The sequence below is a fragment of the Talpa europaea genome (assembly GCF_964194135.1).
Source record: "Talpa europaea genome assembly, chromosome: 1".
NCBI lineage: Eukaryota > Metazoa > Chordata > Mammalia > Eulipotyphla > Talpidae > Talpa > Talpa europaea.
The window spans coordinates 26,910,420-26,982,508 of record NC_140073.1 but is presented as its reverse complement, the minus strand read 5'-3'; the positions used below and the strand labels follow the sequence as shown (position 1 = coordinate 26,982,508).

Genomic DNA, 72,089 nt, shown 5'->3' with positions numbered 1-72,089 from the left:
TTCAATAAAAAAGAAAGAAAAAGGAACTATAGAGTCAAAAAAATGATGAAGTTAAACATTGTCTTCATTTGTGTCTCCCTGTAACTGCTCATATTCACATATTCCTTAAAGTCACCATTTGCTCCTGAGAAGTTAGTGCAGTCCTCAAAGCATTAGGTCAGGTCACAGTCCCTGGAACAGAAGTGTATCTGCCTGGAGAAAGGGACTTCTTTTCCTCTATATACACATTGTCTCTTCATAAATCCTAATGGATGCCTCCATGCAGAAAGAGAGCTTTGATCATTTCTTGTTTTTGTTTTTTAATTTCTTCTATTGTTTCTCTTTTATTTTCATCTGCCAAGAAGGGGCACCTTGTTCCCATTCATCAAAAGAAACAAAAAAGTGACTGAAGGCTTCACTCCTTTTCTGTCTTTCCAAGTCTTACAAATCTTTCAGCTCCATCCCATTCTATCTCACTAGAGCCTTCTCTGGGGGACTCTGTGTATGTTGATGTAGTGTATGACAACTTTGATTAGTATAGACTACCTGGAAAACTGTGTCAAGCAGGATATTAAGACCTCTCGATGTTCCAGGGGACATAGCTCTAGGTAAATGCTTAATACATAGTACAAATGAAAAGTTTTGTTACAGAAGACAACAATAAAAGACTCTTTTTTAAATTTTTTTTAATTTTAACATTTATCTTTTTTTTTTGGCTGAAAAATAAGGAATTTATTGTAAAGGTAGTGTGGGGTGGGAGGTTGGAGTCTAGCTGTTCTCTGACTCTTGCTTTCTTATTATTTTCTTTTTTTTTTTCTAATTAATAAATTTTATTTTTATATTCCCCATACAATTGCAATCCCCCCATTCTGACCCCAATCCCTCCCCTCCTGCCCCCCACCCCCCAAAAAGTGTCTCTGGTTCATAGTTTTTGTTGATTTTGATTTTCACTTTCTTATAGTTATTCATTTTCCTGGTCCCTTATTTAAGTTTTCTAGATTCCTGCTATGAGTGAGACCATCCGGTATTTTTCTTTTTCTTTTTAGCTTATTTCACTGAGCATGATCCCTTCCAGCGCCATCCATGTTGCTGCAAATTGCATGTGTTTATCTTTTTTGAATGCTGAGTAATATTCCATGGTATATATGTACCACATCTTCTTGATCCAGTCATCTATTTTTGGGCATTTGGGCTGTTTCCAAAGCTTAGCTATTGTAAATAGTGCTGCTATAAACATAGGGGTGCAGGTGCTCTTTGGAATTGATGTTTCTGTGTCCTTTGGGTAAATACCTAGGAGTGGAATTCTGGATCCTGTGGAAGCTCTATGTTTAGTAGGTCCAGAAATCTCCACACAGCTCTCCATAGTGGTTGGACCAGTTTGCACTCCCACCAACAGTGCAGAAGAGTTCCTTTTTCTCCACAACCTCGCCAACATTTGTTGTTGCTAGTGTTTTTAATATGTGCCATTCTCACTGGTGTAAGATGGTATCTCATGGTAGTTTTGATTTGCATTTCCCTGATTGCAAGTGATGTTGAACATTTTTTCATATGCCTGTTGGCCATTCGCATTTCCTCTTCAGAGAAGTTTCTTTTTAGCTCCTCTGTCCATTTTTTGACTGGATTATTTTCTTTGTTGTTGTTGAGTCTCATCAGCTCTTTGCAGATTTTTGTGATCAGTCCTTTATCATTAGTGTTGTGTGCAAAAATGTTCTCCCAGTTGGTGGGTTTTCTCTTTGTTTTTGTTATTGTCTCTTTTGCTGTGCAGAAGCTCTTTAATTTGATGTAGACCCAGCTGTTGATCTTTGCCTTCACTATCACTGCTTTGGGTGATGTGTCTGTAAAGATCTTTGATATGCAAATCACGTAGTGTTTCACCTGTATTTCCTTCTATGTATTTTATGGTTTCAGGTCTTATGTCTAGTTCTTTAATCCATTTTGAGTTGATTTTTGTATATGGTGTGAGGTAGTGGTCAAGCTTCATTCTTTTGCATGTAGCGACCCAGTTTTCCCAGCACCATTTATTGAACAAACTTTCTTTGCTCCAATGCATAGTCTTTGCTCCTTTGTCAAATATTAGTTGACCATAAATCTGTGGGTTTATTTCTGGATTTTCTATTTGATTCCATTGGTCTGTATGTCTGTTCTTGTTCCAATACCATGCAGTTTTGATGATTATGGCTTTGTAGTAGAGTTTGAAGTCTGAGAGTGTGATGCCTCCATTCCCTTCTTTTTTTTTCAGGAGAGCTTTGGCTATTCGGGGTTTTTTGTGATTCCATATGAATTTCATCAATAATTGTTCTATTTCTTTGAAGAATGACATTGAAATTTTGATTGGAATAGCATTGAATCTGTATATTGCTTTTGGTAGGATGGCCATTTTAATAATGTTTATTCTCCCAATCCATGAGCAGGGGATGTTTTTCCATTTCTTTGTGTCTTCTTCTATTTCTTCTAACAGTGTTTTATAGTTTTCTTTGTATAGGTCCTTTACCTCTTTTGTTAGATTTATTCCCAAATATTTGATTTTTTTTGTTTCAATAATAAAAGGGATGGTTTTTTGATTTCTTCTTCTTCAGATTTATTGTTTGTATATAGGAAGGCTACTGACTTTTGCGTGTTGATTTTGTATCCTGCCACTTTACTGAACTGATTGATGAGTTGAATTAGTTTTTCTGTGGAGTTTTTGGGGTTCTCTATGTATATTATCATATCATCTGCAAAGAGTGATAGTTTAACTTCTTCTTTTCCTATTTGGATTCCTTGGATGTCTTTCTCTTGTCTTATTGCTCTGGCTAGGACTTCCAGTATTATATTGAAAAGCAGTGGTGAAAGTGGACATCCTTGTCTTGTTCTAGATCTTAATGGAATTGCTTTCAGCTTTTCACCATTGAGAATGATACTGGCTGTTGGCTTGTCATATATGGCCTTTATGACATTTTTTTTAATTTTTTAAACAATATTTGCTTCCCCCCACCCTCTCATATTGAGTCCCCACAGATTTTTTTAAATATTTTTTAAAGATTTATTTATTTATACAAGAACCAGGGTACAGGCCAGATGCGTGGGAGGGTGAACAGATTCACCAGAGACAGAGCAGGGAACAGAACAGGCAGACTGACGAAATACACTGCTGAGAGGAGCAGTGGGCGACACAGAAGAGGTCTGCTTCGCCATGTGGGTTTCTCCCTGGCCAGCCAGGACTGAACCCACACTGCAGTGACTGCAGACAGCTTTACAGTGCAGTGCTCAACCACCTGCACCACCAGGGCGGCCCAAAAAGACTCATTTTTTACAACTGCAATTTGCTCAGCAATTCATCAATATCATCACTTAGGTTATTTCAAGGACATTAGTGTTCATGCATCACTACCTATGTGTTCTCAACATTATCAAGATGCTAAAAGTACTAACAAAGATTCATCTAGTCTCGACATTTTGTAAACATTTGATGTTGATTTTTCTCTGTGTCTTACAATAATGAATATTGCAGATAAGGACACTCAATGACAAACATTCATTTCAGTCATTGGTGGTTGTATGAATTTTTGTTTATATGACTCCATGTTTATTCAAGTGTTGTAAATGATAAGATTATATAAAATAATTCTATGGTACTATGACCCCCTGAAGTACTTCTACTAGATCTATTAGCTTAATGTAGTGAGAGAGATTTTCATTTATTTATTTATTTATTTATTTATTTATGCAAACACTGGGTACAGTCAGAAGCGTGGGAGGGTGAGAGAATTCACCAGAGCCAGAGCAGAGAGCAGAACAGGCAGACTGATGAAGTACACTGCTTAGGGGAGCAGCGGGTACTGCAGGAGAGGTCTGTGGTGCCATGTGGGACCCTCGCTGGTGGTCAGAAATCGAACCAGTGCTGCAGAGGCTGCGGGCAGCTTCACAGCCCAGCGCTCAATCGCTGTGCCATCAGGGGAGGCCCAGTGAGAGAGATTTTTAATGCTTACTACCAAGAAAATTTTAATTGCTTCATGTAAAATGAAAACAGAAAAAAAAAAGTGACTTTTTGTCTCTATACTATGATACTGTCTTGTGTCAATAAAGTTGGGCATGAGATAGACAAAACATCTGGTTGACTGACACTTTCATTTTTCATTTGATGATTTTGATGCAGAGAAAACATGATGCAAACCCAACTAACCATAGAGCAGAATCAATAAATTTGCACCATTGAACTGTTATGTGTTAGATAATTGGCAACTATGTTGAATTGAATTGAAATGAATTGAACAGGCTTTCCTCAGCCCCATAGCAACCAAAAACTAGGATATTTCACCACCATTCAGAAAATTGTGCTCACAGATTATATTCTGGAATCTTGACAGATAAGATTTCAGCAACTCCTTATTTAAACACTTCTTAGACAAATGATGTGTCACATTGTGTTACTAGGAGTTCTGGCAAGGATCTGCAAGAGAAATGTTCTTCCAATGCTTTGACTGTGTATTTAGGTGGTAAGTCCTGGGGAAGTGGCTTTAACTTAAACTGGTCCCAATATTTCATTAGTGCCTCTGCTTTAACCACAGAATCTTACTCAACAGCAACAATGGTTTGTAAGATCAGATGGAGGAATGTATGGTGAGTTGGAGTTGTAGATAGTAGTATGGATAGGGGTTTTTTCCCTCTGAAGCTCAGAGGGAAAATTTTTTCCCCCTACATTCTCTGTATTTTCTGTACATTCTATGGTATCTCCCTTATGAGATACTATACCCAGAATGAGATCAATTCTATTTGGTGGTTTTTTATGTCTTAAATAAAAAGGACAGATTGTAGTTGTGTTCCTGGGAAACCCTTTACTCAAGCAACTTACCCAAAAAGATGTATTTTTAAAATAAGAATAGAGTTTGATTTTTTAAGTGGTCAGTAATTATGTGGCTCAAAGTTTACCAAGATAAGACTATCTGATAATTTTGTCAAAAAGTGTTTTCACTTGTCCCCAAGAATGAACCCCTCTCCCTGGGGAGAATTGCCAATGAAAACCACTAGTGCTTTTCTAACCACAGAGATCTGGATTTCATCAAGGAAGCCACAAAACTCACTATACATCACTCCACCCTTTGGCTGGGTACACATAAGCTTTGCAGAAAATAACATCTCTATTCACTTTTGACCCAGTTTATCTTTCCTCAACTTCATAGGACACTCAAACCTGTACTTTCTTCAAAGTGACCTTTGAATGTCCTTGATGAGCCCTCTGCTGAAGAACATGAGACATTCAAAGCACACACATTTCATCTTGATTATGATCAGGAGGGAAGTTTGAGAGCAATGACATATATTCAGTCCAGGAATATCACCCCAAACGAATTTCCTAAGGGAAATGGCTTAGAACAAAACAAAGCAAATAATTTTGCGACTAAGAAAGAAGCAAGGTATGGGCCTCCCTGGTGGCGCAAGGGGTTAAGACGCATACTATGAAGATATCAGCAGCCACTGCACCACAAGTTCAATCCCTGACCAGGGAGCTACCCACATGGTGCAGCAGACCTCTCCTGCCTCACCCGCTGCTCCCCTCAGCAGTGTATTTCAGTCAGTCTGCCTGTTCTGCTCCCCACTCTGGCCCTGGTGAATCCTCTCACACCCCACACCTTTGGCCTGTACCCCAGTTCTTGTATACATAAATTTTAAAAAAAGAAGCAAGGTTTTTTGTTTTGTTTTGTTTTGTTTTTTGGTGGGACCCTCACCGGCAGCGGGGGAATGAACCAGCACTGCAGAGGCTGCGGGCAGCTTCGCAGTCCAGCGCTCAAATGCTGCGCCACCAGGGGAGTCCCAAAAGAAGCAAGGTTTTATTGGCTTCACTTAATGAGAAGAGAACTGTCCCTACCTCAGTTAGAATAATTACAGGAGACTTCAAGGGAAGAAATGATGTAGTCCACTCTGTATTATGCATGATTTTAACCCAGGTAGAATGTTAAACTCAAATCCCAGAAATTATGAATGATGTAATAGAAAGACCATCACAAATTGGTTATCCATAAAAGAAAAAATAAAATTGGATTTCTGCCTACCCCACAAAAATCAGTTCCAGATGGATGAAAGACACGAATATCAAAAATAAACATTTTGGTGGAAAATATAGGTGAATTTCTTTTCTCATTTTAACATAGAGAAGAATTTCTTGAAACATTAAATGTAGCCATATGAGTGAAAAACTGATGAATTTAACTAAATTAACATTAAATCCACTTACTAATTAGAAGACTGATTAAAGAAAATGAAAATACACATTATGAGCTAGAAGAAATATTGTCAACATGTATAACAAATAAAAAATTAGTAACACTAAATAACTTTTGGAAATCCTTGGAAATGACAAATAATACAAAAGAAATGGTCCAAAGACAAGAACAAACACTTCAAGGCAAAGGAAACACATATGGCCAATATGTATACAAACAAATATTCAGTTTCATCAGGTATTTGGAAAATACAAATTACAACATAAGATACCGTCTTAGAACCTTTGGGTGGATAAAATTGTAAAGACTTAATCTGTACTACGCAGCAACTGTAATCCTCCAGTACGGTATTGGGAAAAAAACAAACACAGACCTATGGGAGAGATTTGATAGTCCAGAGATAAACCCACACAAATATGAATAGCTAATCTCTGACAAAGGAAACACATGCATACAACGAAAACCTCTTAACGAAGGGTGTCAGGAAACATGAACAGACATACACACAAAAAAGGAAACTAGATCCATTCCTTAATTCCAGACACAAAAGTTTATTCAAAATGGATCAGACATTTGGCTATAAGATTCAAAACCATAAAATACTTAAAAGAAAACATAAGTGATACATTGCTGGACATCAACCACAAAGATGTATTTGAGGATGAAACCTCAGTGGCAAGGAAAACAAAAGCAAAAGTAAACAACAGGGACTACAGCAACTAAATAGTTCTTTGTAGCTCAAAAGAAACCATCACAAAAACAAAAAGACAACTTACAGACTAGAAGAAAAATATTTACACAGCACACATCTGACAAGAGGCTAATTTTTGAAAGATATAAAGTACTCATAGACTCCAACAACAAAAAAAGACAGCTTGATCAAAAAAATGGGCAAAAGACCTAACTAAACATATTTTTAAAGAAGACATTCAGACGGCCAACGAGCCCCTGAATTGTTTTTCCACATCACTTTTTATAAGGGAAACTCAAATCAAAATCACAATTCATCCCTGTGAGAATGGCCTATATCAAAAAGAAAGGAAACAATAAATATTTGGTAAGGATGTCAGAAAAAAGGAACATATCTCTACTATTGGTAAGAAAGCAGTTTGATACAGTCTCTATGGAAAACGGTAAGGCAATATCCATAAAAACTGAAAATGGAAATCGTATGTGAGTTAGCAATACTGTCACTAGGTATTTACCCAAAGAGCATGAAAACAAAAATAAGTATAGATTTATATACTCCAAGTTAATAGCAGCACTATCCACAATAGCCAAGTCATGGAACCAACTTAAGTGCCCAATGACACATTACTAAATAAAGGAATTGGGGACTATATACTCAGAAATTCAGCTATTTAAAAAGATGAAGTATTGCCTTTTGGGACAAAATAGATGGACTTTGAGGTGATTATACTAAGTGAAATAAATCAAAGTGAAAAACAGATATTGGATTTTTTTGTGGTTTTTTTTTTTTTAAAGATTTATTTTTACATACAAGAAGTGGGCTACAGGCCGGAGGTGTGGGGGTGAGAGGATTCACCACAGACAGAGTGGGGAACAGAACAGGCAGATTGACTGAAGTACACTGCTGAGGGGAACAGTGGGCAAGCCAGCAGAGGTCTGCTGTGCCATGTGGGTAGCTGCCTGGCTGGGGATCGAACTCATGCTACAGTGGCTGAAAACAGCTTCATAGGTTGTATCTTAACCTTTTGCGCCACCAGGGAGGCCCTGGATATTTGTTTGCTTTTTTTTCTTAGCTGTGGACTATAAATAACAACAACAACAAAATACACTGGAAAAGCCCAGCAAAAACAATGCTTAGACTTAGTAAAAAATATAATGGAAAAATATACAGACCGAATGGTGGGGGTGGCAGGGGAGGAGGCAATAGGGAAAGAAGGGTTTAAGACACTGGTACAGGAGGTGTGGTGGAGAGTGAGTGAATCATGTGCACATATGGCAGAGTAAAAATGCTATCCCCCAATTATATAGACATAACCACTAAACAACAACATTGTACAAATAACTGACCATTCATTTGGTGACTTGGGGGGAAGGGATAGTGATGTAGTGTGTGTGTGTGTGTGTGTGTGTGTGTGTGTGTGTGTGTGTGTTGCATTTGAGTAAGGGACATAATGATAAAAGAAAGCAATCATCACTCTGAAAATCAGTATATGTTGACTGTTGTCTAAGAGAACCTTTCCTAGACAAAAGACAATGTTTTTCTCTTGCTTACTTTTTATTTTTGGCCATATACAGTCTGGTATATTCAAGATAATCAATATTACTTGTAGTTTCTGCAGTGTGACTAAGTTATTAGCATTTGGTAGCAAATATTCTCTAGTCAAGCATGTGTGCCACACCAACTCAGTTTGTTTTCTTTTTTCAAATGTTTCTAAATAATTGTACCAACTATTTGTTATGCAAGAAGAAGATAAGCCTCTAACTTCAGAACCATTTGAGAACCTGGGGTGTCTGCAGCAGCAGAGAATTGTTATCTCATTTCCTGGTTGGACCTTTGCTTGGGCAATACATAGGCTAATATGCTTATTTAAGCATGGAGAAAAGGACAAGAGAGAGATGACGATGTTGAGATAGGAGCATAGGTGTTGAAACTTGGCAAAGGTGTGTGAATTTTTCAAAGTTAAGTAGACATAACAAAAGGTAGTTAAACAGGAAATCCTTGTCTAGTAACACACCCAAGAGGCCTGGGCACCCAGCGAGATATCAGGAGCATCAAGAAGCTATGGGATAAACAACCAAGAGCATAAGTTGAATAGGTTCAATAAAGTTAAGCTAGAACGAATCATATTAGAAAACTAGGCAGTAAAGAAACCTCCAAGAACCCATATGCATCCCACCAGAGAACCACTATGTATATGTTTGCCATACACAGGCATCAGCAGTCAGTCAGTCTTAGCCGGAGACTCAGAGATGCCAAGTGACATACAGAACTGGTTTCTCCTCCTAGGTTAGAAACACTTTTCCTATTCCATTTTCTTCCATCCAAGGAGACCAAGAAAAGAAAGAGAAGAAAGAGATCGTTGCAGGTGTGCTGGCCCTGGGCCAAATTGAAATTGAATTAAAAAGAGTAGGACATAGCAGTAAGTTGAATATGACATTGAATCTTTGAGCTAGACTGGATAGGATTTCTTTTTATCTAATATTTTCTGGAAAACTGTAGGATCTGTACAAAATAGTTTAGATTATTGGAATATTAGATGTTAGATTATTTGCAAATGGTCACCCCTCCCCATGGACTTCCTCCATATGGATGGGAGGAGAATGGCATGAATCTTGCCCATTCATGGTGGGATTGGCTGTGGGACTTGATTTGGGTATGGAATGCTGACAGATCTGATACAAGCAAAAAATTAAATTAACAACTATGTGGATTTACAAGCCCTTTTGCCCTCATATTTTCCACCATGAGAAGAACATGCCTCAGGTGGTCACTGGCCCAAAGTAGATGGGAGACACATGGAACAGACATGAATCTACTTCATGAACTGCAGCCACACCCATTCTAGAACAGCTAGAGCCCAGCCCACTGGTGCAATGTGACATGAGTTCAGTTAGTCAATCTGTTATATTGATGGGCATTAAGGTGTTTTGTTTACCTATTCAAATTTTTTAAACCCAGAGAGAACTGTGTAAATATCATTGTACATATAAGAAATTATCTCTTTACTCTAGAAAACTAAAAGAATTTCTGTACCAAAGGCATTACACGTTAAAACTTTCTTATACATTGCCTAAATTCCCTAGAAAACTGTTACATATTCATATAATCACTATCTATATCTCTACCTATTGAATATAAGAAGGCCTATTTCTCCATGCCTTCTAAGATAGGCTTACTCAACCTTTTCAAATGCTATCAAACTGATCCATAAAAAACAGAATCTTCTTGTTTCAATATCAGTGGTTGAAAATAGCAAGGTATTATTTTGTGTGCACACATGGAAATATTTCCACAATATAAGTGAGAAAGCAAGTGTAGAACCAAGTATAATATGAACTCAGTTCTCTTTTTTTTAAAGATTTATTTATGCATACAAGAGCTGGGGTACAGGCCAGAAATGGGGGGTGAGAGGATTCACTGGAGACAGAGTGGGGAACAGAACAGGCAGACTGACTGAAATACACTGCTGAGGGGAGCAGCGGGCAAGTCAGGAGAGGTCTACTGTGCCATGTGGTTTGCTCCATGGCCAGTGATCGAACTGCCTCATATATTAATGTGTTTGTATGTATGTGAGTGTGTGTGAGAACACATCTTTAGGCAAATAGATATAAACACAAAAATCTGGAAAAATATTCTTGAAACTGCTACCATAATTCTATTCTCCCTAATGAATTAGTTTAGAGAAGAAGGGTTAGGAAAGATGATCATTGTGTACTTTATGTAGTTCTGGATTTGTTCAAAATTTATGATCATGTAAGATTTTATAATAAAAGAAAGTAATAGATAAGGAAGTTTCTTTAAATATAGGATCATGTTCATTTTCCAGAGTCATGTAGCCTACACTTCAATTAATGACTTATTTCCACTCTTACTAACATGACATTTCATAATTCTTATGTGCCTGGCTTATATTACTAATGTTATTCACTCAGTAATATATAAAGTATAATAAGTTGCAAATAGATAATATTGTGTCATTATTGATAAGGCAGTCAATAACAACAACCATCTTATTAATTACAGAGACATGAAATAAAAAGAAAAACTTGTGCTACATGTGACTGGCTCAAGAAAGGAACTAGGAATGCTGATGTACTATGAAACAAATGAATTCCAGATTTCCATTTGTAATTTCAGGAGGCTTACATCTCAAACTCTTTGTTTATCAGTACTTTAAAGCCATTAATGGGAGCCTAATCCTTTTAAGTAATCAACTAGAAGAGAAAAACAATTTTCCCATTGAGGGAAATTTAATAAATTTCATAAATTTCCCATTTATATTTCCAATATATATACCTAAAAATTTTTATATCTAAAAATTAAAATTAACCCCTATGCTTGCCAATCACATATACTTGTCTAGCTAAAGCATCTTTCAGTGGCTCTCTCATGGTCAAGATGACAGATTCTCTGAAGTAGAAAAAAAAATAGTATTTTGAGGAATTGAGATTTGGCTAAGCAAATGAAAAACCCACAAATTACTGTTTACCAAAAGCTTTATATAAAGGATATGTTAATTCTCTTCTCCCACTATTCAAATCACACAGTAAGTAAGGACTTACCCTCCATATGCCAAAAATGTAATTAGAGTCATGAGCTAATTGGAAAAATGATTGTGAAAGAAAAACAAAGAATGTTATAGAACCCTGTAAAGCTAAGAACAAATGAAAAATATTATAAATACATCTGGATAAGAAAGGAATATGAGGTTCAGGATCTTGTTTCAAGTGAGTAAAAGACATTAATATACTTTCCCAAATGCAAGTTTGCCCACAAATTACACACATTGGATCATGTTCTTGAAGAGACTTCAGTACAGCCTATTTTTTCTTCCAGTCACATTGTAAATTCATGTCCCATGGTGTATTATCAAATCCTCAATCCATTTGCCCAGGCATCTGGTTAAGCCTTTTGTGGAGGTTTCTATAGCCAGGAGAACACTCCGTTTGTTAAAAAACAATCAGCAAACAAAATTATCTATTAGTTGAAGTGATTTGATTGCTGGCCTGAGGTAAGACATGCAGGAAATATACTCACAAGAATATAGCAAGGAAAGTTCCCTTGGGTCCCAATGGATCTCTTGAAATTTAACCAAAGACTAAGAGACGTGTTCCATCTTCAAAATCACTTGAACTTTTGCCTTGACTCAGAAGACACCCATTCATTTCATGCAGACTTGTAGGATTCAGAACAATGCTACAGAGTTGGATTTGGGGTCCTCTTGAAAATCTTAGGAGAGCATCAATTTATAGGTCATATCCACAGGAAGAAAGATCCATCCCGTCCCATTTCCAGCTACTCAAATTAACCTCAGTGACTGTTGTTTTGTTACACATTTTTTTTATTTATATTTTTTAAAGAAATAATTATTTTTTATATTTTATTTACTTTTTACATCATTGTTCATTTTTAAACAATATTTGCCCCCCCACTCCCTCAGGTGTAGTCCCCATAGAGTTTCCTTCCCCAATGCACCCGTGTCCCATCACCACAGTCCCCTGTGTTCCTCCCTCCCTCCTTCTGATCCTTCTCCCTCCTCCTCCCCTGCAGGATGTCTCTGATTTATAATTGTCTGTTTTTGCTTTGTTGTGTTTTGTACTATTGGTATTTTTTTACACTGATGTCTTATTTGGTTCCCCTATATTCCTGCTATAAGTGAAACCATCCTATATTTTCCTTTTTTCCTTCTGACTTATTTCGCTGAGCATAATTCCTTTTAGCTCCATCCACATTATTGCAAATGGCATGAATTTATCTTTTTTGATTGCTGAATAATATTCCATTGTGTCTATATACCACATCTTCTTGATCCAGTCATCTATTTTTGGGCATTAGGGTTGTTTCCAGGTTTTACCTATTGTAAATAGTGCTGCAATAAACATAGGGGTGCAGGTGGTCTTTTGAATCAATGTTTCTGTGTCCTTTGGGTAGATCCCTAGGAGTAGAATTGCCAGTTGTATGGTAGCTCCATTTTTAGTAGATTGAGGAACCTCCAGACAGCTTCCCACAGTGGCTGGACCAGTTTGCACTCCCACCAGCAATCTTTTTAAAGGTAAAAATTTAAAACACCAACTTGTAGCAGGAGTGGATGTTCCTGTATAGTCCAGCTGTTTATAAAAATACATGTTTGGCCAAATTACATCAATACTATAGACACTCTTGTGTCTTGTATTCAACAAGTGCTTGAAGGAGTGCAAAGCTTTGCCAATTTAAAATCAATTCAAACTGCACCTGTTACTTCATCTTGGTGGGAGTGTGTAGTAAAAGTTAAGAATAACTTGGAGAGGGGTTGATCCCCAGAAAGAAATATGAAGAAGAAAGCTTAAATTACAAGGCTCCTCTACATTTCCCTCTTGTATATTTCATTTGTATCTAAGAATAGGTGTTGATCTCCGCTTTCTGTGTTTCCCTTAAAGCATTTGATTTCTGCCATCTGTCTAACCTCATTTCCGCCATTCTCCTTATCACTATCTGCATACACAGTGGCTTGTCCTTTAAATGCACTGAGCTGGCTTGTGCCTCAAGTATTTTTGCACTGCTCTTCTCCCTGCCTAGAATGTTCTTATTTTTCTGTCCTTTCTGCCTGGAATGTTTTCACCCTCTCCCAAAGACTAGCACTCTCTCATCATTTTGGTCTCAGCTTATGCATTTTCTCCATAAGTTCTTTTTCAAAAAAGCATTCCTTGGCCAACATGACTAATATCCTTGAACTCAAATCTCTCCTTAACCTATTACTCTTTTTAGTTTTTTTTTAATAGCATTTAACACTGTCTGAAATTATCTCGTCAAGTTATTTAGTCATGGTTTGTGTTCCTCAATGGAATAATCTCTCTTAGAGGAGCATCATGAAGATTTCAAAATGGGATCTTAAATGTGTTTATTGAATAATGAGCAAATTATTATTGTAGTCATATTTAGTCTCTTCATTGTTCATAGTGATATGGAGCTCAGATTTTAAAGTCAGTTTTGCATTTGAACCCCAGCCTTGTTAATTACTACAATAGTTTTGTAAACATGGGCAATTTACCAAATTTCTCTAAGTTTCAGCTTTCTCATCTGCAAAGAAATAATAGTTTCTATCTCATTGGATTTTATTAAGATTAAGCAATAAAAAGCATAAAACGTGATGAAAGTGTTTGTTCCATAAGAAATGCTCAGTAAACATTAGTGATAAAGCAATGCTTCTCTTAAAGTATGTTTGCATTTGAAAAGATCTGTGCTACTAGAGGGTGATGCATCCAGGTTTAAGGCCAGATCCTTAGGTGGGGTTGAAAGGGTACAATAAACTTTCTTCTTCTAACTCCTGTTTTTCAATACTTCCTTATTTCTGACTGATCCTTTCCTTAGATATCTTAATATCATTTCCCATGCAATAGCTTGTTGTACTAATTCAGCCAGGTAAGAGAGAAAGAAAATAGCTCCATAATAATTTTCCAATACCATGATAATTTTCTAGAATGAATATTCTATAAATACATTTTCCAAAGCTTATTTTTAAGATCATACTATGCCTTAGTATATTCCATGTTTCTTGTCTATATCTATGAATTCACACATTTTAAAATTGTTAATGATTATAGGAGTAGAAAGGATTTTTTTGACATTAGACTGTTGAAAATATCCTGGCTTTCCTCCTTCTAATAACAGTTGAATAGAAGTTGCCTATCTCCTTCAAAGAATGCATAATCACTGATTTGTGTGACAATTAAAATGAGTGAAGGTTATATATGATACTTATAAGTAGGAGTCTTTAAATTCTAGTCTTGATTAGCTATGTTTATTTTCCCTCTATCACAGCCTCTGTTGATGCTTCAAGTAGTAATGACTTCATCGATCTTGACTCTTGAGCTCATGGAACAGATCCCACTGCCTACCAATGATGGCACATCACATATGTGAATTATACCTCTAAGTTGTCTTAACTACTGAGTTTGCAGTTATTTTTGAAATAAAACCCAACCCATTCTCACTAAGATAGAAATGAAACTCTCTAGTGTCCTCCGATGATACCTGAATTTTCTTTAGCTTAGAATGATCTCAGGTTCACAATCTATAAGATTATTGTATCAGAAAATGTCTAACGTTCTTCCAAATTGAAAATTATACTTCCACAGTTACTAATGATTTCCCTGAGCTCTGTTTTTAAGTTTATGACAAAGCTGTGTTTTCTGTTTACATGTGTTTTCAATACTTTTGTGATATGACCATAGGATACTCCTTTCTGGAGATCTTTTGGTATATGTATAAAAAAGATAAAAAAGATTCCCAGGAGATCTTTTGCTATGTTTACAATATATTTCTTTCACAGGGTTTTGAGCTTAGAGAACCTCAGAGTTTCAAAAGTACAGTTTTTATAGAGTTCAGCCAAGTAACTTTTTCATAGGATTGGTAGGTGAAACAAAAAGCTATTTGTGGCACTCTGAAGAGAAAAAATCTAACTGTTGAAAAATACCAAGGAGGAGAAAAAAATGGCTCGTGTGATAACAACACTGAAATATATTGAAGAAGAAATTTTCATGAGAAGTAAAATATTTGCTTTTTAGGAATTACTGAGAAAGAAACAATGCTTATTGCAAGTGTGTCAATTATCAATCAATAAAATATCCTCATTGGTGACAATATCTCAAGTAGATATCATCACTTATCATTAAGTTTTATTCACTTAGTCAAGCAAACGAGAGGGAGAATGCCGAAACTTTTATATTTCCTTATTTCTCCTGTGTTCATCTTAAAAACCCAATACATTCCTCACTGAGAGTAACATATGGAATGACTAAATCTCAAGTATTAATTCAATGCCATTTTTTTCTCTACTATCCCAGGATACAGCTGAGAACAAAGTTAGAGCATAAAACACAGCCTTTTCTTCCCCCAAGGCTCAGATAACAGACTAGCAGCCAAATGGAATTTTACCAAACTTTCTAAAATGAGTAACATTTTGTGATCACTGTTCCCTTGGGAACTGTATGAAAATGAGATGTCCATTACAAAGAGTTAGCCAAGAAAAATGCTAAAAGAAATCGACATTTGTCTTGACTGAAAGACAACTGCAGAAAATTACAAACACCTGAGAATAGCTTAACCTAAGAAACTTGAATTTTTCTCAAATATGATAATAAAAAAAGATATTAAAATTTATTTAATCTCTATGATTCATTGTTTCAACAACATTTCCTTATTATCTATAAGATGCCAAGAACTCTACTAGATACTTTCATATGAACCATATCATTTGCTCAAAAACTCTGTGAAGTACAGATTAATTCATAGCTGAATGATTTACCTGAAATCATACAACTATTAGGGCCTTTTATTTATGAGGGACTTATTAAGGGTTTACTATGCATCAGTACTTTTGTATGGATTAGGGTACATCATTAGCATTTGAGGCATTGAGGATGAGGATACAATTGAGAATCCTATACTACATGTCTAAATTTTTAAAATTATAATTAATGATGTGCTAGAATCAACTGTTATCAGCCCAGGAGTGCCAGCTATTTGCCTCTCTTCCTTAATTCACATTCAGCAATGTTCCCTTGGTAGCTTGAAATTAACTTTGGTGGGAGTATTTACACCACAGCAAATGGCAAACTCTACAAGTTGGGTTGCTATTGTTTTCAGAAAACCTCTTGTTAAACATTTATCAGTATACCATGTAACTGCTGAATAAAATATGCTTTATCTTACAATCTTAATCACCTACAAAGAAAAGTTTTAAATTTCTAAGATTTCTTGTTTCTCACCAAAATTTGACAGGGAGAGGTGAGTCTGTGCCTAAACTCTATCTCCCAGGCTGTAGCCTGAGGGCCACTCTCTTTTTCTCATCTCATCCCAAATTTCATCCTGCATTAGAAAGAAAGTAATATGAATACATGTGGACACTCCAGCACGAATTTCTAAGCTTAACTTATTAATATACCACACACACACACACACACAAATACACAAATTTATTTTTAAATAGATATATTTATCATTTATTTTTATTTTTTTAATAATAAATTTTATTTTTGTAATCCCCATACAATTGCAACCCCCTTATTTTGACCCCAATCCCTCCCCTCCCGCCCTCTACCCCCCATAGAGTGTCTCTGGTTCATAGTTTTTTGTTGATTTTGATTTTCACTTTCTTATAGTTATTCATTTTCCTAGTCCCTTATTTAAGTTTTCTAGATTCCTGCTATGAGTGAGACCATCCGGTATTTTTCTTTTTCTTTCTGGCTTATTTCGCTGAGCATGATCCCTTCCAGCGCCATCCATGTTGCTGCAAAATGCATGTGTTTATCTTTTTTGAATGCTGAGTAATATTCCATGGTATATATGTACCACATCTTCTTGATCCAGTCATCTATTTTTGGGCATTTGGGCTGTTTCCAAAGCTTAGCTATTGTAAATAGAGCTGCTATAAACATAGGGGTGCAGGTGTTCTTTGGAATTGATGTTTCTGTGTCCTTTGGGTAAATACCTAGGAGTGGAATTGCTGGATCATATGGAAGCTCTATGGTTAGTAGGTCCAGAGACAATAATAAAAACAAAGAGAAACCCCACCAACTGGGAGAACATTTTTGCACACAACACTAATGATAAAGGACTGATCACAAAAATCTGCAAAGAGCTGATGAGACTCAACAACAACAAAGAAAATAATCCAGTCAAAAAATGGGCAGAAGAGGTAAAAAGAAACTTCTCTGAAGAAGAAATGCAAATGGCAAACAGGCATATGAAAAAATGTTCAACATCACTTGTAATCAGGGAAATGCAAATCAAAACTACCATGAGATACCATCTCACACCAGTGAGAATGGCACATATTAAAAAAACTAGCAACAACAAATGTTGGCGAGGTTGTGGAGAAAAAGGAACACTTCTGCACTGTTGGTGGGAGTGCAAACTGGTTCAAATACACAAATTTAGTGCTGCCCCTAGACCACCCCTTGGGCCAAGAGGTCTATATACTATGGGTGAAGTACAACCTCAGTAGGCTAGAGGAAGGGCAGAGAACATTCACTGAGTCGGGAAGCTAACACATGTCTTTGGAGATCTCGGATTTCAGGATCTCCCACAGCATTATCTAGATGGAGGGATAGTGTGATTTTAGATGGGTCCCTTGATCTCATAAATCATCCATGAAGCATGGCAGAGACTAAGGAGGGTCATAGTAGAGTTCCCTAAAATACAGAGCCCAAAGTAGAGGTCTTCATTTTCTATTATAAGAGTGACACTAAATACAGAAGTCCTGAAACCCTTTTGGAGCTCATGTACCACTGAGTGAAGTTAAAATGGTTTAAATATTAAATATCTAAAACAAAATCTTTTCAAGATCAAATTGGCTATATTACCATTCCCTTTTCAGCATAAGTCAAATAATATAATTACTATTTTTGATAGCTTACTATTTACTCAAGCTTTGCTAGATACCTAGAGACTGAATGACTAAAATTTCATACCTTGACTGTTGATTTTAGTTAGCAAAATGATTGCTAACATTTATTTATCATCACAATATTTGGTTTTGGAAGGACTCAGGATAGCTACATACTCAATAAAACTGCTCCTTCTACTAACAAAATATTTTTTCAGATTCTGAACTGGATTCAGCACTTGCTCAAGGGTCCTGTGACCATGGGTAATAAAAGCACTTTTGTAATTTACCCAAGAACTGAAAACGTGTGAGTACAAAGAGCTGGTTGTTCAATGTTTACCAGAACACTACTGGATTACACATGTGTATAGTAAATACCTTCGCATAGGGTTAAAAAAAAATTAACTAATTAAATTTGGAAAAGGAATTCAAGAAAGAGAGAAAAACTTTCTTTTCATATCTTTCTATTTTTTTCTTAATAATATGAAGACAGCAGGGTTGGAGTCACTTTGGATTTCTTCTTTACATGGAAGTGTATGTAGATTATAGTCTTTTTAATATCATCAAAACACATTTTTGTGTCCTTTATATTTTTTTATCAAATGAAAAATTCATTCACTTTTTACATTATATTAAGAAATGGTTTTTATAAAAACGTTTTATTTTTAAAAAAGAAACTCAAATTTTAACACAAAGGATGCTACCTCCTATCAACTATATGGGAAATATCCTTCATGAATCCTGCTATTTTCCCTTCTTCAAAATGGAAAATGGTGTAAGCAATGGAATCTTTTCTTCAGAACTGGATTTCATTGAATCTAAATAGTCCTACTGTCTAGAATATCTTCTCAAGCCAAGGGCAAGGCCCTGAGTGTCACTACATGGTAAATGCAAATCCTGGAATCACCAGGCTCCAAAGGCTTTGGAAACACCACTACCTTCAAATCTATAGGTGAGCTCTTGCCCAATTTCATGAAATGCTGCTGCTGGGACATCACTGAAGAAGTGTTTCCAGCAATCCACAGCATCTTTGATTTATGCTCTAATATTTAATACACGAATAAGGAGAGTTTTACTTTTCTGTTTAAAATGAAAACAGTTTCAATGTGCTTCCTCTCCTTTCTGCCTATCTAAGTCTACTACGTTAGTAGTACTTAAGTTCAATTCAGTGTACTAAACATGAAATGAATTTTACAAAGAGACTGTTCTCAAACCTGAAAAAAGGAAACACCTAGACAAGGTGTCAACATTTCCAGTTCTGGTACCAACATTGCCTTTTGCATATTTTGTCACCTTTCATAGCTCATGGACCTCTGTGGTCTCACTCTCTCCATCTGAAACCAAAACAGTAGTTTTTTTTTTTTTTTTTTTTATGTTTCCAGGAAAGAAAATTGAGAGGCCATATGCGAAAGCAAGCTGCAGGCTGGGAAGAGTTACCACAGATAGAAGGAAGCTCTCAGGAAATGCTCTCTTTGTTTTTTGTTTTGTTTTTTGTTTTTTTTTTTCAGTCTTAAACAGGCTTCTTAAAATCCAGAGTAGAATTTGTTGTTTGTTTGTTTTCAATATGAGAATTAACTCTGTGCAGGTTTTTAAACTTTTATTAAACAGAATTTATCTAACTTATTCCTATAACCATTACTAATGCATGAGATGTGAATATTTGGTTGAATGAATTTCTGTTATATCACCTGAATTTTTAAAATATATCAACTGCTTCTGTCATGGCTCTAACCTCAGTGACTGACTGTGATTCCATAACACCAGCATCATTTATGACCAGACCCCACATACACACACCCTCCTTCCTATAGGTGGGAAACAAAATGTGCCATTGTTTTCACTGGACGATGAATTTCAGTAACTTGGAGAATTGGGGAAGGAAGTAGGAAGATGAAGAACGTTCTCACAGAGGAAGGGACACAGTGTAAAGTTTACTGGGAAAAGAGCTAACAGGGCATTGTTGAGGGGAAGAGATACTACAGCCAAGGAGGAATTATCTGGGGCAAGAAGTTATACCTCTGAATTCTTGACTCTACAGTTTCAGGTCGCCAGAGAGTGTGTGTTCACTCATGCGCGCATGTGCGCTCTCTCTCTCTCTCTCTCTCTCTCTCTCTCTCTCTCTCTCTCTCTCTCTTTCTCTCTCTCCCCCCTCCCCACCCCATCTCTCTCCTCCCTCCTCTCTTGCTCTCTTCTCCCTCCTCATATTCTTTCCCTCCTACCTGTCTGTCTCACAGCTGTGAGAGTCTTTAGGGCAAGAAGCAACAAGTTGCAGGCCGAGGCCTCTCAGGTGTCTTCCTGGGGAGGGTGGTGTTGGTGAGAGAAGGGCAGAGGGCTCATGCATGCCTCCCCTGGACTTGAGCTGACATCTGCACACTTCCCTTCATGGGAATCTGAACTCTGTGAGGAAATAGGACTTGAGACTTGTCCACCAGCCCTCCTGCTGCACTGGGTACTCTCCTCCTGAATGCCTGGCAGCCAGTCTCTGGGTCCCTGGCATGCTGCCCACCTTGGCCTTTCCCTTTTGTTGCCCTAAGGGCTGCGTGTTGTTAGTCAAGTCACTGGGCAACCAGGTGCCTTTAGAAAAGCTCCATGTTCTCTGGTAGCTACTGTTTATTCTAGCCAAGCAGCAGAGAAAGGAGGGCATGGGGCTCAGGGAGGCCCCATCCCAGCCTCTCAGCCAGTCCCAGACAAATAGTCCCTCCAAAGAGACTTAGATGGAATATTTTCTGGGCAAGTACATAGCACCTCACCTTGTGCTGAGGAGGAAACTGATAGCTCCTCCTTGTTAAGTGCACATCTCAATGCCTTTTTTCCAAGTAAGTGTTGCAATAAAAGAGCTATCACTCTGAGCAGGTGAGACGGGAGAGAAAGAACTTCACTTGTTTCTATGCTGCTGCTGGCTCAGGGACAGGAGGCCAGACAGGTGAGACTGCTCTTCCTTCTATCATGAAAGATTCAGAAGTGTGGGAATGCTTTGTGTTGCATCTTGGGGTTTTGTGGTTTCAGGCACTTGTAGTTTAAAGTATTTCTCTGTCTAACCATTTCCCTTCTAGATCATAAAACCTTTTTACTTCTTCTTTTTTTTTTTTTTTTAACTTCCAAGCTGCCTTCAGGAGTTGCTACACCTTCAGATTGGGACATCCTTCCTCATTTGCAAACCTCAGCTGTGTCTGGGGGCAGGGCAGCTGTGGAGGTGCCAGGAGCACAAAGAAAGGCTTCCAAGAAATGTAGTGAACTGCGCTACATCAGATGTAGGAAAACCAGGGGCAGATCAATCTGGAATGTGACTGGCACCAGGAGTCTCCCTCCCCAAAGGACATCGAGGATCAAAGCTGATTTTTTTCTTCCCTTGGTAAATATTGCATGGTTTGGCATCTCTGAGAACAGGTATGATTTAGCTCATCTTTCCCTTCATTTGAACAGCTTGTAGATTCAGGTTTATGGGTTGGATTCAGGTTTATGGGGGTGGGGGTTTGGGGGGGGAATCTAGTTGGAAACCCAGTCACGTCTCTCACAGCCATGTGGGCTGCAATGAGGATGGTCCATGAAGCGATGGAATAGGCTTGATTTAGGGAGGTAGTGGATCCGATTGCTTCTTGGCGGTTTCCCTTTCCCAATTATGTTTGGCTTAGTCTAGTTGTCAAATTACTTTGCAGTCCTTAAGCTGATCCAGAAAGCATGCAGAGGGGAAAGTGTAGATATTGTCTAGGTGCTGGGGGAAGGAGGGTTTTGGGTGGGTTTCGGAAATATTTCCTGGATAATCCGCAACCCAACCCAAGCAAAAGCAACTGCATATTATATCTCGATCCTTGGTTAAGCCCAAAAAGCAAAAAATAATGTTTATTTAGAATACAGATCAATTAAGGTCATTGTGCATGTTTTCAATTGATTTTTCCCTGAATGTAGCTGGAGAAGAGCTGTGACAGGTATTTGAATTGACTTTATTAAAAGCCTAGAATTTCTCATAATAAATAGATCTCTTGTTCAAAGAATATAGAAATCTTCCTAAATCTGAACCCACTATTCTGCATTACATCTGTGAATGATTAAATGCCTTGATAATTTGAGTACCAGTCTGCAAGTGGTGATTTCACCAAGATGAAGTTAAAGTTTTCCTTTTCTATAATTTAGGGAGTGTTTGCACAAAATGTGATACTTTAAACAAAATAGCAGGCAGAATGATGAACCTACTCGAGAGAATAGAAAGGTTTTTCTAATGCTTTTATAGTATTGTTTTTGTAGAATACATTCATGAATTATTAAAGAGCTCAACCACTTATTAAATCAAAGTTTAAAAAATAAGTTGAAGAGCCTTAGGTAGCACGTGTAATAATGAGTAGAGGATATATACATTCAGGGGATATTAAAGTTCAGGTACTGCAAATATAGTCTGGTCAACCTCTACCTTACCAATGGAAATTAATTGACTTTTAAGATTTAAAGTTGAACTATAAAAGAATAATAATATTATTTTAAGTCTTTATGATGTGATGTCTGGAAAAGTTCTTCCTGTCTTCTCTTTTCCAAGGATGATATGTAAGATGGTGAGGAAACTAACAACAAGCAATCTTGAGATTTAACTACCCTTTTAACAGTATAGTTTTGCTAAGTTAAAATTATTGCCTGGAAAATTATTCCGTCAGAGATTCTCCATGATGTAGTGCTATGCAGTGATCAAGATTCCTACTTACTCTGCTTTTAAATCAATTACTTGACCTTCCCAGTTCAAGAGTGTCTGTAAAATGCAAGTAATGGTTACCATCTCATAGGATTTTCCGAAGCAAGAAATAAGATTAATGCTATAGAAAGCGTTAGCATATGAACTAGAACATAATAAGTGCTGAATAAATGGCTTTTTGCAGACACCCCTCCCATACAATTTGTGCATTTCTTGCACTTTTTGAAGGTAAAACACAGTAGAGGATCCTGTTGTACAATAGCAGGTCTGATAACCTACCTAGGGAAGAGAAGATGGAAATTAATAGATACTAATATTTGATAGCATGAGCCCGCTCTATTCTTTTTTTTTTTTTTTTTTTTTTTTGTGGAACCCTCACAAGCGGCTGGGGAACAAACTGGCGCTGCAGAGGCTGCAGGCAGCCTCCCAGCCCAGCGCTCAACCTCTGCGCCACCAGAGGAGGCCCTATTCTTTTTTTTTAAGATTTTTTTTTTATATTCCCCATACAATTGCAACCCCCTTATTTTGACCCCAATCCCTCCTCTCCCCATCCCCCCCATAGTGTGTCTCTGGTTTATAGTTGTTTGTTGATTTTGATTTTTTCTTTATTATAGTTATTCTTTTTCCTGGTCCCTTATTTGGGCTTTTCAGATTCCTGCTATGGGTGAGACCATCCGGTATTTTTCTTCTTTCTGGCTTACTTCGCTGAGCATGATCCCTTCCAGCTCCATCCATGTTGCTGCAAATTGCATGAGTTTATCTTTTTTGATTGCTGAGTAATATTCCATTGTGTATATGTGCCGCATCTTCTTGATCCAGTCATCTATTTGGGGGCATGTGGGTTGTTTCCAAAGCTTAGCTATTGTAAATAGTGCTACTGTTAACATAGGGGTGCCTAACCCTAACCCATAAGATAATTCACCATGACCAAGTAGGATTTATTCCAGGGACACAAGGATGGTTCAACATCTGAAAATCAATCAATGTTATCCAACACATCAACAAAAAGAAATATAAAAACCATATGAAAATATCAATAGATGCTGCAAAAGCTTTCGACAAAGTGCAACACCCATTTATGATAAAGGCCCTTGAAATTCTTGGAATACAAGGAACATATCTCAACATCATGAAGGCCATTTATGACAAGCCCACAGTCAATATTATTCTCAATGGTGAAAAGATGAAAACATTCCCATTAAGATCCCGCAAGGATGTCCGCTCACCTCTCTATTCTGACCTGCCATCACAAAAAAATAATAACAACAAAACCAGTTTAAACATGGAGGTCTTTTATCTTGGGAGGTGAATAACCTAGTAGATGAATCAACATTCTCAGGTGAATCTTATCAATCTCCATCAACTTTAATTTTCTTTATAATAACTGGGAAGTTTCTACATCAACTTCCTGAGAACCCTATCCAAAATCCATGATTCAGATTAGTTATAATTAGCATTTGAGGGTTTTTTGCAACCTCTTTTATCAAAACTTGAAAATATTCACTTTGTATGTGTGCACTGAGCTGGCAAACCACGGCTTGGGGCAACCTCCCTCCCTAAGCAGCAGTGTGGCTGCTTAGTCACGCCCAACATCGCCAAGCTCGGTTTCCCTGCATATCTGATGAGAGCGCTGAACCCTAATAGGACAAGTAGTTTCGTTCAGGCTCTCAGAGTTCTAATCCTAAATTCCTTTCAATTCCAATATTAGTGCATAACTTTCAGAGTTACTTTCTTGATTTTCCAAACAGTGCTGGTAAAACCAGATGATAAAATTTAAAAGGAAGGAAAATGACAAAAATCACACCTCCCGCTGAGACAGGATAATCTCTAAAACTAACAATTTAGTAGTACTGAATAGGAACCCTAAACAGACTTTCATAACTCTGAAGGAGGAAAATATGGTGAGTACAGGGGCAGGATGGGCCCCTGAGCAGGTTATCTATGATCCGGCAGACAGGTAAAGGAGGAGCCCTGGAGCCCTCGGTGGCTTTCTCAGGCTTTTATTGAGCTTTACATGCATCATAGCAACCAGGTACATGGCAGGCAGGCCTCCAAGACACCCCACAAGTCTTCACTCTGGGCTTCTCTTTCCCCTTCTCTCTCTCCTGCCTCTTCCCTGTTTCTTCTGCTTCTCTTCCTCTTGGTGACTATCTCAATAATCCTCCCATGGCCCACAGAAGTAAACAAGATAGCTTGCAACAATGTACCAACTGCAGGTGCCCCATCAGGCAGGGCAATCCTTATGGTGGGAGGGCAGAAAAGCCTGAAAAACCATTTACCCTACAGTGAGTTAGGAGGAGAAACAAAGTAAAACCTGTATAATCAAGTGATGGGGTCAGATTAAAAGAAATTGATCCCATCAGACAGAAATCTCCCCAAATTCAAGATCTGTTTTTCAGGACAGGAAAGTTACTCCCTCCCACCAAAACCAATCTGATATTTCATAAACAGAAGTATAATTGTCATTAAAGAGATGCAAAATAATTAAGTATAAAGATGTAAACATTTTATAGGTGTTCTAAATTCAGCAAGAGTTCCCACTAATCATACATATGCAATTTTCCTTTTTCTTTTCACAGAAACACAATGATTTATCAAATAACTAAATCACTGTGAGACAGCTACAGGATACAACTTTAACAAGGGAATTAAATGGAAAAACAGATTTCCAAAAAAATGGCACTTATGAATAAGCAATTAATTGGCTTTTAAATACTGATGATGCTTGATTTTTTTTATATTCATCACAATTTTCCCCAATAGAGTAGCCCCCCCCCAAAAAAAAAGAAAAGTTAGAGGGGAAAAATATTTTCCCATTGCACCATGTGTTGTTTTTTTTTCTTTTAATTTCTATTCTCATCAAAAAACTGAGAAAGGAATTGTGAAGAGTAGAAATGATCCACAAAGTTCCTGCCTAGATGCCCAAATAATGCAGCTTTAGCAATGTCAAGTTTTTCCACTTCTTCCACACTCTCCATGTGCCAGAAGTCTCCCATCAGCCTGGTCCAGACGTCACCATCTGTCGTGGAAAACCCTCTTCAGGACATGTGTTTGGCCAGGAGGGTGTGGGGAAAGAGCTCAGGTGTGCCTAATAGTTGGAAATGTGCTTCTCCCTCTCCAGTTCAAATCTGCTAGGTGAAGAAGGGGTAAAAACAAAAAAGAAAATAGAAAGAAAAAGAGAAAGATTAAAATGGGAAGCAGGAGTGTACTTAGTGTTTGTTGGTGCAGATGTCTGTAGGTGGGGTCACTTCAAACAGTCAGGGGCACATGGGCACAGTGACATTTTCCAGTACAGCAAGAGCGTTTCACCTGCTGGAAGTGCACCCTTCAAACAAGTGGCCATAAATGATCAAAGTATCAAATTTCAAGTTATATAAAAATCTTTTTAACCCAAACATTTTCAAACCCATTAATGAGCACATTATTGAAAGGGAGTTCATCTTAGACTCCAGGAAAACATGGTGGTTACCAGACAGGCAGAACAGGGAGAGGAGAATACAGGAGGGGCAGACGGTGGTTAATGTGATGTAGTGGTAGCGCTGGAGCCTTAGTGGAGGGTGAGGGAAACGTGTGCACAAGGTGTGACTCTCTGCTCCCTGATTAGCTAGACTGGTGAGTGATAAATCAATAAAATTTGATGTTAAAAATGAGTTGAATTTATAAAATACACCGACACATAGGGAACTTTGAGGTTAAACATTAATGAGTAGGAAGCTTTTTTTTGAAGATTTATTTATTTAGGCATACAAGAAGTGGGGTACAGGCCAGAGGTGTGGGGGGTGAGAGGATTCACCAAAGACAGAGTAGGGAAGAGAACAGACAGAACAATTGAAATACACTGCTGTGGGGAGCAGCGGGCACGGCAGGAGAGGTCTGCTGTTCCATGTGGGTTGCTCCCTGGCCAGGGATCAAACTCATCTTAACCCCTTGCACCACCAGGGAGGCCCAGGAACCTTTTTTTTTTTTTTTTTTAATTGATTGTGTTACTCCCTTGAAGAACTGAAGAGAGATTCTATCATCTGTATGCTGAGATTTTCTGGCCTCTTCTTTCTGCTGTTTATGTGGGTAATTACAGTAGAATTTCTATTGGGTTGTAATGAAAATTCAGTGAGCTATTGTACATAAAACACTTAGAAGCATGAAGAAGACTTTGTCTATATCACCTGACAATTGGTAATGTAAACTATTACTACTTCTACTGCTGTTACTATTACTACAAACTTACCATAAATATAAGATCAAGTCCTATTATACAACCAAACCATTTGTTCTTTCCTAAGATCCCATAAGCATTGCCATTATTCTTGCAAGCCCTCAAGGTTAAAAAATCAAAATCAAAATCAGAATGTAAACACTGCTCTAACCTCATGGGCTGCGCAAAAGTAGGCTGTAGGCCATACTGACCCACAAGCAGAAGGTAGTTTGCTTGTCCCTGATAAATTATGTAGGAAGTATTTTTACTACTTCAGAGGTATGTTCCCACACCAAACCCACTACCAAGTTACCCACAGTCCTATTTTCCTCATTAGAACAAGGTTACTTATTTAAAGTCATGGGAGCATTTTTTCTCTCAAGAGGAACATGCTACTATTATGCATTAGTTAAAATAGACCAGATATGAAAATTATACATTCAATTTATGATGCATTTACTCCTTTAAAAATTCTAGAATTTTTATGAAAACATACCTGCGTGTCATTGGTTCTGACTTATTATCTAAAATTTCTGGGAAAAAAAACAAAGCATTCTTTTCATCTGAATCTTGACTCAGCACATCTATCTTATTTACGTTAAGTCACTCTTTCTGTTCACAGCGTACGAAATAATCTCACCAGAACAAAGTTCCCTGCCTTGATAAGTCAAACCACAAACTGGCAGCTGATAGAATAGCAGAAGCCAGAGTACACTTAACCCATCCAGAGGTTAAAGTCAGACCCCATCTGCCCGAGCTTCATTTTAACACTGATTTGTTATAGCAGGTAACTGACAAGATTAGCGCCCAAGGACCAACACCATGCACTGTGCCATCGAAAGGGCAGAAGTGCCGGATGGGCCTCATTTGCTGCAGATCCTCTGGCATGATGGTGCCGAGTCTCTCTACCCCGCTGTTTGGCTCAGAGACAATTGCCAGTGCCCTGATTGCTACCTGAATTCTGCAAAAGCACGGAAACTTCTCATCGAAGCTCTTGATGTAAACATTGGCATTAAAAGCTTAACATTTGACAGAAAAAAGGTAAATATATCTACATTGTTTCTCCCTTCTCTCCCAAGTTAAAATGACTGCTCTGGAATAATGTAAATGATAAAGTCCTTTTCATTTGATCATATATAATCATGTTTGTTGGTGTCTGATGCAAAGTAAACGTGGAAAGTAAACAGAAGCTTCTGCTATTCTTTTTTTATTACCAATACTGCTGTTTTGAATAAAATTTACAAGTTCATTATTCTTTCAGTGAGTGGTAACTTTGAAGATACAATCAAACTATTTCAGTAATAAAAGGAATGCTTCTGGGTCTTCGTTTACTCATATATAGAACAGGGATACTACCAGAACTTGGTAGTATTGTGAAGATGATGTGAGGATTCAATAAGTACTATGCTATGCATGAAAATTTAGCCTAGGGTATGGCATAGAGTAAGCTCTCAAAAACTAGTGTTGATTAACATATTTTAGTCAATTAGTAAGTATACACACAAGTCTTGTCCTGGGATTCCCAAAACCACACACCAGATGTGGCCACCGTCCTGGGTTTCTCTCATTCAAATTTATTAGGACAATTCTCAGAAAAGGAAATGTGACCAACAAGGTCATCGGCTCCCTGCTCACGTCTTCAGCTCTCGTAGAGGATTGCTGGTCCCGGTTCACTGCTTACTGGTTCTGTGACCTTAGAAATGTGATTTATTCTTACATTCCTGGCCAGAAAAAAATGTGACCATGAATGCTGCTTTCGCCCTGGAGTTGTAGGAGGACAAAATGAGTTATGTTTGTTGTTTTACTTATCTAGTATACACTGAAAATGGTGCTATTTTTATTTTTATCATTATCTGCTCCCCAGCATCATTGTTACTATTTCTATACTTTTAGCAGAAATTTTTTAAATAAAATTTTATGGATTTGCCTTTGGTTCGCCATACTGTATACATGTTGGGAGTACATCTTCATACCTCTGTATGTAGCTAAGCCTCTCCATATCCACCACCAACCTTCCAGTGTCATTCACACTAGAATGTGCACCTATCAAATAGACCCCCCCCCAACATTTCTTGTACTCTCTGGGCAGCAAACTTAATTGATATCCCAGCCAGAAAGTTTGGGAACCACAGATTGAAAGGAAATAGAGTAAGAACTTCAGAACTAGCCAGGTTACAGTCTTGTAGAATAACGAAAGTGCCTCAGACTACAGATGTATGTTGTCGACTTTTAGTTTTCTTGTTACCAAAGGTTATTTTATGTCTGTAAGTATATAATTTACAAAAAAAAAAGCAAGGACTATTGAATTCCTTGATTATTTTAAATGACATTCAGAAACAGAGCAAGAGCAAAGTATATGGAAGCATCAAATACATAAAAATGATATTTTATTTCTATATTATAAGGTTTATGTCACGTGGCCAGATGAGCATTACAGTGAATTTGAAGCCACGTGGCTGAAGAAGAGATGCTTCTCACAGAAGGCCAGAGAAAACCTCCAAAAAGAATTGTTTTTGCCAGGTAATCTTGTCATGGTCTTCTCTGTCTTTCAAAACCCTATAATAAGAAATTTGCACAGAAGCAAATTCAAACCCTTGTGCTCTGGTTAAAATTTGTAACTTATGTGAACTATTTAATGATTTAACAACACTGATCACGTGAGTAGATATGAAAAGAGAGAAAGAGTAATTCTAACCATCCAGAAAAGTAACAACAAAAAAGTACAGCAAATTAGTATCTAACCCTAAACCCTCCATGGACACTCAGTAAATGTTCCCTGCAAAGGAGCAGGAAGACCAGAAGTGCAGCTTGCCCTTTTTAATAAATTTGTACATAGCCAGAACTATTCACATTCAGCAGTGGGAATTCCTTACCTGGTTTCCAAAGATAAAATTTCTTACTTGGTTTCCAGAGATGAAATAGGTTCCAAAAACCCATGAAATGGTCTGTATTGCATCAATTTTGCATAAATGAGTGTATGTGTGTTTGCACATGTACATTTACTTGGAAAAAATTTGTATGGGACTTGGAACACTCTAACCACAAAAAAATGTTCAGAAAATCTGTAATGGATGGATTTAGTGAAAACGAAGATTTTTCTTCTACTGAGAGGCAAAATAAAATAGTTAATAGAGGTAGAAAGTTATCTTTTTTTTAAAGATTAATTTATTTATGCGTACAAGAGCTGGGGTACAGGTCAGACTTGTGGGAGGTAAGAGGATTCACGAGAGAGAGAGTGGGGAACACAACAGGCAGACTGACTGAAATAAACTGCTGAGGGGAGCAGCGGGCGAGTCAGGAGAGGTCTGCTGAGCCATGTGGGTTGCTCCCTGGCTGGCTTGGGCATGAACTCATGCTGCAGAGGCTGCAGATTGCTTCATGGTGTGGTGCTTAACCCCTTGCACCACCAGGGAGGCCCTAGAAAGTTATCTTTTAAATATGACTTTTAAGAGACACAATAATAGAACTCAAGCAGAGGCACTGGGACCAGTGTGAGGTGTTAATAGTCTACTTTCTGTATATTCTGAAGATTTGTTTCTTAAGATTTTGTGGGTGAAAGGCAAGAGCTAAAAAACATGATTGTTTTCATGTATTTACTAGATTCTTGACTTCTATAAACACACTAACAGGACAAGTTTACCTGAACTTTCTGAGCAACACACCAGCCCTGTTGAATTGTATAAGTCTGCTCTAGAAATTCTGGGTCATATGTCAAGATAAAGGCTTTTACCTTACCCTTTCAAATGTGAAATTCTCAAGCATATGAAGTAATTATCCATGATTTTATATTTTTGTAAAATTATTATTATTAAAGTTACAGTTAGTGACATAATGTTGACTTACATCACGGTACAGGTTTACTACACCTTTACAATTTTATGTTATTTCACCACACTCACCACCAAAGCACCAGGAATCCTTCACTAGACACCCCCCACCCCCGCTCCCTTTTGTTCCTAGCAAACCACATCTCCCTTCTGGTAGCCTTAGTCCAGTGTGCTCTTCCCCCTCGTTTTCACCACTCTCTCTCCCCGCTGCTGGAGGCCTCAGATCTATGGCAGCTTTTAAGGTTTATTTGACTCACCTTTAGTTTGGTTTGTCTATATACCACATGTAAGCAAAATCATCCAGTATTTATCTTTCTTCTGATTTATTTCTCTCAATAATAATCCCTTCCAGGTCCATCTATTTTGCTGCAAATGGAATGAGTTTATCTTTTTTGATTGCTGAGTAGTATTCCATTGTGTATATACACCACATCCTGATCCATTCATCTGTTTTGGTACATTTAGATTGTTTCCACTCCTGTGTTTATTACAGCACTATTTAGAATAATTCTTTATGACTTTAAATACTAGACTTATAGTAGTTTCTGGGATGTGGAGATGTTGCTAAGTAATGAATTGAACCCCAAATCTTCATCTTCTCATATGATTATCAGCAGAATGATACTGTTATTTTTCAAGCCTAAGGCCAGTGAAATTAGATTCTTGGATTCCTTTAGTCTAACCATACTGGATGTTGACAAGATTTTGCTCTAGTACTTTCTGTCTAAACCACCAGGAATTCATTTTCCTCCTTATCTAGCCTAGCTATTGGGTGGAATCCAGATGAATGTCCATGGAGAGATGTTTTTCCTACTTCCCCTAAGTGTACAATGAGTGCCTTGCTAGACTCTTCAAAGAATCTCTGGTTACATAACTGAGTATCACTTGTCTGGTTCAAATAACAGTATAATGAATGCATTAATATTTTTATTTAGTTTACTAAAATATCTTCTTTTGTAACTCTGCCTTAATTTTGTAATCCTGCTATATTTTACTTTCATTTCCTTCAAGTTCTTCTTTTGATTATTTCATGTAATAAAAGCCAACTTTATATTATTACAGCTTAAGCTTTTAGACATTGAAATGGATATGGCCAACCCTCTCTGTTAATATTTCTTGAGAACTGTAGTTTTATAGTGTATATTTCTTGGTACTATAAGGCAGTAGCAAAATGGAAATGATACTACATTCAGTTAAGTAATGGGAATAAATGGTCACACTGACAAGCTGTTATAATGAATAATGTAAGGAGGAATGACTGCTGTTTAGACACTGGAAAATATTTTAATGGTTTAAAACAAGGTCACATTTTAAAAATATATTCTCAAGCTGTGCAGCTGGTGGGTTAAAGAAGAAACGTATGTGCCATTTGCCTGTAGAATTTGACGCCTGATTTCACTACCTTTGCATATTTTCAAATATTTATACTCTAGAACATGTAAAAATAAAAAACTCAGTTATATGTGTAATTGATAGGATTTTGGTTTTAGTGCCAGAGTTGTGAGACTTTTAAAATCTGGTGTCAAGATGCAAGCCACTTTTCCCTGATCTTCCCTGGGCACTAGATGTTGAATTCAAAAATGAAAAAAACAAATGATAATCAGCCAAAAAAAAAAAATCACTCCTGTCATAGGACTGTCACAGCTGGAAGGAATAATAATATGAATAATAATCATTCTCTCAAAATTTTCTGTTCAACCTCACATATATCAGGCACCTATTTTGTCAGAAACTGTAAGGCAATATCAAATTTAAAAAGAGACGTGGATTTTTTTTCTTCAAAAGATTTATGTGTCCAGGAGGGACATTAGCCATTAGAACAAAAATGTACAATAGATTATTTTAAGTGCCTTGAATCAGGCGTGGAAGGTTCATGATGATGACATAGTGAGGAATCTTAAGAGAAGGGATGAGAAAACACTTCTTGGAAGGAGGCAATGCTTGAGCTAGATCTTGAAAAATTTGCTAGGCAAAGACAAGAAAGCAAGGAAATTCTGAGATCAGATGAGATCGGGCATGTTCAGGGTGATATAACCACAGACAAGAAATTAAGGACATTCTGGACAGAAAAAAATGTAGAAAAGCAGAGATATGTAAAATAATTGGGTGAGGTTAGAAAACTGCAATTAGTCTAATGTTGGTGTTCAAATTGTTAGGCAACAGAAAAAGGAAACAAACTATGAAGTGACTGACATGCCCTCCTATGGACCCCCTAAAACCCTTAAGTTTTCCCAACACAGAGGCCAGGTATATTCCCTTCCAATTGTCCACCAGGCCAACTCTCTTTTCACCGAGGCAAAGAAATGAGTTTAAGATCTTTTTAAGATGATTATTTTTAATATATTTTACACCTCAGAGTTGTGTCTATCTGATTTTGATCAAATGCATATAATTTTTCAAAGGTCTACAAGTTTGTAATTGTCTCCTTAGTGTCCTTTCTCTCTTATTGCCTCTGTGCTTCCCCCATTTGATTCTAGCTTTGTATTTATCTCAGAAAAAAAATTCAGTAAAGTGATGGCATTTGTGTTATGGAAAGGTCTTAGCCATGGTCATCTGTGTTGTGTGGACTGGCTTGGGGAGTTACTGCAGCAGGTGATCATAGGAAGGTCTAGATGTGATCTGAGAGCTAAAATTATGGGAGTAGCAGAGAGAAGGGGGTCGAATTTATATTTGAAAGATGAGTTGACCTGTAGAACAGGGCTTGCTGGCCCTGCTCTATAGTCTCTACCCAGTTAAAACTGCCTGTGGATGCTCAGTATGTTAATATATTCAAATATATGGATGAAAGTTGAAGACTTTTATAAAAGATTAGAACTATAAGGACTTTTTATGCAATTATATTTTAGCCTCCACGGGAAATTTTGGCATAATTGTACACCCATTTTGTGACCTCAAGATGCACAAGTCCCAGGCTATAAAAGAACTAAAGTGAAAATAATTGGCATATAATATAATTATATATGTATTATTTATATGTAGTTGTTCTTTTTATTAACACTCAATGTAATAATGTATGCTTGTTTCCCATCTCTCTTTGAAGTGGTACTGAAATATTTGTAAATTATACTCTAACTTTAGTAATATTTGATATTTCAAATGGAATTTTAAAGATTGTAATTTGAAGATATTTTTTCCAGGAAGGACATTGACTCAGTTTTCTCAGCAATCCAGGGGCTGAGTACATTGCACAGTTAGAAAAGCAAATTTCCCTACTATCAACATATCCCTCTAATTAATTAATTAACTAATTAGTTAATTTTCCCTTTGTTGAAGTAACATTGGTTTACAGCATTGCATATGATTTAGGGGGTAGGTTCACACCTTGCCAGATATACACTACCACCCCGACCCTCTGCTGTGATAGGGAGTGTCCCCCATCACTTACTCAGATTTCAACCCTCTAGCCAGAGCTGTATTCCCTTCCCAAGAAAGACCCTCTTCTCTTTCAACAGGAGCATGCTACAAGAGGGAACAAAATCTCTCAAGTAACTGCCAGGGCCCTTGGAAATCTATGACTTGCACATGGAAAGAAAAAATAGAGCTCCCCTTTTCCTGTAGAAAGCCATATGTTTACTTTAAGGCATAGATTTTTATTTTAGCACAAAGAACAGAGTTTAATGCAGAAGGCTTTTTTGCAGAGATTTTTCAAAAAGCAAAAAAATCACTTTTTTAAAATTATCAAATAATGTATAAAATAAATATGCCCAACTCCCTTGTGATTCTTCAGCCTTGTCTCTCAGTCTTGCCCCATCATCCCTCATCCATTTTCTAATCCTCAGATGTAGAAGTTTCCAGTGTATTCAGGGATAGAGTGGGGGTATTTATTTCACAGAGTTTTTGGTAATTATACAAAGAGTTGGGAAGTTGATTTTTTTCAGACTATTCTAGAATATCCCAACTCTACTGGGGCTGCCAGATCAGAATGGCCTCTGAACAGCTCTGTTAGAACAGCTGCATCAGAGCAATCAAGCCACCTCATCATGTACCTAAATGTATTCCCTTCCCAAGAAAGACCGAATCAAGATTCCTTCTCTGAAGTCACACAGGATTGCACTCTGATGAACTGTTAGAAGAATAGCTCAAAGTCTTCGTATGTTTAAGAAGCAAGTCTTGATTCTGTTTGGCCTATGATATATGAAACAGACCTATGAACTTTCAGAGAAAAGCTTTCACATGTTGATAAAATGAATACAGGGCTCCTCAATGCTGAGTTTAGGGATACAAGTACTGCTTCATTTTTCCTCTGCCTTGTTGATGTTTTCCAATGTGTCTTATTCTTTTCTGAACTACTTATGTGTTATGCCATTCAATGCCTGCTTTGTACTTGGTAATTTGGCCATCATATCTAAAGAATCTACCATCCTTACATGGGATGGGGACACCCTTGTTCTGTTAATGAGCCCAAGATGGGCAAATTAGAGCCTCAGAAATGTCCTGCCCACCCTGCTGTGGAGGTTTTCCCCACAGCCTCTGCCTTTCCTTATCTCCAGCCATACTTCCAGCGAGAAAACAAATAACCCCATACTGAGCAATGAATTCTACTTTTTTATAGTGATAAGCCTATTTTACACCTGGATACAGGCTACAAATCTTTTTAAATTCTGTATATTATACTCTCATTACTTAAAAAAACTTTTTTGGTAAGAGACATTAATTATATTTTTAAAATATTTTATTACTTAAATTGCTTAACATTATGCTTTGAGAAGTTTGAAGAGGCGGCATCTTTAAAGAGATTGTGTCTTTAAAAACCTTAAAAATGTTTGAGGATGTTTTTGAGAGCATTAAGCAAATTTCCAGGAAAACTGATTACACTCCATTTCCTTTTCACCATTTTTTTTCAGCATACTTACTACAAAAAAATAAATTAAACTAAGAAAGGTATACTAACTTTTTTTGTTCTTGGAAAAGTAATTTTCTACAGTTACACTACTTAGAAAATTTTTTCCTTTTCAAGCAGGGTAAAAGTAGAATGGACTTTTTCAATGAGTGAAAAGCCTCCATTTCTCACAAATTAGGCTTAATTTTCCTTGCAGCTCAGGAATAAGTTTTATAACATTGGCAGCTGGACAGCAAATTTAGAACTTACAAATTTAGAAAATTACAATGTATGGCAATTTCAAGATGTAAACTTGGATTGCTTTATATGCTTGCTTTGTTTTTAACAAACCTATACCTACGCTATGAAGTTAGCTATTTTTGCTAGTTCCTACACACTGGGATATTTACAACCCCCAAAAAAGCAGGAATACTAATTTAAAAACCATTGCATCTCATTTCTGTTTCCACTTTGTTTCTTTGAAATGGCAAGGTGTAGAGCTACACAAGTTTAGTTTTCGGGTAGTGGCTATCTTTATTATATTTAAGATCCCTCATTTTAATTCCAGTTCCAAACATCCAATACACCCATGAAAAAAATCTGATTAATTTTTTTTAATATGGCTAGCCCTGTAGGAATTTTTACTTTTGATGTTCTTATTTATACATCTTGTTGATTTGCCTGATTTCTAGCTAAGCAAATCGGGTCATTTTAAGCTCTGTTCCATCCAATAAATCCTCTAAATTACTATGCTCTCAAAATTCTGTATTTTTTTCAATCCAGAACTTTGGTCTTAGTGAATGGTTAATATCATTTTACACATGAGGAAAATGAGATTGATAGAAGTCCAAAATCAAAGTGATGAAAAGTAGCAAAGCCAAGACTTGACTTAAGAGGCCTTCTCTATTAAATACCATTCTATCCTCCCCCCCTGCTAGGTGGTCACAGACATTTGTGTGGGTTCCTTTCTCTGTGTCAGTGCAATTAGTGCCCCAAAGACAGTGTAATTGACTGTCTACCCCACTGTTGGAATCTAGGGAAACAATTAATAACTAATCATTTGTTGAGCATCTACCATACCATATTAGTTTATCCAGCAAATACTTACTGAGGATCTGCTATATGCCTGGCACTGTTCTAGCTATTCCAAATTCAGTGGTGAACAAACAGAGGAAGACCCTGTCCATAAGGAGTTTATATTTTGGTAGAGAAAGTGATCAGTAAATTTACAAATATAGCTACAAACATCCAGTGGTGATAAGGACACAGACACAAGTAGGAGGGAGGGTGTGGTGGTGAGAGTGTATGGAAGTCCTCTTCTGAGTCATACTAATTTCTTTTCACTTAATAAGAAGCCAAGTCATCAGTCAAGCATCAGTGGGAGAAAGTGGGGGAGGTTCATGATAGAGAATGTGAGAACAGTCAGCTAGGAAAATATATAATAGTGCTCATGAAGATTAGCAGTCAAGCCATGGAGACAATTGTCATAGTCATCCTCTCCTCCAGTCCCACTGAGCTGCTCTGGTTCCAGGACAGATTTAATCAGCACACTATGTTAAATTCTATAAAGGTATCACCTCCACTTAAATTTTACAACAATCCTGAGGTGGTTGCCATCCTTTGTTTTTCCAGATAAAGGAATTGAACTGAGAGAGTGTATCACTTTCTGAAGGTCATGCAAGTGAGAAGTGTCAGAATTCAGATATGAACCTAGACCTGTCATGTTCAAACTTTGAGTTCTTTACTCCGACAAAATATGCAACAACTTGCACCTACAGCCTCATCGCTATCAGTGCTTAGTGAATTCTCAATGGACTAACTTTGGAATGAAGACTTGGCTGACAGGCAATTCTTAGGTGTTTCAGTTAACTGAGAAGTTAAGATGAGTCAACAGGATCATAACTTAAAAAAATAATAATTAGATTTGGGCTGCACGAATAAGAATGAGTTGCAATCCCACAGGTAAGAAGGGGCCATGCTATGCCTAATGAGGTATCATGTCTGATTCAAGACACCAATGCTGCTATGGGATATCAGCAAATTTGAACACATCACCTAAAAAAATGGGAATGCAGGGTTCAGAAGCCATAAACGTGGAATACTGGGGAAAGACAGAGGCTATTTGGCCTTGGAAAAAAACACAGCATAGTAGCTGTCTATATACATCAAGACTGATGTCTTTATATACATCAAGTCTTTATATACATCAAGACTGACATACTCTGTGATTCTAAAGCACAGAATTAAGACTAAAAAGAGAGGTGACTAAGTACAAAGGTAGACTGTTTCTCAACATAAGGAAGAAGCTTGTGACAATTGGAGCTGCCTAACACTAGTGTGAATGGACTGCTTCATAGGAAGGTGAGCTCTATGTAATCAAGGTGTTCTATAACCTTCTCGTGGATGTCACAGGTGTAGTTTCAGCAAGGACAGGGAGGTAGGCCAGAATGATGTGTTTGCCCTAGCAGTTCTAACACAGTCTGGCATCAAAATCTCCCTTCCTGGCATCTGTTGGTATTTGTTTTCCCCCACCAGGTAATATTTTGCTTCTTTTTTCTGATGATCTAGTATCAAATTGTGAAGCTGTACCAGTCCTGCCATGAATTAGCTGTGTGACACTGGGCTAATTATCTAAGATCCTTGAACTTTTCTCATCTATAAAATGGGAATGATAATAAAGGGGTCTCTATAGTGGGCTTCTTTGTGAGGATTACATGCATGAATCCATGAATCCATGTAAGTGCTTACAAGAATGCCTGAAAGGGCCTCCCCTGGTGGCACAGCGGTTGAGCACTGGGCTGTGAGGCTGCCCGCAGCCTCTGCAGCACCGGTTCATTCCCCTGCCGCCCGCGAGGGTCCCACCAAAAAAAAAAAAAAAAAAAAAAAAAGAATGCCTGAAATCCTAAGTGCTCAATAAATGTTAGTTCTCATTTTTTCAAGTTTTTTATCAGGCATGGCTATTTAATGCAGCTTCCTTGTTTTATGTGTTCTTTTCTGCAACTAGGTGGTCACTCTTGCCATAGGGTTAAGTGTAGAGGATACTAGCAAGTCAAAAATGAAAATGTGTTTCTTTCCTTTCCAGAAACTTCAGTTTGTTTAAAAGCACATGAGCGCTAGGGAACTCCAAAGGACAGACATCTAGCAGATCAAGTGATTCTGAAGGAAGCCATTGCAGAGACTGTCAATGTCCCTCATAGCCCCTCAACCTCCTTCCCATGCTGGCAGCTTCCTCCTGTAAGACATCAACTCTTCTGGAGGGCTTTCTCTGTCCAAGGGAGCATGCTTGACCAACACACAGGGAAGACCAGAAAGACCCAGGCATGAATGCCCAGAGAACCAGTCCTCAACCAATGAGCGGTGCCCTGTCCCTCTCAGATTTTTAGCCTATGGTGGTTAAACTCTGAAGTATATCCTATAGCATTGCCACAAGGTATTGCTGAGTCTCTTTTGCCAAAGCAGTAAGCCATTCATTAAAACACCTTCCAGAGACTTTCTTCCATGTTTTACTTCCTCATCTCCTATTAGAGCTCACAGGGATACTTCCTTAATAAATTGCTGATATCCAAATCCTCATTGCAAAGTGAGCAACTGAAAGGTCTCATCTAAAGGGAAGTGACCAGGATCTTAGAGACTTGTAGCGTTCTCTAGACAAGAAGTAAAAGAACATTCAAAGAGAGCAGGATTTTTCAGCACAGAGAAAAATATCAAATCTCTATTTCCACTCAGGTGCCTTTACTCTATTAAGTTTTGGTTTTGATTGGGCCCCTACAAGGTATTTATAGGGGAAAATATTAAGAGGTTGGCTAATCCCCAGTGCATTACATTAACTATTTCAGAGCTGACTGCACAGTTCAGCACAGGTGGTCAGAAGATCCTAAACTCCAGTTAATACTTTGCAACCCAGCCTGTTGTACTCACGAATCTTTAGCCAAAGAACTTCTTTGTGTCTTTTCCATTTTTGAAATACAACTCGGGATCCAGTAATGTGATGCTTAGCCCCAAGGAGGAAACCCTATACAAATGCTTCCTTGAAAGCCAGCATGCAGCTTTTTCATAAATTTTATGATGTGTGAAGCATATGTTCAAGGAAGTATTTATTAGTAAGGCCATAAGTTAAATTAGAAAGTGTGGTTCATGCCTGAAATATTCCATCATTTTCCATACTGTTTATGTATCCGGACCCAACTGTGAAATTTAAATTTACTTTTAATGTATTCACCTGACAAATGATGATTTACTCTAGCCAAACATGTTTTCTTTTGGGTCCCTGGTAGTTGTTTTTTACATTTGTGAAAACACTGGAAAAATGTTTTTAATTAATTTTCCAGAGCTAAGTTTGCTATGCCGATATGATAGAATAATTTTATTGGTTAACATAATGAAATCTAGTTTATTTCTCCCTGAAATTAGAGTTATACATTCAGGATGTTATAACGAATTTGGGAAATGGTTTAGCACAGTACTGTTTCTGAAAGTCACAGCAAAGCCAGGTATGTGAGTGGCTCATATAGGACACGGCTTTTGTCATGGGCCCTGGCCGTGGGCCACTGATTTCTGCAAAATTCCTGCCAAGGCATGCTGAAATGAGAACTAGAGCTGAAAACTGTGAACTCTGCAGAACTTAAAAGGCATTATAGGGCCTCCTTGGTGGCCTAGAGGTTAAGTCAAAGCTATCACCTCTATGACCTATGTTCCATCCCTGGCCAGGGGGCTAGCCCACATGATGCAACAGACCTCTCCTGTCTCGCCCGCTGAATAAACTGCTGTCCCCTCAGCAGTTTATTTCAGTTAAATCTGCCAGTTCTGCTCCCCACTCATCATTCATTCTCTGGTGAATCCTCTCACTCCCTGCACCTTTGGCCTACACCATAGTTCTTCTATGCAAAAAAAAAAAAAAAAAAAGGCATTATAATCATACTTGGATAGTAAAATCCTATATACTTGGGATTATTCCCAGGATGGAATATGCCATCTATAGTATTAACTGTCTTGCCTTATATCAAAGTCTCTTTGTGTGGATAGGTTAATGTTATACAAGTAAAAAGTAGCATAGTTTTTGAAAGAATCTAGCTCATTCTGTATTTTTTAAAGATTTATTTATTTATGCATATAAGAATTGGTGTATAAAACAGAGGTGTGGGGAGGGTGAGAGGTTCACCAGAGACAGAGTGGGGAGAGGAACAGGCGGATATACTGAAATAATACTGCTGAGGGTAGCAGCAGGCGAGACAGGAGAGGTCTGCTGTGCCATGTGGGTTAGCTCCCTGGCCTTGGATCAAACTCATGCTGCAGTTACTGCAGATGGCTTCATAGTGCTGATACTTAACCCATTGTGCCACCAGGGATGCCCCTCATTCTGTATATTTAAAACAAAAGCTACTCTGTGTGTGAGAGAGAAAAAGAGAGAGATTGATTCTCTAATGGGAAAATGACAAATGTAGAAGCAAAAATTCATTAAGACATGCTATAAATGTATATGGATGTATATAGTGTGTGCCTTAAGAGGAATCCTACTGAAATCACAAAGTATTCAAAATACATACTCAAAGTTTGCACAACATTTACATCTTATGAAAATGTCTTTTTGATCTCTGTTCTATTTCCCTGCCTGCCACGCAGTTACCAAAACTCTCAGGAAAGTAATCATGTCCTTAAGAAAAAACAAACTGAAAAAAAAATTAATTAAAAAAATAAATAAAGGGCCTCTCCGGTGGCGCAGTGGTTGAGCGCTGGGTTGCAAAGCTGCACGCAACCTCTGCAGCGCTGGTTCGATTCGCGGCTGCTCCCCCGCCACCAGAGGAGGGTCCCACATGGGGCTCAGACCTCTCCTGCCGCCCGCTGCTCCCCTCAGCAATGTACTTCGGTCCTTCTGCCTGTTCTGCTCCCCGCTCTGGCTCTGGTGGATTCTCTCACCCTCCCGCACTTCTCACTGTACCCAATGCTTGTATAAATAAAAATAAAAATAAATAAATAAATAAAATTTTAAAAATTAAAAAAAAATAAAACCAAAAAAAAAAGAGATAAAAACAAACTGGCATGGATCACTGAAATACACCGGCATAAGGTAAAGAGGAGCAAACTGGTTTCTAAGCTTTGATTATTTTCACCAAAGTGAATAGTAATGTTGTGCAAGGAAACCTGTTCATGATGTTTTTCTGAATTTAAAATCCTGATGAGAGAAGCCAAGATCTATCTGTAAACACCCATGCTTGAACAAGTTCAGACAAAGTGTTCCTAATCATAACCTGCCCTGCTTTCTTATTATCTAATAGTTTCTTTATAAGGGACAACAGAAGCTACAGGTATTCAAACACCCATAATATGTGTGACGATGGTATTTCAGGTCATCAAATGTTTATTTTACGTGTAATCAGTAAAATTATAGACTATAGAATCAATTGCCTGGATTTGCCTAATTTGTTCTGCAAATTATTGGCTGTATAACTCAGTCTCTGTTCCTATCTCTATGCATGGGAATACTAAAAACATTTATCTAATATATATTTATTTTTGACAGTAAAATAATTTATAGAAAACCTCTTGTACTGTGCTTTCTTCTAGAAATGTATTCAGCAAATATTATCTATTGTTTTTGTTATTATTAAGGAGCTCCAATGAGCTAGGCACTGTACTAGGCTCTTTGCATAATCTCATTATATGATCAACAGAAAGCCTGTAAGAAATATATAATTATGGCTACTGTGTAAATCAAAAGATGGAGGCTCAGGGAAGAAACCAAAAAACTGCCTGGTAAGAGGGAAGATAATAATTCACACCCTGGTTTGTCTGCCACCATATTCTTTTTTTTTTTTTTAAGATTTATTTATTTATTTATACAAGCAGTGGGTACAGTCAGAAGCGCAGGAGGATGAGAGAATTCACCAGAGCCAGAGCGGAGAACAGAACAGGCAGACTGACGAGGTACACAGCTGAGGGGAGCAGTGGGTGGCAGGAGGGGTCTGCGCACCTGTGGGACCCTCGACCAGTCCCCGGGGATCGAACCAGCACTGCAGAGGCTGCAGCTTCACAACCCAGTGCTCAACCAGTGCACCACCGGGGAGGCCCTGCCACCATATTCTTTACTCTGTTCATGTCACGTCTCATATAGTAACAGTCACATTCACTATCTAAGTATGTGTTTTAGTTAGTTAAAATTTAATCCAATCAATAAATCAGTTTGGTTCATTTCCACTAGTCAGATGCCAAGTTTTAATGTTTTCTGTTCCTCATGGCTACAGAGCTTGGTGAATGCAAATACAGTATATTTCCATCATCTCAAAATTTTATTTGATAATACTGCATTCATAGATATCATACTGTCTCTCCAGGTTAATTTGCTCTCAATCAGATATAATATTTTTCTTTTAAATATAATAAGAAAAGTTAATAAATTGCTTAGTCATTTGTCATAAAGGCAGCACATCTGATATAGATAGCCATGTACACTAATCCATTCATCAATCTAAATAGAACAGAAACCCTGTCCCTGGCCATAGCATCACAGTGCCTAAGAATGAGAAGCAACCTCAGCTATAGTTTAGATAGTCTTTTTTTCAATAATAATAAATAATGATGGGAAATCCTAAAGCCTGTGTAAAAATACCAGGTCAGTCTGTTTTCATATCCACCTCTATTATTTTGGGTGTCCGTAATTTTCATTCAGAAATCAAAAGCTTAAAGCTGTCTTTACCTTTTTTTTCCTTTTAATTTTCGACTTAGGTGTAAGCTTTGGAAAGATCAGGTGATTTGTTATGGATGTCTTTACCATTCATGTTTTGCCCATGATTTTTTTCTTTTAACTGGAAGCCTAATGAATTTTCTAGTTAGGCAGCCAATATACAATGTTTGTGACATTTATCACCTTTTTTGCAGGCCTTTTTGATTGGTAATATATTACAATCTGGAGACTTAAATTTGATGAGAAAATGAGAGTAGCAAAACAAACAACATAACCCAACATTCAAAATAAAGCCAAGTAGGTTGCCCTTTGAAAAGAGGCTCTATCTTTATAAAACCAGTGATGTTCTATTTTAAAACTAATATTTGGAGCATGAGGCACAGACTTGGGAAACTTCAAGCACATAAAATAATAGCTGGCATCATTGAAGGAGCATTAAAGAAGAATGGGAAGATCTGATCTTCGGTGGTGGTCTCGATATACTCCAATTCTTGCATCTATTAAATTGGGTTTCAATTGTTAGCTACTGGTTCTCCCATTGACTCTGGGCTGCTGTCCCTCACAGTGTCTATGGTGCAACATTAGGCTTATTGAGAAGTCAACACATGACTCTTGGGTAGCTAATAAAAGTCAGGGAGTACCAAGTATCTGGCAAAACCAACCCGCTGAAAAAAAATTTTATTCATTATTCCAAAATCTTCATCCCTCTTTGTTATTGCTGTAGCCAGTGTGCTCTGACAAAAGTAGCTGAGCTACTTTTCCTTGACTTGGTTAATATTAAAGTCTAAGGTTTCCTAAAAGTTAGGAAGCACTTGATACAGAATAAAGAAAGAGACAGACAGACAGACAGACAGAGAACTTAATGACCAGTGGCTGGATAGCTCAGCTTCCTGCAGAGATACGGTAAGTCACTTGAGGCTGTGGAATGTCTTCAATTTTAAAAACGTATTAACATGGCCCAAAAGAATTAATGCCTAATTTATAGTTTGCAATTTAGGTCCCAGAAATTCTTCTTCATTATGAAAGCTATGGTGCTTAATAACCCAGAAACTTTGGCAATATTGTGCATTTATACTCTGATTAGGTCTTCACGCACACACACCCCTCTGCAAACGTCCTTCTGCAACTAACTGGTGGAAGAGCAAGAAGCGGCTTCCTGAACCAGCATGTGTCTTTTCATAACTAAAGCTGCTTTCTGTTTCTTAGGAAATCCCTGTTTCCTTAGAAACAGACATGTTGACATCAAAGAAGGAATGATTTCCAGTCCAGAACAACAACAAAAGAATTCTTCATTCTTAAACTGGGGACTTTGGGGGTCTTTTCCATGTCATAACCTGTATTCCCCAGATAAAAATTAAGGCATTGCTCAGGATGATAATGATATCATAAGTCCTCATTCTGTTGTTCATTAGGAAGATGTGTCCTCCCAAGGCAAATTCTTTTCCCCCAAAATTAAGAAACCAAGTGGATTAGTTTGTTGTTCAAAATGCAGTTGCTAATATCTGACTTATTTCCCTTGACAAAAGTATGTTTCTTCTGTTTCTCTTCCTTTAGGAGAGTCTAGTTTGCAAGCAAATTGATTTTTATATTTGTTTTGCTTTCTTGTTTTCCAAGTGTTGACTTTTAAAAAATTAAGGAAGCAGAAATTAAGTTAGTATATAGATAGCTCTAGGAAACCTGCCTGAATTTTGAGTTTTTAATGACGACTTTATGCAATTTGCAAGGGAAACATTTCAAAGATCAGAGTAGGTGTCCAGTTCATTTATCTAGTTATGTTGGCTCTGCATTTAATCTTTATTTATTTAATCTTGTAGGAGTTTAATTTGTCAGGAGACAACTTTTGTTGTTGTTGCTCAAACAACTTCATCCCAAGTCCAGTCCAGCTGTGCCTTGGCTCTTTGACTCAGGCCCCGTAGTGGAGGCCAGAAAGAGGGGTGCCCTTTCAATTGTTGCTTTTAGTTTACACAAGTAAACAGTTTTATGAGCACTTAACCATGAGGAATCAGAGAGCAGAGGAAGGCATCTGACTTCGTCTCTTAGAGCATTAACATCAAAGGATCTGTGCATTCCACGACCACACTTGATCTTTCTCGCCTTTTCTTCGGCATGACCATCTTTTTGCTAACTCCCAAGAATGACCTGAGAGAAAGCTTCTTATCAGGTGAAATAGTAAGAAGGGACTATGCCTACCTTGTTTACTCCCCTCCTTCCATGGATAGGCACATGCTTTTCTGGTTCACCATTCTGATTTTGTCATCTACTTGCCATAGAGCAATATAACTTGACTGTTAAAATACACAATATTTCTGGGTTATTTCTAGCAGTGTCCAGGCAGAGAATGCTCTGAGGACATACAGATCCAGATATATCCATAAGCTAAACATTCTTTCTGTGATATGGCAGGAACTTGTTACCTGTTGTGGATCTGGCACAGTTATAGACAGAGGCTTATAGTATATTGGCATGGCTCCAGTGAAGAAAATTTGCCTTGAACATTTGCAGTAAGCACCACGATGAATCAAAGGTCAATGAACTAGTCCCTTCTTTGAGGTTTGTCTTGGTATGTCAAAACAATGTAGTCCCAGCTAGTTTCTTTATTTTCTTACTTCACAGAATGTCAGTACTGGGGCTCAGAGCTCCAGCTACCTACTTTGGATTTTGAAGATGTTTTAAGAAGTGATGAACATGCATACAAGTGGCTCTTCAGCCTCAAGAAAGTAGGCATAGTGAGAATCACAGGAGCAGCAGATAAACGAGGAGAAATTTTGAAGCTTGGGAAAAGGATTGGCTTCCTTTTTCTTACATTTTATGGGTAAGTCACCAAATAGTTTATATTCTGCCATTTTATGTAAATATTGACATATTTTCAAGATTAGAGATACAGAAATTGCCATAGTGTCTTGAGCAGGAAATCAGATGGAAAGACGAAGCTAAAAATGCAATTTCTCTGAGAATGACTGGTATTTTTATTTTTTTAAAGATTTATTTATGCATACAAGAATTGGGGTACAGGCCAGAGGTGCAGAGGGTGAGAGGATTCACCAGAGTGGGGAACAGAACAGGTAGCTCTACTAAAATACTCTGCTGAGGGGAGCAGCAGGTGAGACAGGACAGGTCTGCTGCACCATGTGGGTATCTCCCTGGGCGGGGATCGAACTCGTGCAGCAGTGGCTGTGGATAGCTTCATAGTGCTTTGCTTAACCCCTTGTATCATCAGGGAGGCCCTGACTGGTATTTTTAAAGAGTCTAAAAGCCCAAAGATATCAGGTTAATTATAGTTGGTGGGTTAGTTTGCCAGGGTGTATTCAACAACTGAAATTTATTTTCTCACAATTCAGGGCCAGAAGTCCAAGATCAAGGTGCCAACAGTGTTGGTTTCTGGTGAGAGCTTGGCTTGTAGAGCTTTCCCACTGTGTCCTCGCATGGACTTTCCTCAATGCACCCACACTCCTGGTGTCTCTGCCTCTTCTTATGAGAATCCAATCCTGTTAGAATAGAGGCCCACCCTTGAGACTTACTTACCCTTAATTATCTCCTTGAACGCCCTATCTCCAAATAACATCATACTGGGAGTTAAGCCTTCTTCATGTGACTTTTAGGGGGACACAGTTCAGTCCACAGCAGGTAAAATGAAGACTACTTTCCAAGACTTTTCTGAAACACTCAACTTTACAAATCTTCATGTTCATTAGAGTTACCTCCCAAGAGTAAATTAAATAAAGTTGGCAGAAAATAATGTTGGGCCTTAGGGAACTGAAACCAGGCACTAGATGTATTAAAAGAAAGAAAAAGCTAACATGCAGAAAATTAAACTTTATGTACTTTAGCACAAAACAGGAAATATAATTGATTTTTAACTTGGGAACAAGAGGCTATTTGCATAAGAGTTTCCTAGGAAGTAACATTAATTATAGAAAGTGAAACACTAACAACAGAAAATACTTATATGAAAGAGGGTGTATGACTGTGTTTTTAATCTTTAAGGTGAGCCCCTCATTGCCATGGATACAATTATTCTTGGGTTCATAGAATAGAGAACATTGGCCGTGAAATGATCATTAAAATCCAAAGGTTACATACACTCTGGTAGCACACAGGTTGCAGTGCAATGTATTTTGTTTGACACTTACAGTGCTGAAAGAAAGTAGATTTGTCATCAACACTTAGAAACTGGGAAACTTTACATTAAATATGGAACTGACATCTCTTGAGAAATTAAACCTGGCAATAACTAAGCCTAAATCCCTAGGATCCCACAATTTGCTGGCCATAAGTAAAAGTTGTGCCTTGAAAAAGAAATGTGTTCATTCTCCAACTTGCCAAATCCACCCACTACTCCCACCTCAGACTTGCAAAGATCCTGCTAGTCTTTGAGTTTGTCACCCACCATCTAGAGTCAGACCTTGTAGTTCATTTAACCTTAATTATCACCTTTAAATGAAATCTAGATAAGCAGAAGATAAAATATATTCACTTGCCCCTATTATTTGAACAAATTTATTCATGACAGATGACTCTCATGTTTAGACATGAACAACCTAGAACCAAGAACTTGCTTGTATCATTAGCAAGTTTCTATTGCATGAAATTTTTCTCTCCCCACACCTGCAAGAATTGGAGCTGCCTTAAAGATCACAATAGTAACAGCTGGCAAAGGAAAGGAAAAAATTGAAATTATTAAGAGCTTCAATGGTATTAGTTGTTCTTTATTGGTTTTTATAGTTTTCCAAAATAGATATTATCCCTGTTTACTGGTAAGGTCCTGAAGCCCAGAGTATTAGATTATCACCCAAGTTCCCACAGGAAGTAAAAAAGGAACCAGAGGCAGCCTTCCTGCCCTTCTGCAACTACGCAGGTTCTTCTCTATTTTTTTTTTCCTCCTTTTCCTAATAAACGTGTCCTTTAAAAAAAAAAAAAAAAAGGAACCAGAGTTGGACTCTGTGCTATCCATGGTTTCCTAATCCACCTCATTGTCAATAATGAAGAAAGAACATGGAAAGAACAGATGTCTTCATGCTCCAGAGGTAAACAAAACTCTTCCCAAAAATATCCTTGAATTTGCTGTACTTAATTTTTATGGACTGAAAACACACTTTTGGTATCTCTTCCAACGCATTTCGCAATTTACCAATAACAGCCAAATTTAGGGGCTCTCTGTTGAAGTTCCCTAACTTGCACCCCCATCCATCATATCAGAATATTAGTCCTGGTTTATGACTTGCATTTTGTTTGGTTTTTACAAGTTCTAAGAAGGCTTATTAATGTGACCACTGATCTAATATTGTAAAATTTATTGAAATAACTACGAAAGGATAGTTTTCAAAACAGATCAGACTTTCTACTATACAGTGCCAGCAACACACAGAGCAGGTCCTCTACTGATTCAGGCAGATGGGTAAAGGAGAGTTCTGGAGCCCTAAGTGGCTCTTCATACTTTAATGACCTTTCTACAGCAATTGTAGTGCAGCAACCAAGTGCAGGGCAGGCAGGGCATTGGGGGGCTGGGGCTGGCAGGCCTACCAGCCCCTGGCAAATCTTTAATCTCTCTGGGCTCTCTTTCATTCTCTTGTGGCCTCGCCACCATTCTATATCTCCCCATCCTCTGCCACCCCATCCTCTGTGACCCTGCCCTTATAGCCTGTCACTGCCCACTCACGCATGCCCACAACACACTCCAGCTGTCCACCATCAGGCATGCACACCCCAAGCCCATGCTGCTAAGTGCCTCCTGCATTTCAAGGTTGCAGGTGATGGCCACAGAGGTCAATGGCACAAAACCTGAGCAATCTTCATTTACCATTTCCTTTGTCCAAGACCGTCACATCTAACCAGACAGATTTACCTACTTAGTCACCTTCCACATGAGATCCCATTTCCTCCCTGAATCCCTCAAATTATCTTTCCTGCCACCTTATTGATATTTCCACCATAATTACCAAGATCTCTTCTTTTTATCTTTTTGGAATAATTCTTAATCCCTTGCCTATAGGAACTCGAGAAGGGAATAGTTTGTTGTTGTTGCTTTGTTTTTATTTGTTATGTTACCTGTTTTTTCTTTGGGTTTTTTGTTAAGAGAATGAGAGAAGTGATTATTTTCCCTAAAGTTACTTCCCTTTTTATGTCCCTTTCCACAGAAAATGTGGGAATGTAATATTAAACTTTGGGTAACATGAGATTTAAAATAAGGAGTATTTGGAGCAGTTGTTCTCAACCTGGACTGCACATTGGAATGGTCAATTTAAAACATACTGGCATATCCAGAGATTTTTTATTAACAGAACTTGAATTAGACTGGACTTAAGAGGACCTTTAAAAATTCTTCAGGTAACTCTCAAGTGCAGCCAAGTTTCAGGACCTCTCTGGTTGAGAGGAAGAGGTACATCAAAAGACCTCTCAATAGGTCTTAACTGGGATAGAACTTGGGTGCTTTATATCCTCTGAACTCTGCTCTTACAAAATAGCATTGATCATGCTCTTCTTCACACAGTGATAACACCTGAACAGACTTATCTTTGTAACAGTTATTTTCATTAGTAGCTACCATAATCAAGGTCCCTTTCTTTCATTTCTTTGTTTCTCCTCTGGCAAAGTGCCTTACACTCTGGCTTGAAAAATAAGTGGTTGAAGAATGAATGAGTGGAATGAATAGATGAAGGCAAAAAAAAATAATCCAGAAGAGGGACTGCCAAAACAGGAGAGGGATAGGAAAAGGGAACTGGAGCAGATTACAGATAACTGTGTAGATTGTTCAAGGAACCACATTTTCATTCTTGCTTAAATGCCAGAAACAATAATAACTGGGTGTTGCTTTAGACATGCCTTCTTTGGGAAACTAATACCCACCTAGTACTTTCCTATTCAACAAGATTATATTTGGAGAATATTGCATGGGTGTAAAACTGAAATTATAATATCCATTTCTGGTTCTTGGCTGTCATCTTAATTGTTAAATGGTTGTTTGGATAAACAAAAACAGTAGATTCCATCATTTTGTGCAGTCAGTATATAGTAAGAAAGGAACACATGTTTAATGAATAAATGCATGTCTAGCTGTTTTTAAAGGACAAAACAGCAGATGAATGCAATTTTATTACAGCATTTTATAAATATAAAATTATGCTCAATTACTAAATCAAAATGGTAGTAGCTTGAGGACAAAAATACATGTTATTTCCACATCTGTATCTTCCCAGATGTTTTTCATCATTTTGTCAGTGCATCATCTCCACAGTATTTTTTTCACACAACCATGTGAATGAAATATTCTGTAACCTCACTGCCTTGATGGCGAAGTTTTCTAGGAGAAAGGAATAAAAGTTGGAAGAGAAACCCCCATTGTCAATTTTGTCAAATATTATGTATATATATATGAATGCATTTATATGTATCTCATTGCTATTGTCACTTTGTATTGAGTTCCTTGCAGAGAGAAATGGTGACCTAATAAGACTCTGTTTTTATTACTAGTTAAGTGCCTCACACACAATTATTTCTCAGAAAATTTTAATGAAAGGAAAGACATGCTAAGATATTGAAGATTTCTATTTGGTCAAGACATCAAAATTCCTTCTTAATATGGTCAACATTTATCAGTTCTTGGTAAAAAATCAACCTTATGAGCAACTGTGAGTGATCTGTCTTCATCAGAAAGTCTAATAAAAAATGAATACAAATTTTAACTTTAGCTAACAAGACTGCATTCTTTCCAGAAAAGAGACCAGAAGCTCATATTTTCTTCTTTCTGAGAATTTTTAATTTATTGCATAAGTAAGTTACTTTAGCACATGTAGCAAAGATGATACTAATAAGTATAATGAAGTAAATATGAAAAAAGTCTTTCTTGAAACACAACAGGCATAAAATGAAGACTGTGAGAGATAATGAGGAAAAGGAGTAAAAGAAAAGAAACATGCATTTTGGTGGTAGTCAAAAATCATCTTGTGGAGATAATTCTGAAAACTCTATAGTTGCTGAATAAAACTTATAAGGCCACAAATTGTAATGGAAATGTAAGTACTTTGAAATATTTCATTCCAAAAAGTTTAGAGAAGAATTGAGGAATCAGGACCCCAGAATATCTTTATAGCATTATTATCCAGAGATCTGACAATAGAACCAGTGGGTAACAACCTATTTGTAGATGAGAAAGTGATCTGAAATTTTCATGTAAATTTCTAAGAGTTCCATGAGTCTCCCCTACTGAAAACTTGCTTTTCTCTTTACACAGGAGAGTTTTAATACCTTTATTACTCTTTGAATCCTTTGGAAGAAAGCTGGCTGGAAAAGTGTAAAATCCTACTACTGCCGCCCAATTTTGCATGTACAAAAGTGCCTAACATACAGGCTTCATCAGATTAATGAAATAATGTCAAACAGAAATTCTTGCTAGTGGACTGTTTGTCAAATAAACCAGCCAGGCCAGTTAAGAATTAGCAGTATTGAAATGGCCTCGAGGGAGCACCAATATCCATCCTTTCCAACAGTCACTGGATTCCTGCTAGCATTTCTGCAAGCCAGCCCAGCAGCCTTTCACACATTAGGTCGTACTAGAGATTGAGGGTGTTTGAGTTGAAAATATTATTATTCCTTGGCATCTGGCCCATTAGAAATTGCTCCAGCCATTAGCACTTCCTCAAGATCTGGCTTTGAAATAGCCACTTGCTTGATATACCTGTTACCAGAAGAGATTTGTGAGATGTGGGACTACACAATGAAAAAAAAAATGAGTTTACTCATTTTGTTGAAGTTTCTAGCCAAGATACTGCTTGAGAAAACCAGACAGCCCTTCTTGAATAAGAATGGCTTCTGACTTATACAAAACCATCCTAGAAGCAATTCAAACTTGGGAAGAAAGTTTGTCTGAGCATTGAATTTAATTGCAGTTCCATCCTACTTTGTAAATAAATTTGCAATGGGATTTCTTAATGTTTTTTTTTTTTTTTTACATTTAGTACTGACCACAGTATTTGAATGTGTGGGTTGGTGTTAGGTGGGGGGACTTTACAATGTGTATTCTTGTGGGTATTAGGGTTTTCTAGGTAGACTAAGAAGTTATGTTCTTTTGGTCATTGTGAACTTTTATACTATCAGCCAAAAGTTAGTTTCTTGGGTTTCCTTTGTAATATTAACTTTCACAGTAATTAAATGCTACCAGCAAAACCACTTGAAGATGAGGTCATCTCACAAAAGAAAGGAAAAATAATTTCTGTGCCTCGTATTCCTCTTGAAATCACTTGAAATGGATGAGGTATCCCAATTAGCAGTTGCTTCTCTAAATACCCTCTGTTCCCCCATTTTATCCTTGGTTATACTCCATGCAGCCAGGACAGGCAGCTCTTACAGTAGTTTCATGGACTAAGAGTAATACTAGTTATCATAAAGGTTGTTTTGTGCATCTAGTTTGTGTTTGAGGGATATCAATTCTCACCTAAATATGGTATGAAAATGTTCATTTTTAGAAATGAATGCATGTAAATGAGTGTCCATAATACTAATAAAACTGAAAAGATAGTACTTTTTAGAAACATGACTAGCACTTTTGTCAAGTATTATTTACAAATAACTGTAATATTTCCTGTAGAAATTAGACAGCAATAAAGATTGATATATAAACTAGTTATCATTAAAATATACCTATGATACATAGATTAGGCCAGGATTAAAGCTAATAGAAATTGCTATTTCTTCATTCATAAACATTGTTGGCTATGGGTTAAATGCTATAAGAATATGTTTGAATTCAGTTCACTAGTGAATTTTTTTTTGTAAAATTTTATAGAACAATAAAGGAAACAGAAATTTAAAGGGAAACTAAGAATAGCCATTCCCCAAATCCTCCCCACTCCAGCCCAGATAAGACTTCTATCACATTCTCTGATAAGACAGGTTCTCTCCTGCTGCTGGGTCTTCTCATTTCTATTTCTTCTGCCTTCACTGACCTTTGCCCTTCTAGACAAATCCCATTCAATCTTCAGGTCTTCAATTAATCTTCACCTTCTCACTCTCATAACATCTTATACTTTAGTATTACAATATAAATCACACTAGTTTGTCTCCCCCCCAAACCATAAATTTCATGAGGTGCAATTACCATGTCTATTCCATCCACATCTGTATCCTCAGTTCCTGACCCTTTGCATGGGTCTAAGTAATTATAATGGAAAAATAAATATCTGGAATTCTCATGGATAACTACCTCTGGGAAATCCTATATGGAAGTTTCACAGCTAAAGTTAGATATCATATACAACATAATATTTCTTTGGATGGTTAACTATAAATATTTTTTGTATTAGCCAGTAGTTAATTTTGCAGGTTAAAATTTAAAAAATAAAACTAACACCTGAATATTATGTTTTGGATCCAATGGAAGAAATGGTGTTCAAAAGAAGGCATTCTTCCATAATCTGGGCAAGACAGAGTTGTAGCTGTTGATGATAATAAATCCAGGCTGCAGGTATAGGCTATCAGAGATTCGAGCAAATTTAGCATGCTTTCCCAAATGTGTGCCACTAACCAAATGAGTATAAACTCTATCACCAAAGGTATAAAGAAAAAAAAACTAACAAAACCAATATTTAATCATTGCATAAACACTGAAGGATTCAAATTTTTCAGAAAATACTGCAAAAATCACAAACTCTCATGAATATCTACGAATACAAGCTAGATTTGCATGAATCTAGTGGCTGAGCATACAAATCAAGTCCACAAAATATTCTCTAAAAAACCATGCTTTTAAGGAACAAGAGCTTTTGATGAAGCCTTTGAATAGAAAAGAAAATGTAAGGGAAAGTTCAGATTAAATGTTAAGAATGACATGGGTAGGTCACTAGAAATACTTCAGTTTGTTTAAAATTGCATCTTTGGCAAAAGAAGGATTATTGCAGTTTCAATTATTTGTTCCAGCACAATATCAAACAAGTCCATACTATTAGTTTCAGATTTTATCCTGAGCCTGCCTATTCAGTTTTAGAAGAATCTTACGTATCTATTTCAGTCCTAACAATACTTGATAATCTGCTTGAGTTGTTATCTTTCTTAGAATGGCATTAGAATTTGCCTCTCTCATAAGGCACATGTAACTATACCCTCATCTTACTAAGGCCCCACAAGTGGGCTTTTAAAAAAAGTTTCCACGCAGACAAAAATAGATCATGTTTGCATTTATTTCTGTGGTGTTTTCCTTTGGATTTGAGAATTACAGAGTTACAGACAACCAATAGCAGTCTTCTTGGCAAGATTCATTTCTATAAGGAGGTAGAAACATTTCTAGGATTTTTCCCAACAGATGCTATAACTATTAGGAGAATGTTTTATGATTGAAATTGGTGACCCCGCCCCTTTCCTGGGATTTATCATTATATGTGACCATAGACTTTTAGGCTACATATCCCATATCGTGCCTAAGACACTTTAGGGCTAGAAAATGTTTATCATCCCTTGCCAGTTAGCTCAGAGGGCCAAAGAACTGCTCTTGATGAAGCCAAGTCACAGGCTCCAGCCCTGTAGAAGCAAGTTAATGCTAAACAAAGAAAAGATGTTTCCTAGCTAAAGCTTGCACCTTGAATCTCAGCCAACTCTTCACTGCAGCAAAATTCAGTCAGTTTATCCTTGATCATAAGAGGAACCAGGAAAGAAAATATAGGTGGATTGATGCAAAGCCATCACCACTCTTGAAAAGAAAATCTGGATATAGTTATATCCTATAGAAAGTGTGAACAGCTTAACCTTTTTATTCAGAAGATGTTATATAGGTTATAACTTGATGAAATTACTTTGGGGAAGGAGGTCTTCTAAAATTCCCGCTTAGGTGTTGACTATTCTTGGGATGCTGATATTGACAACAGTCTGAATCTGAACTATACATGAACCATGGAGTGACATGAACTTCAGAGAGAACATGTATTTCTTGGCTAACGTCACAGCAATGTAATGAATTGTCCAACTTACATATGAAATAAGTTGTTGCAGGCTCTATAGACCTCTTTTCCTTTCACCCAATTTCTTTACAGTTCATGGCTACACATGAAAGATATACCAGGCTTTCCATTTTACACTTAAAAGAGAAAAAAAGGGAACAAAATAACTAGTCTCAGCCTCAGTCCCAGAGAAAAGGAGATGCTATGAGATGAATCTCAAATATCTCAAAGTGTTAAGTGGAAGAAGTCAGGTCTAAAAGGTCACACCATATGATTTCATTAATATTAACTATCCAAAATAGGAATATCCATGCAGACAAAAGCAGATTTATGTTTTCCAGGGACTGAGAGGAAGGGAAAATGGGATGAAACTGCTTAATGGCAAGAAATTTTTGCTTGAAATAACAAAAAATGTTTTAAAATTAGATAGTGGAGGTTATCAATATTTTGAATATATGAAATGCCACTGATCTGTTTATTTTAAAAGGTTCACTTTATGTTATGTGAATTTCACTTTGATAAGTAATTTTTTAAATGCATTGTTTAAAAACACAACTCAACAAAAACACATACACACCCCTCATCCCTTACAATCCCATCTAAACCTCTTTCAAACTCTGTAGGATAGACTCATGTGTCAATGTACTCTTTTTTGGAAAGGAAAATATAAATGAAGAACTGCTGATTCTTAAATAATAGCTTTGGAAAATATAAAGGTCAGACTCTTTCTGGCTCATGGTCATTTTGCTAATTACTTCATACTATGAAAAGTTTTTATTTCCCCCATGTATCAAGTTCATTTTAACACATTTCCTCTGGGTTAGTGGCAGTCTGTTGAAACATATGTTTCTTGTATTTTACAGACATACTTGGCAAGTACAAGACAAAATCGATGCAAACAATGTGGCTTACACAACTGGGAAGCTAAGCTTTCACACTGATTACCCAGCTCTCCATCATCCACCTGGGGTAAGGTGAGACTCAACATATTTTCCACAAGGCAGGGCAAGGACCAATATCCTCTTAGAAATTGAGTCTACGCTCGTTAATTTCTATGGTGCAGATCTCCATTGTCCAAACACAAAATCTTTATACCTAAATCCTGACTTGCCTCACGCTTCCAAGGGATAGAGGATTTTATGTATATTTCTTAAACATTTCTTTGTTTCTCCCTGGAAATAACTATGGGCACTTTTTACTTCACCAACACATATTTTATGAGGGCACTCATGGATCTTTTAGGTCCTTTTGCACATTTACCATTCTAAAGAGAGTTGAGAGAGAAAATGATAGCAGGATACACTGTGTGAGATTTTTCCCATGATGTCATGTGATCATCATGCTTAGCTGTTGCTGCAGAAAAGCCCACTCCATCACTTAATGGTTTAAAAGAACATCCATTTTCTTAGCTTGTGATTTTATAATTTTTTAAGATTTATTTATTTATTTATACAAGCACTGGGCACAGTCAGAAGCGTGGGAGGGCAAGAGATTTCACCAGAGCGGGGAGCAGAGCAGGCAGAAGGACCAAAGAACACTGCTGACAGGAGCAGCGGGTGGCAGGAGAGGTCTGCGCGCCATGTGGGACCCTCCTCTGGTGGCTGGGGAGCAGCCGGGGATCGAACCGGTGCTGCAGAGGCTGCGGGCAGCTTTGCAACCCAGCGCTCAACCATTGTGCCACTGGGAGGACCTTGTGATTTTATAATTTGAACTGGATTCAATTGGGCTGCTTTTCTGCTGCTGAGTCAGCTAGGGACTGGGTGATCTAGTGGGCTTCATCTAAAATGATTTGTTTCAACTCCACTTTCTCCTCCGGCAGCTAGACCAACCATCTACACTTAGCACTTGGCAGAATTTCCAGAGAGCAAAACAAAACATATAAGACAAAGTCTCTTGAAGGGTAGCGATCAGCACAGTCTCTCTTCTGCCTTGTTTAATTAATCAAAGCAAATTCACAAGTGTAGCCCAGATTTCGAAGATGAGGAAGTAGATACCACCTTTCAAAGAAGTTTCACAGACTTCCAAAGCAAATGACAAAAGGATGTGAATGCAAGGAGCATAATAACCATGATTAATTGTGGAAGTCATCTACTCTTTCGTCTCTCAGTCTCCTTATCAAGAAAGGAGATATTGGGCATGGAGCCAGGGTCCTCCAGGAGAATTCTGGGAGGCCACTCTTCCACTCTATTTTTATAAAATTGTCATATTGTTAGGGGGAAAGGACATCCAAAAAGTGAAAGGGGGGAATTGTCAGGGGGAAAAGATGTCCTGAGCTAATTCCATACAGGCTTTGTGGACTCCACCCCCACTCCCGACCAAAGCCATCAAGATAATGGAAATGACAAATCCCATCATCACCAATGAGAGGGTTGCTGGGACCTGAGGGTGGGTTAAGCTGCCAGGGTTGATATAAAACCAGACACGTGGGCCTTAGGTCCAGTGCTTGCCTTCATGGCTTTTGGCTCGCCACCAGCTCTCAGCGTGCCATTGGGATGCCAGGTCAACAGAATGGGTAGGACACATTTAAGACTTTATCTCCCTCTTTTCTCCCTGAGTTGTACATTTCCTCATTCCCCTTCCCTTGTAAATAAACCTTTTGTTAACCTTTTGTGTGTGCCTGCAGTGTAAATCCCTTTTTTTTAATTTTTATATTCCCCATACAATTGCCCCCCCTTATTTTAACCCCAACCCCTCCTTTCCCCGCCACCCCCCATAATGTGTCTCTGGTTCATAGTTGTTTGTTGATTTTGAATTTTTCTTTATTATAGTTATTCTTTTTCCTGGTCCCTTATTTAGGTTTTCTAGATTCCTACTGTGAGTGAGACCATTTTCGGGTATTTTTCTTTTTCTTTCTGGCTTATTTCGCTGAGCATGATCCCTTCCAGCTCCATCCATGTTGTTGCAAATTGCATGAGTTTATCTTTTTTGAATGCTGGGTAATATTCCATTGTGTATATGTACCACATCTTCTTGATCCAGTCATCTATTTTTGGGCATTGGGGTTGTTTCCAAAGCTTAGCTATTGTAAATAGTGCTGCTATAAACACAGGGCTGCAGGTGCTCTTTGGAATTAATGTTTCTGTAAGTCCCTTTTAAGTGCATGGGTGAGGACCCATAGTCAGGCAACCCAGTTTAGAGGGAGGGGTTGCCCTGTAACAATATTACTAGGCTAGCTCCATCCTTGCAAAACCATCTTTCTTTTTTTAATCCAAGGAATACATGGTTAGGAAGCTTTCTTTCAAAAGATATTTTGTTTCCATTTTCAGAATTAAATGGGGCCTAACGATATTACTAGTCAGCTCCATTCTTGCAAAAGCATCTTTTTTTAATCCAAGGAATACATGGAAAGGAAGCTTTCTTTCAAAAAATATTTTGTTTCCATTTTTAGAATTAAATGGGGCTAAGTGAAATAACCACACAGAAATTTTAATCGTCAAAGTTAAATGAAAGTGGAAATTTGGGGAGATTCTGCAGAAATGAGCAAAAGTCAAAATTAGTCTGTATTTTTCATCTTGTAGACTGAGCATGTTTTTCTCTGTGCCCTAGTGTTATACATCATCCTCTCCAGTATCAACTAAATAGGCCAGTATTTGACTTCACTATGTTTTACATTAGTTTGTTGATTGTAAAACATCATATGATTTCTTTTAACTAAATGATGAGAGTAAAATGACTTTCTTAGTTACCCTTTTGGTTAGAAATGGTATGGAGGAGAAACGCATGTGATTTGTTCAAAATGTGTTCCACAGATTCTCTAAGGCCCTGGGAGGTTAATAGTTAAACTAATCAACCTAGTTCATTTGCCAACGATAGGTTGGACAAGTTGGATAGAATAAAGTCTTAAAAATGTAACTAGAAAACTAAAGACTCTATTTAAATTTAATTTAATTATCTGCTTTTCATTGTGAGCTTAGGTTTTGATTTAGGTCTGAAATGGAAAAACTAAGGAAAAGTGATTAAGAACTTAATAAATATTCCTAAAATATATATATATAATCTTGACATCATAGCATTTTATATTTTTTCAAAACATTTTTACTAATATGACTTTTTATAATCCCTCTTAACATTCCTTTAAGTTAGGCGGGATGTTCCTATCTTTTATTAGTATATTAGGAAACGGTGTGCAGTGAGCTCAAACACTTCCACAGGGTGACAGCTGACTAATGGGAAACTTGAACTTGAATCCAAGCCTCCATCTGCTTTTATTACCACACCATGCTCATACTGGCCCTCAGTGGGACTTTCTAATGACCATAATTTATGTAATGTGATGATTATAGGCATTGCTGTCCATTACAAATTTTTTTTCAAATACAGTAATTGAATCTTAGACTTCTCTATAGCTCAGGGCTTAACCTAGAATCTTCTATGTGAAAGAGACTTCACAGATATGCTATAAAGAGACCAAAAAATGCCAAAAAGTTATGCCTGGAGACAGTTATACCTGTCTCCATCAGCAAATGAAACATTCAAAGATAAATATACTGATATTTTAAAATAAAAGTTGATTCCTGAAATGTCTAAATTCTAGTAGGAGACTAATTAAAATGCAAGCACCTGTTTGTGCTGTTGTTTCAAATTTTCAATTTTGAATTACTCAGAGGTTTTTGTACCAAAGTTTGAATTTTGAAAATAACAAAGTTGAGTAAGTTGAGGGTCTTTTTGGTAAATGAAATAATCTAGATAATCAGTTACCTATTGAGAGTTCAGTGTTGTAAATTTGGATCATGTGAGCGAAGATAAGTATTCATACTTTCAACAAACCACAAATGTTGCTTCACTCATTATCTTTGTACCAAAGTCACATGATACCATAAAGCAACATTTATTTTTTTACTTTTATATTTTTTAATTTTCTTATATTGCTATTTGTTTTCATACAGTATTTGATTTCTCCCCTCTGGTGTAGTTCCTATAAATCTCCTTCCACTGTATTACATGTGAACATGTGTATTACCATGTATTACCATGGTCCCATGTGCTCTTCCCACCCATTTTGATCCTTTACCTCCCCTTTCCCTGCTTTAAATCTCAGATCTATAGCTGCCTATAAATTTTATCTCTTTTATTTTGCCTCTTTATTTGATTCCCCTATATTCCTTCTATAAGTGATACCATCAGATATTTTTCTTTTTCCTTCTGACATTTCACTGAGCATAATCCCTTCCAGGTCCATCCATGTTGCTGTGAATGTCATGGATTTATCTTTTTTGATTGCTAAGTAGTATTCCATTGTGTATATATACCACATTGTTTTGACCAGTCATCTATTTTGGGGCATTTAGGTTGTTTCCATATCTTAGCTATTGTAAATAGTGCTGCAATAAACACGGTTGCATTTTTGTGTCCTTTGGGTAGATTCCTAGGATCCTAGGAATGGAATTGCTGAATCATATGGTAGATCCATTTTTAATAATTTGAGAATCCTTCACACAGCTCAGAAAGCAATATTTAGACACAAAATATTTTTTGTTTCTGAATCACACACAAGAAATAAAATGGGGTTTTATACACATCAAGGACATATTTACCTTCTGAATTAGTGGAGAAAGTATCATCAAGCTCCATCATCATTTTCCTTTCACAAGATTGCATTCAAATACAAATATACAAAAGATTAAAACTTGGCCATGAGATATGTAAAGCTATCAGTCAACACTGACCACATTCCTGTTCAGGGATGAGGAACATTATACAACATAAAACATTGTCGTCAGCACAGCACTGTCTAGAGGAAAGTTCTAGAGGATAGCACTGTCTACACCATCTGTGGAGATAAGCAAGCTAAGTGGGTTTTTTTCCCATCATGATGATGTATACCTAATTTGGATATTTTATGATATTTGCCTTTTCCTTTCCACAGAACTGTCAGAACTTGGGTGTATTTTTATTTCAGTAAGAATGAAGTTTTCACAGCTGAATAATATTAGTTTCTTTAAAGCAGAAAATCAAGACCTATATTTAGGTATTTACAATCACCCTTCCATGTGGATGTACCAAAAGGAGCTGCATAAATTCCATTCAAAAGAATAAATTTTTAAAAATTTACTAAGTTTTAATTTTAAAAATGGATGTTAAACATTTTTCCCCAAATCTTAGTAAAAGTAACTAACACATACTATCATTTTGGTTTCTAATTTCCAGGAATTCTTGGATTTACCCATCTTCACATCCCCATACTCACCTCATTGCCTTCTTATCTCTGCATCTAAATTATTCCATTAGACTCAAATAGTGACTCTTTAGCCACTTAATGAAAATATATATATATATCATGCCATCAGGTGTAGGGTATAATTTTTTTTTAATGACTACACCTGAGGGGGGGGGGAAGCAAACATAGTTTAAAAATGAACAATGATGTAAAAAATTAAAAATTTTAAAAAATGATCCTATGAAACAGCACTGTACTAATATTAATATTCTTCAACTCAGTCTTGACTCATGGCTTTCATATTCAAACCCCCTCCCCTCAATTATTTTCTTCTGTACACAAGAGGAAGCGCAAATTCCATCTTCTGACATTCAAGACTTCCAAATTTCCTTTCTAGCTGGATCTGTGACCATCTAATGCAAATTTTTTGATAGCCAGAGAATTGCAATTTTTTCCTATAAGCATGATAATGTCACCTAATTTGTCTTCTCCATTCTATTCTGCATATTTGAAATCTTATCCATCCTCCTTTGCCTTGAGTAAGTCCTACCTCCTTTGTAAAGTCACGGGGATGTGAGTGTTTAAAAACTGGAACTTGAAGTGCTCAATCCCTGAAGCTATTTAGATCTGAGCCTTTTGTTTACTAAAGAACATTATCATGTCTGGGCTAGTGTTTCCAACTGTAACAATGTTTGAACTATAAAGTATTGCTGCTTACAAGCAACTTTTTCTTTCTATCCCTTTCTCTGCTAACACAAAAGCAGATAAAAGAGGATTCTTGATGTTCGTGCATTTAGCTTTCTGGAAGTTTCTTAAACAGTGTCAAAATCTGTTAAGTGCATATCGTTTTAAAACTGATTTCTCCATTTCTTTTTTTAGGTTCAGCTTCTGCATTGTATAAAGCAAACAGTCACGGGGGGTGATACAGAAATTGTAGATGGATTTAACATATGCCAAAAGCTCAAGGAAAAAAATCCTCGGGCATTTCAGATTTTGTCCTCCACTTTTGTGGACTTTACAGACATTGGAGTGGATTACTGTGACTTCTCTGTGCAATCTAAACACAAAATTATAGAGTAAGTACTATTTATGTATTTTTCATAGCACTAAAACGGTTAACAGTAAAATATTCATTAACCTAAAACTTAAACATTAGAAAGTTTTGATTAGCTCCAGCTTTACTTTTTATTAACTGTTTAATCCAATTTTAGAAAGAGAAAAAAAGAATCTTTTCACCATAAATATTTTTTTTATCTAATTCCTTGAAATCCCTGTTTTTAATCGATAGAAGAGTAGTAACTAAAACTTCGGGTGTACTTCACTTTAAAAATATAAATTCTAATAGTTTGAATTATAATTATACTTCAAACTTTCAGCCAGAAGTAAAAGACTCTAAATTAGGTAGCTCTCATAGTTAGAAAATGTTATCTACAATTTTATTTCTTCTTTTCTTTGCCTCTTAGTTTCGCCATCCTTTGTACTGGCCCCATTTTCTAAAACAATCAGTAGAAATTCTAAGTTTTCATTGTCTTTAGAGCTGCTTACTGTAGTACACAAAAAACACATACATCTCAAAATCTACAACAAAACTAGATGACTCAATGCCCAGTTTCTCCAAGTGTATTTTTGAAACAATCTCCATGCCTAGGGAAGTCAGAAAACTCTGATTAGCTTATTCTGGATCATATATATTTAGCTCTAGAGCAAGGTCAGCTTTATCTGAACTATATGGGCTAAGAATGAAACAAGGAAGACTCAAATTGATGCCAACAAATATCATATGTGCCCCTACCATAGGACATTTTATTTTCTTTCTTCATTTAAAATTATTTCATTGTAATTTTTCCAAGTACCTGCTGAAAGCCACAATTGTGTCCTTTTACTTGAGATATAGCTTACATTGTGTTTTCACAACATTGTTTATTTAATCAGATCCCAGTTGATGAGTATTTGGGTGCTTCCAAGTTTAGACTTGAATTTGTATTCTTCTTTTAGGAGAAATAATCAAATAATATGGAAATTATTTAATAACCAATCAAATTCCCAGAAACTCAGCTTTCCTTATACACACATCTGATCTTCTTTATTCATTCAACAAATATTTATTGAGGTCAGCCACTCTTTTTGTGGTTAGGCTACTTCATTGAGCCAAATAAACATTTTTACCTTCATGTAGTTAACAATCTAACAGGGGAGGGAAAATTTGAAATTGTGAAACAAATAAATCAAATTATAATAAATGTTAAAACATTTAAGTGCTTTAAAAAACGCACTCACAGAGGAAAGGTAGGGCAGATAAGGGGAATCCACAAGCCCAAAGTCTTGAGGATGTTGAAAGTTGCATCATTAAATAGTATTGTGAGTAGCTTTGTTGAGTGATATTTGAATAAAAATCTAAAAGTGTGAGGGAACTTGAGAAGCAGTTTCCAGAATCATCAGGAGCAAAGGTTCCAAAAAGGCCCTAAGAGGATGTCTGATGTGTTCAAGGACCAGCAGGGAGGCCAGAGTGGAGCAGAGGGAGGGATCTGGGTATTAAGTGAGGGTGTAAAGAGGGGTAAATTTCTTTAAAGCACTGGGAGCCGCTGTAGGAACATGGACTTTCTCTCCTAATGAAACAGAGGAAGCTGATGCAAGACTTTTATCAAAAGACATATTTATATTAATTTGTTTACATTTTAAATGGATTGTTCCAACTGCTGTGCTGAATCACAGAGCTGAAGAGCAGAAGCAGGAGGACCAGTTTGGAAACTGCTGCAGGACTGCAGAATAGCAGAGAGGGGCCTCCCTGGTGGTGCAAGGGGTTAAGCACAGCACTGTGAAGCTAGTCCAGCCTCCACAGCACAAGTGCGATCCCCAGCCTGCCAGGGAGCTACCCACATGGCACAGCAGACCTCTCCTGTCTCCCCTGCTGCTCCCCTCAGCAGTGTATTTCAGTCATTCCTCCTCTTCTGTTCCCTACTCTGTCTTTGGTGAATCCTCTCATCCCCTCACCTCTGGCCTGTGCCCAAATTCTTGTATAAATAAATAAATAAATAAATCTTAAAAAAAAAAAAAAAAAAAAGAGCAGTCCAAGCCATGTTTCAGTTCAGATGGCAGCGTTTACCTCTTCTCACTAGTTCAGTTCTGCTCACTAGTCTGAGGGATCTGCAATCATACCATTCCACAACAAAACTGCAGTTTGTCATGGGCTTTTAAATTAGCTCTGTTTTAAGTGTCTCTTCCTTTCATTCTGTTATTGCATGTGGAATTTTCCTCTTACTATATTCAATTTTGCATTAGATGAGTATTTAAGGTGCTAGCTACTCCTCTTTTCAAGCATTCTTCAATGCTCACAATTGTGTCTGCTAGGAACCTCCTAACTAAATGTTCTTTCTTTTTTAAAAAAATATTTATTTATGTATATAAGAACTGGGGTACAGGTCAAAGGTACAAGGGGTGAGAGGATTCATCAGAGACAGAGTGGGGAGCAGAATAGGCAGATCCACTGAAACACACTGCTGAGGGGAGCAGCGGGGAAGACAGGAGAGGTCTGCTGTGCCATGTGAGTTGCTCCCTGGCTGGCCGGGGATTGAACTCGTGCTTCAGAGGCTGCAGATATCTTCACAGTGCTGTGCTTAACCCCTTGCACCACCAAGGAGGCCCTAAATGTGCTTTCTACTTAACCTCATGTCAGTGCCTAGAATATTAAATACTAAACCTTTTTTTCTTGTTTTCTCATATAGGAAGTAAACACCAGATGAAAGGAAGCAGAAATTATTATACACAAACACACACAGACAGAATAGACTATTTTTGTCCATATGTGTGAACTCTTAGAAATGAAAGCTTAATACTCTGTACCACGGCACACACAATTCTGATTTCATTAGATTAGTGAATCTCAAGTTCCTTCCACTCATATGTGAGCTTACACACATGGACTCTAGAAGAAATAACTCATGACAAGCACAACCATTCACATCAAGAAGTAAGGATGAAAATTTAAAAAATCACCAATGTGGCTAGAAGATCCCCAAGGAGTTTCAAAGTCGTGACATCCTTATCAGTTACATGGAAGATGGCACAAAGTGAGCCATTGTTATATGTATAGGAAATAGTACAGGGAGAAAGGTGAGAAAGTGAGTCAGCAGCAGCAGGGCTAGAATTTTAGAGATAAGATTAAAAGAAAATTGGCCTCAGAAACTGTGAAAGAAATCTGAAGCCAGCAGTGTGAACTCTAATGGGATAGTTGAGAAATCAAGTAGTATCCTTTGTGCTACTAAATGTGGCAGTCCACAGTCTCTTCTCCTGGCTCATCTATTCTTTGTTCATAAAGCCAAAACCTGCAGGTCAGAGTATCCATTATGCAGAGAAGAGAAAATGGAAAGGGCACCCCAATACCTATTCAGTCAAGTCTATGTTTGTATGTAAATTCTGGTTTTACGACTCTAAGACCCATTTTGAAAAGTCTGTTCCTTTTCCCCTTTTCGTTCCCAGTATGGATTCATTCATTAGGCAGTTTTGGTCACTCCTCAGTAAACAAAAAGTTGTTGCTAGTCATCACTTCCTAGAGTTATCATGCAGATTGCCATTGACTCAGATGATTCCACATTAATCCAATTGGATGCCCCCAATCCAATCCACAAAGCACAGGGACCCAGGCCGCCACATGCATATACCACACTCCCTCTCACTTCTCCTCCTGTAACCTGGCTTGTCGATCATGGTTCATGCTGTGAGACTGATTAGCTAAGTGTCATGCAGACCTCAAATCCGCGTCAGCAAGTCCTGAAACATGTGACTGTCTCCTTTGACCCATCACTGTTGGGGGAATGAATTTATTCCTTAAAGTAGTAGTTTTTAGGGCCTCCCAGGTGGTGCAGCGGTTGAGCGCTGGGGTGCAAAGCTGCCCGCAGCCTCTGCAGCGCCGGTTCGATCCCCGGCTGCTCCCTGGCAACCGGAGGAGGGTCCCACATGGCGCGCAGACTTCTCCTGCCGCCCGCTGCTCCCCTCAGCAGTGTACTTTGGTCCTTCTGCCTGCTCTGCTCCCCGCTCTGGCTCTGGTGAATTCTCTCACCCTCCCGCGCTTCTGACTGTACCCAGTGCTTGTATAAACAAAACAAACAAACAAACAAACTAATTAATTAATTAAAAACATGCCTCTATTAAAAAAAAAAAGATTTAAAAAAAAAGTAGTAGTTTTTACATATTAAAATATTTTTTGTTACAATTTCATAGATCCTTCAAGTATGATTTTAAAGTGTAATTTAGGAGGAACATGATTGGAAAGAAATATTTCCTCAAATATTTGAAATACATGATTCTAATTCAATCCCTAGTTTATAAATGGGGAAATCAAGGCACAGCTGTTGGGTCACATTACCACCTCTGGCTGGCCCAGAAGTCATCCTGGGTACTTTGCCACCATCCTTGCCCACATTCAGTTTTATGCATTCTTCCTGTTTTTTTCTTTAAATATTTTATTTTATATAATTCTTACATCATTTTTCATCTTTGCACAATGTATGCATTTTCATTTTGTTTATATTCCCCATACAATTGCACCCCTCCCCCCTTATTTTGACTCTAGTCCTTCCTCTCCATGTCCCTCCCTCCTCTTCCTCCCCCCCTAGTGTGTCTCTGGTTTATAGTTGCTTGTTGATTTTGATTTTTACTTTGTACTGATTAGTCTTTTCCCTGGTCTCTTATTTAGGTTTTTTAAATTCCCGCTATGAGTGAGATCATCCGGTATTGTTCTCTCTCTGTTTTTACCTAAAGAAAGGGTAAAGTTGGTTGATGTTTTGGGACTGACTAAAAAGTTCGCCTTCCCAATAAACTAAAATTTTTTTCTCTTCCTTTTGCCTAGCTCTCTAGCTGATGCTCACGCCTTAGTATTTATAACCAGCAGAGCTTAAATTCAGAAATTATGTTGCTGTTTCTTACATTGAATGCAGTATTGTGCTACATTTTCATGATCGCCATCCATATTCTAAGGATATAATGATCATGATATTAGGATCCCCCGAGGTACTAAAAAGATCTTGGAACTCCCCAGAGGTGCTCAAAAACTATAAAGAAAGTTGAGTATGCCACAAATATCTCTGCCTGTTAAGTTTAGGTGCTATGTTAGTGCTGAGAATTCAACATTCAGTGAATATAGTCTTATATTTTATGATAGAATATGCCTTTATTTTCCCTTAGTTTCCCCATTTATAAACTAGGGATTGAATTAGAATCATGTATTTCAAATATTTAAAGAAATATTTCTTTCCAATCATGCTCCCATAAATTACACTTTAAAATCATATTTGATGGATCTATGAAATTGTAACAAAAAATATTTTAATATGTAAAAACTACTACTTTAAGGAATAAATTCATTCCCCAAAACATAAACCTTTTTAACTGAACTCTCTTGTTAGCATTTATTTTAAATTAACATGAATCAATAAATTTTAAAAATGTATTTGTCATAATCTTATACTCTTATGATCATGTATACATGTGTTTGGACTCTTTAACATTTTATTTCACAAACATCTTTTTAGGCAAAGTAACCCCTAGAAATAGAAATAAATGTTTTATGATATATTTAAGCTTTTTCTCTTTAAAAAATAGATTAGATGATAAAGGCCAAGTGGTTCGCATCAACTTCAATAATGCAACTAGAGACACGATATTCGACGTACCTATTGAAAGAGTTCAGCCTTTTTATGCTGCTCTGAAGGAGTTTGTTGACCTGATGAACTGCAAAGAGTTCAAGTTTACTTTCAAGATGAATCCAGGTCAGTGAATACATTTTTCAAAACAATGGAATGGATGGAATTTCTTCAACTTTGGCCATTTAAAGTGATACCTGAAAAAAAAAAATAAAGTGATACCTGAAGCAATTTTTCTCATGTATGGCTAGTGGAATACTTACAACAGAATTTTGATGGGCAACCAACTTGCTTAAATAGCAGACTTCTGACCCCGCCCCTACTCTTTTTGATTCTAAGACTTTTTTTTTTGATTCTCAGACTTAAAAAAATTCATTTTTAGCAAGATCCTAGGTAATCCTAAACCACACCAAATTTAATGACCTCCAACCTACAGAATAAATACTTGAAAGACAAGGTATAGGTCAGGTGAAATTTCATGTTTGAAATCAAAACTGATGACTTATATTTTCTCTCCTGATAGCCAGTCACTCTAAACAGAGGCTTGTGCTTAATTCTTTTATCTTGATAAACAAAACCATCCCCATGATTCTCACTCCAAAGCACATGAGTCATGTTTTCTCATTAAGCTTATCTGATCTGGCAGAGATAGTATTACCTGAAAATAAGAAGTACTTGAAAAACTCCATGTACTTGAAATGAAGGAGCAGAAATTTGTGCTTTTTCAGCAAAATAACATCACACTAGAAGCTTCTAAAATCACTAGTAAAAAGAATTTCTCTCTGCTATTGATCTGGCCAAGTGGAGGAATCTTTTCACTTGTATTTGTTTTTGAATTAATCTTTAGCATAATAAAGTAACACTAGAAATCTCCATAAACCCACTCTATGCAGTCAAAAAGGTTAATTTTAAGAATAGTAACATGTAAAATGAAAATACCATAGGAGAAAAATACTTAAAAATAATGAGTTGGAATCCAAACTCCACCACTTAACCCCAGTATAGCCTCAGTCAAATCTTCCAATTTCTTGGTGTCTCATTTTTCTCATCATGAAAATATGAGGTAATCATCTCTTCTCAGGATTTTTATGAAACTCAGAAAAAATGGTTATAAAATACTAGGCACATAAAAGGCAAACCAAGAATGTCACTATCCTTATAATTTTTTGAGGCTATTAAACTGGAAACACTTCTAATTAAGAGGTAAGTAACAAAAAGAATAACTCAAAAGTTCTATATAGAGATATTTTTTTTAAATCAGAATTATAAAAATATCCACAGTGACCTCTTAGGCTATGTAGTTTAAGTGTCAAAAGGTCTAAAGCAGTTTGCAATGTCATGTTATTTGTGTAAAAAAAGTAAATGAACACTTTTATGTAAAAGGAAGAAACACACCATCTCTTGGTTGAACCAATGCGTAACAATGGTATTTTGCATTTCACATTTTCTAACTCTGTGAATTATTTAGACACATGATTATTCATATTGAAAAAACTGTTTTGTTCAGGTGATGTGATTACTTTTGATAACTGGCGCTTACTTCATGGCCGACGTAGCTACAAAGCAGGAACTGAAATAACCCGCCATCTAGAAGGAGCTTATGCCGATTGGGATGTGGTGATGTCGAGGCTTCGGATATTAAGGCAGAGTGTAGAGAATAGAAACTAAATATCCTCTCCGTAATTTTATTACGATTCCAATGAATGTATTTTGTAAGATATGGCAAGGTTATTTGTCGCCACAGACCATCATATCCATGTCATTTACATATTAATTTCTTTAACATTGCTTTCACCTGAAACAGAGTTTTCTTGTAATCAAATACAGTGCCAACATTTAGACAGTGTTCTCTTTTCCAAATAAAGCATTCCTTCTGGTCTATTGCATATATGATCTCATTTCTTTTACCCATGTATGAGTTTCCAGAATGCCTACAAATAGTTTTATATTGCACAAAATCTGTCTTCATATAAAACCTTTTTAAATAGAGCTTTTGTTTCAAACAAAACTTGCATTTCAAATAAAACATGTCTCAAATAAAATGTTTCTGCTCAGTTGTCTATAGGGTGTCATTTTTCATGACTCCATGTGACTGTCTTTATCATGCTTGGTGAAAGTCTTTTTATTGTCAAAGATCTATTTATTTACTTTTACTACACAATCCTATTAGCTAAATTTCTGGGCCTCACCAAATTGTGATCTCAACATCTTTAATATCTAAAATTCTAAAAACAAGCTCAGGTATGTCAAATGAAGAGAAAATCTAGTTCATCTAAGTTGCTCTTTTCCCAAGTAAATATTTCCAAAGCCAGTATAGCTTACACTTGGCCATGACTCAATTCTCCTCATTTCTTGCCTTCAACCAATAACTGGGGAAGTAGAACCAAGTACAGCACTCACAAGTGGACACCATGTCAGTTAACATCTCAACAGCTTCACCTGCCGGTTTCGGCATCTTTCATGGCCCCCGCCTTGCCCCAACATTGGAACACAGGCATGTTACTTCCAGTATGGAAGTCCTATTCCTGCTGAAGGCTCCTCCAGAGCCTTCCCTACTCCTGCTGAAAAGGAGAGTCTCCACAATACCATTTGTTGAAATCCTGGTACTACATAGAGTTTTTTAGTCCACACATTTTGGGGATCTAATCAAGCCCCCTATTTTGAAAGTCTTAATCACCATCACCACTGCAGAGCTCAATCTATTGCCTTAAGACCAAGTGAAAACACCACCCCCACTCATGTTACTATCTGCATCACACACACAGTGTGTCCATGGGTTGGGAGTCTGTACTAGAGTCCATTTAGCCCATACCAGCATACTCCTCTGATTCTCTGAACTCCAGTGTTGGGTACACATGGCCAGCCCAGACTCTCTCTCCCCTTAGGATACTGCCCCTTTGCAGTGTCCATTCGTGTCATCTGGTCTTGATCACTACTGTAACATACTATACATGTTTGATTCTTTTGAACTACGAAAAGAACAAGTTCCTTCTAAAAGACACCTAGAATGAAAACAGGTGATTTCAATAGGGGCATCACATAGGTCTAAGAAGCAACATTCAATACTTAAAAACAATTCTCTGGAGTGAAACTAGTCCCATCCGTTCACAGCACCTAAATACCAGACACTTTCAAATTAAAGTGTTTATTCTCTCAGCAGATATTCTTCCCATATCTGGCATTCTGCTAGGCTAAGGATAAATTAGGACTTGAACTGAGCCTGCTTAGTCTGATAAAGGAGCAGGTTAAAGACACAGATGATGCTCTGCTACATTAACAGGAAGGCAATGAAGCCAGAATGGACCCTTCAACCTTTCTTGAATGAGGGCTAATAGAATTTTCCAGGCAAAGATGGGAAAATGACTCTCTGTGTCAAAGGGGAGAAGCTGCACAGAATTGAAGATGAACACAACACATGTGCTGATTTACAAGTGAGAGACAGTATAGAAAGGCAGCAGTGTAAATTCTGGGATTTGAGACTGAGGTTCAAATCCTAATAATGTCAGTTATCTGTGTGTCTTTCAACAAATAGTTTTTTCCCATAAGCCTCAGCTTTTCTATTTATAAATGAGAAAGATAATTCTTATAAAATTTTTATGGGAATTATACATAAGTTTAGATAAAGCAATATTTCCCCAAACTTCTCAGATAATAAGAGTCACTGTGGAGTTTCTGTTTTTACTTTTTATATACCAGTTCCCTCAAGATTATGACTCAATGGGTCTGGGATGAGGACCAGGAATTGTGTTTTTAGCAAGGATCACAAGTGATATGCATTATCAGAAATGTTTGGAAAATATTAATGTACAGCATTTAGCATACTTGAACCTGAGGGTAAGTACTCAGGAGATGGTAACTGTTGTTATAATAACAAGGTTGTAGACGCAAAGAGTGGATTAAGGTGAGAAGAGATATATGAAGCTGGGGCTAGAGATGAAGTCATG

General features: G+C 37.2%; 1 protein-coding gene across 1 annotated transcript; it reads left to right on the top strand.

The window, feature by feature from the left end:
* Positions 1-27,927: 27,927 nt before the first annotated feature.
* Positions 27,928-69,849, top strand: BBOX1 (gamma-butyrobetaine hydroxylase 1; the record flags this gene model as incomplete). Its single annotated transcript, XM_084242727.1, has 7 exons — positions 27,928-28,146; positions 29,511-29,625; positions 46,043-46,241; positions 56,214-56,319; positions 62,387-62,583; positions 68,105-68,271; positions 69,653-69,849. 7 exons carry the CDS (start codon positions 27,928-27,930, stop codon positions 69,811-69,813), a joined length of 1,164 nt encoding a protein of 387 aa, XP_084098853.1. The 3' UTR covers positions 69,814-69,849.
* Positions 69,850-72,089: the final 2,240 nt, after the last annotated feature.